We start from the raw sequence: 71844 nt of genomic DNA, 5'->3' as shown, positions 1-71844 counted from the left end.
GCCCTGCAACTGCTGGCTTGCGCCACTGCTGGTGGAAGGGCCGCTGCTAAGGGGGAACCCCAGACAGCCTCTCCTCTCGAGGGTAAATGTTGGTATCGACAGACAGCAACTGACGACAGTTACTGTAAAGTGACTTGCAGGCAGAGCTAATAATACAAATATAATAGGCAACGTTTCGGGCAATAGCCCTTCTTCATAGCACGTGAATAGATAGCCCCGAGAGACAAAGTGAATAGTAAAAGTTGGAGACTGTACTTGTTTACACGAAGGGGCCTGAAAAGAATAAACTTTTATTTTTATTTTCTGATGACTGTTGTTTAAATTTACATGCGAATGGTTTACCTATTGGCAGCCATTGGGTAATAATTCCGTGCTTACAAAAACTCCTCGCTTAAAATTTCTCTCTTGCGATATCATAGTTGATGTGTGTGTGGGTTTCTTTTTTTTTAAACACAAACATACATAGAGGAGTTTCCGACGCTTTACCGTTGTGCACGTTCCTTGTTACCCCAAGCGCGTGTTTCGTGGGTGTTTAGTTGCGTTTGGCTCTGCGTTGATGGTGCTCTTAAACTAAACGAAACAATATTTTTGTATTTTACGCGGTAAGGCCTACTGAGCTATAGAGTAACTTTTTTTCAGAAGCCACCTGACCACAATGATAGCTAAACGACGTGGCTTACCATGTGGAAATGTATCGTTGTGAAAACTCTAATCGCACGTTATTTCTAAATGTGAAGAAAAATCCACTCAACCACGGGGAGAACATGCAAACTCAATATATAGAGGCGTCAGGATCGGGGTCGAACTCACGACATGCTGTATACCAGGCGAGGTAGTTAACATCGACCCCACCGTGACTCTCTTCGTGAACTCATTGCGGCGGGCTTGCCCGTCACCAGTTTGATGGCTTTGTTCATGAGAAGGGAAAAGTCACTTTCCAGTAACTTTCAGGGCGCGTTCTGGTGACTGCAGTGACGTTACTGCAGAGGCAATGCCGCTCTTACCGTCTCTACAGTAATCGCACGAGGACGTTGTACGTCAATTGGAAGTTGTTCTAAATGTAAATAAAATAACTTAACACGTTTCAAAGGAATATACGACGGTGCTTACTCACATTTGACGTGCCATGAAGAAGGACCGTTGCCTGAAACGGCGCCTCTTAAATATGTTTATTTTAAGGCAACATTGTTATTGGCGACTTTGTTGAGCTTGTTCATTGTGCTTGTGCACCGCTGCCAACGCAGAAGCATCGGAAAAGAATTTGTTTACTTCTGTTCAGATACGAATCAAGTCGCTAAACGCTGCACACGCTCGATTATTGCTAAATACGCCCCGCGTGACGTAGAGCTTGAAATAACCTCTTTGTCCGCGTCACATGGAACACACACGTGCACGCGTGATGTCGACATTAATTTTAATCGGCGTTACCTACGTCACGTGAGCCCTGCTGAGCAATCATCGGACACGTGTAGCGTGTAAACACAAGTTTTATTTGAACGAATACACTTCTATGGCGGTGTGTCACGAGGCACGGAGTTTGGGAAAAAAAACACTGGAATATAAATATCCACATATATATGTGTGTAAAACTTCAATTGTCTTACAGTTACAGCATGCACTTCAACAATTTGCGTCTTTCAGTGTCAAAGGGGAGGTTCATTCTGGCTGGAAGAAAGCGAGGTCCGATGGTAAAATAAATCGTGACCGACATGCAATCGATGCTGCTATCACAGCGCCAAAAGAGGACACGAGTTGACTGGGCAATGGTGGGCCAAAGTGATAATTGGCTTAAAATAAAATCCAGTGCAATGTCGTTTCAAGTAACAATTACGATGCCGGGTTTTCACACCGAGTCTGAAGGATTATTTTTCTAGAGAATCCTGCATTGCCAGGTTTGGTCGGATTTATGACCAATATCATTAACGAGGAGCTGGCATGCAAGAGGGATGGTGGGGGGGGGGGAACTGGAGTACCCAGAGATAGAAAAAAAACAGCCACGCACACGAGTGAAGTGACACTCAACTCTGCTCACAGATACAGTATGTGTTCAATATAGAGCTCCAATGCGTGCGTGCATTCAATCTTCATTCCCGCAGTCGCACGCCCTACAACACCTGGCAATCACCCAGGGTTCTCCCCCCCCCCCCCCCCACGTACGAAGCCGTATGAAACCTGCTGAGCTTCCGATATTTTTTGACGTTAACGAACGTATCAGTGGCATATCTCGTCTCACGCAAGATTGGCGTTTGGGTTTGCGGAAGAAACAAAACAACAAAAAGCCACCCCGTTCCTCGGACGGTCTTCGCCGCCTTACCAAAAAGATAGTCATGAACCATCAGCCTCCACAGCTTGCTTCGTTTCCAGATATTCGGCTGCAATATTCTCTGGAGGGGTTCTCGGGGCGGCCGTCCGAGCCGCATCAACCGCCCCATCATGGGCGGAATTTGAGGGGGGGGGGGGGCACGGAGGGCCAATCCCCCACCAAAACTGGACACCTTTATTAATGTATTTTAAGCAGCTTGTAATTAAAATAAAACACGTTCTACTGTATGTACCCTTGAATCTTAACGTGAGGGACAAAGCGAACCCCTGCCCCCCCCCCCCCTAAAATATAGGAGTCAAACTCCGCCTTTACGCTCCATCCATCCTGACGACAGTGATCCTCCATGCGCTCACCGAAATCGTGCAGTGAGCCGCGCCTCGCCCCGTGGCTCGCCCGGTTATCGGTGATGTTGAGCAGGGAGCCGATGGCGACGCGGGCAGCCGAGGAAGAGCTCTTGAGTCCCGCAGAAGAGACAGCAGCAGCAGCAGGAGGAGGCTGCGGCGGGGCAGCAGGGGCAGCGCCGTTGGAGAGGTGGTGCTGGTGGTGGGAAGCGGAGGAGGCGAGCCCAGCCGCAAGTGCGCACGGAGGCAGCAACAGCAGCAGCGTCGGCAGTAGCATCATCAGTTGGTGGTGATGTTAGCGGAGGCAATGGTGGTGGTGCAAGTGATATTGGTCGTGATCTTGGTGGTGGTGATATTAGTGGTTATGGTGGTGGTGATGTTAGCGGAGGCAATGGTGGTGGTTGGTGCAAGTGATATTGGTCTTGGTGGTGGTAGCGATATTGGTGGTGGTGATGTTAGCGGTGTTGGTGGTGGTGATGTTAGCGGAGGCAACGGTGGTGGTTGGTGCAAACGATATTGGTCGTGGTCTTGGTGGTGGTAGCGATATTGGTGGTGGTGATATTAGCGGTGATGGTGATGTTAGCGGAGGCAACGGTGGTGGTTGGTGCAAACGATATTGGTCGTGGTCTTGGTGGTGGTAGCGATATTGGTGGTGATGTTAGCGGTGGCGGAACCGCGCACCCACACACACGCGGCGTCTGTGCAGCGCGCGGAGGCAGTGCGCCGCTTTTATTGCGGAGCCGTGAAGCGCGGCTCTCAAAACACGCGCCGTGCGGGCGGAACTCTGCGGCTCCGAGTAAAAATGAACACACACCCCCACTCCCACCCATACACCCAGACAAAGACAAAGATACCCTGTGTAGCCTCAACGTAATTTGGGGGCAAGTGCTGTAAACGAGCATCTATGCAGGCCTGCACGGCACACGAGTGGGTGGGTGGTCAGCACCACGCCCGACTGAATTTACCTAACAAACGGCGATGTTTACACCACCGCACCAGCTACTCATTTAAGGCTGAGTCGACCTAGGGGAGGCCCCGGACCGGTTCAGATATTGGTCACCGATGTTGACCGTGAGCGCCAAACGAATTCGGTTGGCTGCGTTGGCAGCCCAACGCGCTAACCACAACATTACCGTTCCCCCACGCAGTACAAAACACACAAGGCATCACACGCACACACGTTAAACACACATCGGGTATCATAAACATTTATACAGGGTAATGCAAAAGCACACACATACGCAGGGTAAGAACACACGTAGACACAAATATTCACGGTGTTACGCAATAAACACACACGCACACGTATACGTATAGGTATTTGCGTCATTCTAATAGCGCTATCACGAACGAAGGCTCCGTGTTCCACAGAGATAGCCTGCAGTCGTTTTACAGTGGGAGGGCGATGCAGCTCTCTGTAATCCCAATTTAGTAATTTGCGAGCAGTCTGTCGAAGTTGGGAAATGCGGCTTATTTGTATTAAATCCATAGCTAACTGGGCATTACATTCGAGTACGTAAACATATACCGGGACAACCGCCGTTCGGAACAAATTGGTGGTGACGTCACTACAGCGCTTGTGCCAGGTTCGGTGGACGGACATTGAGGACAAGTGAAGTAAGTGCCGAAGGCTCGCTGGCAGGAGGTCACGGGGACAGATCCATGTGCCATGGGTTGACCAACTGAGATGACTGGCAGATGCACCACCTGTGCTCCTCATTATGCCAAATTTCTGCGTTTTAACCGGCCAGGGATCTGTTCGTTGTTGTGAGCGTTGCTCTGCCGCCCTCCGTTTTTGTTGGAGGGCGACTGCTTCCAACTGTCCAGTCGCGTCCGTCACTAGCACATTCACACTCGTACATACACGCGGATGCAAGGGGTATAAATGCAAGCTAACGTACAGAGTATAACACAAAGACAAAGATCCACCGTATAGCCTTAACAGACTGGGGCAAGTGCTGTTAGCGAGCACCAAAGAAGTCTGGCACGGCACACGAAGGGGTGGGTGGCCAGCACCACGCCCGACCGCCTTTGTCTCCCTAGTGGCGATGTTTACACACCGCACCAGGTACTCCAGGTACTCATTTGAGGTTGAGTCGACCTAGGGAAGGCCCAGGACCGGTTCAGATCATCTTCACTGTTGGTGGCTGTGAACCGAACTCGGGCCGCTGAGTTCGTAGCACAGCGCGCTAACCGTTACAATACCACACGCGTAATTACACACGCGCACATGCATGATACATACGCACGTGGTTGTTGCACGCACTTTGTTGCACGCGCGTGTTCATAAAAAAAAGACAAAGGTCTTCCATATAACCTACGCAGGCTGTTGGTGCATGTACTGTCAGCGAGGACCTATAACGTTTGGAACGGTGTGGTTGGGCCAGCCTCACGCCCTATCGCGTAAAACAAAGGTGGTCCGTGTAGCCCACACAGACTGTTGGAGCAAGTGCTGTTAGCGATCGTCTATGAAGGCAGGAACGGCACACGGCGGGGTGGGTAGCCAGCACCACGCCCCGACGCTTTTGTCGCCCCAGTGCTGATATTTATAAACCGCACTAGGTTCTAGTTTACGACTAAGTAGACCTAGGGGAGGCCCAGGACCGGTTTCAATATTCGCCGATCTTGTTGGTAGTGTACGTAATTACACACACACACATACCTACAAATGTCATTACCTTTTATACTGTGTATACATAGGGCAGAGGCAGGGTGTGCTCCTCTTTGAAGCACAATGGTGGAGAAATATCACGCATGCATCTCGAGACGGCGTTGACACTAATTACGCAACGAACTCGCCCGCAAATTGTTTTCAGTCTGCGTCGAGCTTCATGATACCGGAGTATAATGTGTCCGGTCTTAAAGGTCGTGCAATTCTGTGAGCGCACAATGAAGCCCTCAACACACCACGCGTGACTGACGCATGCTTAATAAGAATTACAACAATCATAAAGAGATCACAAGGCCTGTGGAATCCAGCGACTTGAGTTCGATTTGAGTTCGCCACTGCCAAAGAGCAGTGCGTATAACCACTACGACCCCGTTTCACCACCACCCTTTCTTACGCGTAACAGCCGAGGCGCAGATACAACGTACCCTCCCACAACCTGCACACCAGAGTTTCAATATCTATTTTCCGCGCCACCCACCACTGTGCATCCGTGCTTACCATTTTCCACATCATTAACATCATCAATATCATCATCAGCCATGGTCAAAGGCCTCCAGAAGCCGTCGACCTCCCTCGCGGTCACGCGGTACGACCATCCTCCGGCACGCGGTCTTGTGTCTTCTTTGTTGCGAGCATTTGGATGTCTGCGCCAATATTCGCAGCGTTAGTATGCATTGCCAAAGTGTTTAAGAAGGACGTCCACAATACGGTTAGACAATGATTGTTCCTCGCTGATGCCTTCATCTATCTGCCAGTGAATGGCTCATGGCTGATGATGATGACGATTAAATATCTCCACTCGCTTTCATCTACCACACGAGGTTCCCTTCGCTTAACCTTGGTTGTTCTCAAGTTCAGCGATAACACTGTAATAATTTACTTTAATTTGTCAATCCACTGCTGGATGAAGGCCTCTCCATGCCGATTGGGTTTGTTTGACCATACTTCACCACGCTGAGTCAGTGCGGGTTGGTGAAGGGGAGGTTAGAACAGGTTCATACAAAAACAAATATCGTTTATTTACTAAGGAAAGCCTGGATTAGTCTCAATAGTCCCTTTCCTTTGTATATGTTTGCATTGGATGTTTGGTCAATTCCATTTAAGGAGTGTTTAGCCTTCGGAGGAAACTAGAGTGTCCAGAGAAAAATCCACTACGCTGAAGAAGGGATAATTCTGTAAGGTCCTTACAGATGGGTTCACGAACCCACAGTCTCCTGACCATTTCGCAGCACACGCAACTGTGGGTGTTGGATTCTTTGGAATCTCTACGTGACCCACCAACCCTTTCCTCCAAAGTGCTCTGTAAGAAGGCGTTGCGCCACCAGATTTTACAACAAGTAAAAAAAAACCCATCAATAACGATTTACTTTCAAATAATCATTTTATGGAACACATTTAAATAAATGATATAAAACGCTCGACTAAACATTTGGGGCGAGTGGGGCGGGTGGGGTGGGTGGTGATGGGTGAACCCGGAGGCCCGAGTTTGCTTTCCGCTCACGGCCACCAACACCAGTGACAATTATCTGAACCGGCCCGGGGACCTCGCTTAGGTCAGCTCAGCATCAAATGAGTACCGGGTGCTGTGTGTAAATATCGCCACTGGGGAGACAAAGGCGGTCGCGCGCGGTTCTGCCGGCCTTCACATGTGCTGCTCGCTAACGGCATTTGCCCCAAGAGTCTGTGAAAGCTATACGGGGGATCTTTGTCCTGATGAGAGTGGGGGCGGGAGTGCCACCGTCCCTTCTGCTCCCTCCCCTGCACCCACCACTGGGCGAGCCTCGATATGTACCTTGCACGTACACCGATACACGCACGGTGGGGCGGAAGGGGTGGGGAGTGGCACAGCCCCGAAAGGCCACGTGGGATCATTTTTCATTGAGTCCCTTTGGAAGACGCAGCTCCTTGCGCGCGGATAAACAATTAGAGGCGTCACTAACTCCTGTCCATCACCTGGTTTCCGGAGCCTCGTGTTCGTCTGTCACCGGGGGTGGGGGGGGGGGGGAGGGCCCGCACGGCTCGCGGCGATATTGAGAGCATCTGCAGCTGCTGTGTGTGGCGCAACGGTGACAACTGCTGGCAGGTCCACGTTCTCAACCCGGGGGAAGAGATGCGCGCAGAAATGAATTTGGTGATGGGTGCTGCTGCTGCTGCTGCGTTGGCAGTGGTGCAGAAGTACAAAGTACCGCCCCCTCCCCCGCCCCCTCCCCCGCCCCCCCGCGTAGCCGAAAGGAGATCGTTAGGGCAAGTGCCGATATCGTTTGGAGGCTTTCATCCGGCAGATGATAGAACATGGGTGGACGTCTCACGACAGTGATGATGCTTATACTGGTAGGAACCTCCTGGTTACACCAGCAGCCCACAGGGGATTATTGTGTCCGTCCGTCGTGCATCCAAAAATGGGAGGGGTGGGGCTGGGTGGAGAGGGGAGGGTGGGGAGGGGCTGGGTGGGGAGGGAGGGGCTGGGTGGGTAGGGGAGGGGCTGGGTGGGGAGGGGAGGGTGGGGAGGGGAGGTTGGGGAGGGGCTGGGTGGGGAGTGTGGGGAGGGGCTGGGTGGGGAGGGGCTGGTCACCCCGTGGTGCCCTTATAAAACTCAACGTTTAACCTACTCACGCCGGCTTGTGCCCGCTCTCACAGTCGGGCATATTTGCGGAATACACCACCACGTGGTGCCGCCGTTGACCCTGGCCATTGACCGAGCAACCCAACGTTTCTACCAGCTCCCTCCGCAGGAGAATGTGTTCGTGCGCTCAACGTGCCCAAGGCAACGGAGGGTGAGCACCTCCTAGCGACGAGATGCCCGTTCGGGTTTTCACTCTGACGGAAAATGTTGGCAAAGCCGCGTTGGCCTTGGTTCTTGGGCAATGTTTGAGAGTGCACGTGACAATAACACATCACATCGGGCACATCAAAATGATTCTAAAAGCGTCCCCCGGCTCAGATTCACGTCAACAGTACTGAGTGTGCTTCCTAAGAGGCTCAAAGGGTGCTGCTCACATTAGTGTTGTCATTATGATTGTTGTTATTATTGGCTGTGATCCAGCGCTTTGAAGGCATCGATTGACGATCAGAGTCGCGCGATATAAGCACTGGATCGTGCGTGTAAGTTTGGATAATCGTGCTTAGCGATGTATGTGGGCCTACTTTGTCATCGGAAGTGTGGTAAATAAATATATGCCGTGTACATCAGAATCATTATTTATCCTGGAGAAATCCGATGAGCTATGAAGCTCTTTTTTCAGAGCTATCATTGCACCTCTGTGCTCCGCTGCCTGCCTTCACCAACCCGCTCTGACCAGCGCGGTGAAGTATGGCCAGTTACCCAGCTCATGCAGAAGTATCGATGTGATACTCGATCTGCACGTGCGCATGTCGCCTTGTTTTTTTGCAAGTGTGTACGTTTGGGCACGTGACTCAAAAGTGACAGAACGAACGAGGCAGACAATACAAACGAGACAGAGCCAAAACAAGACAGCACCTGGACGAATAATACGAACGAACAGCATTTTGGACAATTCAACAAATTGCTTGGAGATCAGAATCATAATGTGTATGTGTCCTGGGGGAAATCCGACGAGCGATGAAGCTCTTTTTCACAGATGTCCAGATGCTGCTGTTGCTACTGCATTGGCAGTGGTGTCCAAGCACAATTAACAAGACGACTCAACAAATTCGTCAATTACACTGCAATACCTGGGGGGGGGGGGGGGGGGGGGGTGCCATGAAGAAGGGCCGTTGCCCGAAACGTCAACTATTAAATATTTACTGCATGTCGTTTTCCATGAAAGGCAGTGTTGTTGGCACACGTGTTGAGTTGTGTTAATGTTGTGTTGATGTTGTTGTTGTTGACACACGTGTTGAGTTGTTGTGTTGATGTCCACTTAGCGGTGTAACGATTCGGCCCGCATTGTCGCGAATTAGATAGACGATTCGATTTCAAATTCATATTCAGTCTGGTATGTATTTTTTTAAACCACTGCGTTGAACGTAGCGACCTCTAGTGGCTCGATGCTGGTAACCTGAATGAGTGACATCTGATCATTAACAGATATACCTTAACGCCTTAACGCAGCGGTCCCCAACCTTTTTGGCACCAGGGACCGGTTTCGTGGAGGACAATTTTTTTCACGGACCGGGGGGAGGGGGGGGGGTCATCATTGGGTCTTTCCCCCTTTACAAAGAACTTCCCCAGGGACGTTTGTTTTGTACTCATTGTGCCTACTAGGGGTTAGCTTGTGGGCTTACCAAACACTGTGACTGAGACGAGTGCGCAGTGCGGTAAAGAGGCGCGGATGGAAGTAGTAAATAATAAAATAATGGGGCGGGCCACGCGTGGACTCACCGCTATCACCTCCTCCTGATGCTGTGCGGCCCGGTTCCTAACACCCCTGCCTTAACGTACACGCGACTTCATTTTACACGGTTTAACACGTATGCTTCATTTTACACGATCCACAGCCACGTTAGGCATGCCCCCCCCCCCCCCATCGACCCCTTTCGAACCAAACCATGCAAATTATATTTATCGTCATAATCGCACCAAGGTGCGCCACGGTGATGAGATGTTAACTACCTCGCCTGGTGTACAGGACGTCGTGGGTTTAATCCCGACCGTGACGCCTGCTGTTGTATATTTGGAGTGTGCGTGTCTCTCTCTCTCTCTCCTGTGGTCGCGTGGATTTTTATCCGGGTCCGCCGGTTTTTTCCCTCCACATTTAAAAACACGCGTCATCAGTATTTGGCTGCTATAGATGTCCACACAATAAGCCACTTCGTTGCGCTATAATTTGTGGCCAGGTCGCTTCTGAAAAATATCAATATAGCTCAGTGAGGCTTACATAACAAAAAAATTAGGTCATATAAAAGAAAATGTTCGACCAAACACCGTGTTTATAATTCTAGCGCGTACATCCACTTTTGCCACTGCCAATGCTTCTTTTGCAGTGACATAATTGGCCGAGGTGTGTGTGTGTTAAATGTGTGGTTGCCCACAGAAGGCTAGTTGCACCTTGAGGCCACGAGAAGTGTGGGAAGGCTCGCTGGCAGGAGATCACGGAACAGACCCAGGTGCCATGGGTTGACTGACCCGAGATGACTGACAGATGCACCACCTGTGCTGGCACCCCGCTCGTTGTCATGAGCGTCGCTCCTCCGCCCTCCGTTGTTGCTGGTGGGGGGACTGCCTCCAACCTGTGCCAGGAGCGTGCACCTTGCCTGGCCACAAGCGGCCATGGTGACGTCTCCGCCACTTGGTGGCGAACGACGGTTGTTGTTGTTGTGTTGTTGCCCGCGGAAGTTATTTGAAAGTTATATTGTACCCTCAGTAAGAAAAAAAAACAGGACTGCCACAGCGATGGGGTGTTAGGGTATTAGCACACCGAGGTCGCCGGCTCGTTTCGACCTCTGGGCGCGGCAGTTGAAACAACGGTCACGTTTATTAAAGCCCTCCGTGTCTTGTCCACCTAGCACAGGGGTCGGAAACATTTCAAAGAGGAAGAAGAAGAACAGCCGTTTTTGTTTTGTTTTTGTCTTTGACCAAAATAGTTCGAGGGCCTCATCACACGCAGGGCTACTTGTACACACACAGCAGCAGCGGGTAACAGCAGATGACTAACACATTTTGATTGAATAAAAAAAAACCAGCAGGACATTCCGCAGTGACCCATTCCCTGCCATATTCAATACATTATATTTACGTAAAATCGTTTCATATTTTCAAGTAAAAAAAACGGCAGCCAAAGAGCCGCAAGCGAGGGGGGAGGGGGGAAGCCAAAGAGCCGCAGGCGGCTCCAGAGCCGCAGGTTGCCGACCCCATTGACCTCTCAGTACAAAAGGGCACAACCACGGTTAGTTGGTCGGCAGATCGCGTGTGGTGGGGACCAAGTGTGGCTAACTCCCACCTCTTCCGAGACGTCTGTCCAGCGTCGAAGAGTCGTAGGTCCATCGAATGGCAGGGTGCAGCCCGATCGAACTCGAAAACCCCACGATGAGCACGGAGAAACGGCGGGGAATTCCGCGGAATTCTATTGGCAACGCCGTGCCACGTGGACTCGCGGGGTTAGATTTGGGGTTGTAACCGGTTCCGAAAGTTAGCAACCGGTTATAATCGTTTCGAGCGGATTTTTTTTAAGGAATGAACGCGCTGATTGGCGCGCGCGATCGTACAAGCCGCACGGCGAACTCAACACATGTACCCTCTCGTTCTTCAGTTGAAATGTCTTTGGTCTACTCTTCCACGCTGACCAGACGTCTCTGATAAGACGGGGACGTACCCCACCACTCTGCCTCACCGGACCACGAAACTGTGGTGGACTGCTGGGTGGATTAAAGAAACGCGGCACATTGTTTCAACTTCCGCACCGGGAGATGGAATCTAACTGTGACAGCTCTCCACTCGTGTCTCAGTAAAAAAAAAAAACTAAACGCTTAATGTTTATCGCAATACATTTCTACGTGTGCGGAAAACCGGTAACCGTTTGTTTTATTCGTTTACCAAATCATGCCGATAATATGAACAACCTTAGCTTAGAACGATGCACCGATTAATAAGCGAATACTTAACCGATTAATCATTACGGTCGTGGAACAAGCATCGAATCACGTGTGCACGAGTCAACGTGGTGTGTGGACTATTGACGGAGTGTGGGGAGCGGTGGTGTAGCGGTTTGCGCGCTGCGAACCCCGCGACCCGGTTTTGATTCCCGTTCACGGCCACCAACGCCAGTGACGACTATTTGCACCGGCCCTGGGCCACCCCGAGGTTGACTCAGCCACAAATAAGTACCTGGTGCGCCGTGTAAACATCGCCACTCGCGTGGTGCTAGCCACTCGCCCCTTCGTGTGACGTTGGCCTTCATAGGTGGTCACGAACAGCACTTTCCCCATGAGTATGTTAAGGCTTTTCGGGGGGGGGGGGGGGGGGTCTTTGCATGCGTTGTGATGTAGTGAGGAGTGGTGGCCGTGTGGTACGTGCACTGCGGTATGAACCCGGCGATCTGAGTTCCGATTCCTCTTCTGAACCGGTCCCCGGCCCCTCCTTGAACAGCGGACTGACCAGCCTGGTATAAAGTAGTCAGATAAACCCATGGCGTGATTATAATAATAAATAAATTATAATTTTACAACCGGAGGCGCCACCATTCACCAAAATGATGAAAATAAGGTCGATTCTCAAATGAAATCACGGTCATATATTTTGGTCTTGTTTGTTGTCATTATTAGGGTTCATATTCTTTGGGTTGTTCACTCACGGGGGGCGGTGGGGAAACGTACCGAGTCTCAAGACTCGTTTTCAGGAGGGTCCTGCCACGTTGTCGCAGGTACGGGCTGCCATGTGGCGCTCCAGTTATCCACGACTGCCCCTGCGCTGTTGAACCGCAGAGCTCCGACTCCACCGCCAGGTGTCGCTCTCGCTCGACGTTCGTCACTAGCACTGCCCATTCAGGGAACGTCGGTAAAAAGTAAACGTTTCGGTGCAATGACCCTTCTTCATTGCAAAGAGGCCCGCTTTGAGGAATGACCATTCGCTCACAATGTCGGCCCCCACCGCCCACCCCCACCCCCAACGCCTAAGATTAAAATAGTGTATAGTGGGCGACGTTTCGTACAATGGCACTTGTTCAGAGCGGATCTCTTAATGGCAGTGTAATTGACGAACGCGTTTGGGACATCGTTGATTGTGCCTGTGCGCCTCTACCAACGCGGAATCACACTGGGAATAGTTCAAACAAATTATATGGTGATGCTGCTGCTGTGGTGAACAGACACCATAAACAACATCATCAAAACAAACTCAACACACGCGTTCAATATTGGGCTCGGAGCCGTCCAGGAAAAAAAGAGTGTCCGTCCACGCCCGTATTGGGCAGGCGGACTCGAACTGAACACGGGACATCTACGTAGAAGCCACGAAATACCAAGAGGCAGACATGGTTTGGATTTGCAGCAGGTTGGGAGAACCTCGCTGGCGTTTCTCTTTCTGGAAAGACAATCGCACAGAGGGTTAACACGCACACGCGTGCATGGATTTGCGTGCCAAGTTAGAGAACACGCGCTTTTTTTGTACTGTGACGGGGCCAATGCGCTCATCGCTTGTGTAATGTCCCCTAAAGATACCTCCAACCAACCCAAGATCTCTTCGCCTGAGTCGTCTATTAATTACACTTGGACAATGTGAACGAAGAGCGCTCGTGAACACTGTTGTATATGTTGGGTATTGAAAATTTGAATGAAAATAATACATTTAAATGAAATTTGGAAATAAGCGTAATTATCCGAAAATATGCTATTTGTTTGTAATTATGCACATAAATTATGTTAATTCGAGAGAAAATCGTATTTATTTATGCGAATGTATGCCACAGCAATAAACACTACGGCAATGTGTTTCTTGCTGTGGCTCTTCCACCTGATGACGGACGCTTGTGTTGCTTCCGAAACGTCGTGATTTAATTTATTTTATTTAATACCTACGTGACTTTACCGAAAGAACCAAATAGTAACGGATTGGTTACCAAAGGAGGGGATCGCGCCTGAGAGGACGTCCTCCGCTGAGATGGAGCGATGAGATAATCTCGTGTGCCGGAAACTGTGAGTGATGGGGGACGGCTTGGGGAAGAGGGCCTTCATCCAGCAGTGGATTGATCACGGCTGCTGTTGATGATGATGCCTCTCTCGTGATTTAAAGTGCATATGTGTATTGATCGATTCTAAAATGACAACGCTAATTTAATCTTAATCTATTAAGCAAACAAATATGCGACCACATTTCTGGGAGTCATCAGACGGTGGCGACGCCGAGTTTCGCGTCTCCCGTCGCGAGTGTTGCCAATGGCGTGCAGTGGCGTCCCGTGGTTGTAAATTGGGGCCCTGGTGCCCAGCCCTCCAGGCCCCTCGGACCCCGTGACTCCCAGGTGCAGCTGCACCGCCTGCACAATCGACATCTAACGCCCCTGTGGGCGCGGGCGTCGTCTGTGTTCTGTCTACGCTAAGGGAGCGTCAAGGGTTTATCCGTGAAGGATCTGGAAAGCGCGTTTTGGCCGCCGAGCCGCAAGGCCGCAGAGCACGTGCGCGCTTACGGGCACGTGGCACGGCCCGGGCGTCAGTGAAGGTTGAGGGGTGGGGGTCAATGCGTCATGGCCCTCGTCTTGTGCCCGCCACGATAGCCGGTGCGGTTTGGTGAACGCCTGGGGAGCGGTGAAGTGCGGTGAGGTCGACGGCTCGGGAGGCACTGGCTTGTGTCAGAGCCAGATTCACACACGGAGGGGGGCGTGGCCTCACGGAGGGGGGCGTGTTAGACACGTCCCCCTCGGTGAGGCGGATGTGATAGCTGCCTCCCCTGGTGCTTTTTCATTGCAGTTTCATGACGAGACCAGCGAGCCTTAATATCTTTAAACACATACGTGAAATAAGTTACCTGGAGTATGGAAGGCGAGGACGTGAAATGAAGGGGTCTACAAACATTACATTGGTGACATACTGAGATAGTAACAGGCACGCGCTTAATTGCCCGCGCTAAATCCGGTTACTGAGGGGTTGCGCAATCAGAGGGGAGGCTGATCTCGTCGCTGCATCACCTCTCGTCTCTCCCTGTTTTTGCAGCGGAGCTCCGCAAATTTAGCGATTTTGACTCTAAAAATGATTGGTATCGTACAGAAATGACATTTATAACACAGATCAGTGGACAAATCTTCATATTACTTTATTTGATTTTTATTTTGTTTTACTTTTCGTAACAGCTATTTTCGTTGGAGTATGACAGGTGAGGCTCTGCCTCCCCTGCCTCCCCTGCCTCCCCGGCCCGCACGTCCCTGCCGGGGAGAGAGCACCGAGAGCATAGCAGTACAGAACGACGAGGACTTGTTGCTGCACGGTCCTCTGTTGTCCACCACGCAGCCTATGAACGTCCCTTGTATATAACGCAGTCCGCCCTCCTTAACATCCTTCCGTTCCTCGCTCAAAGCTCACCTCTTCTCCATCGCCCGTTATCGTCTTCTTTCCTCAACCTGCCCCTCCACGTCTATCGCGGCCACACATTCCTCACGCCTTGCACTCACCCTGCCATATGAATCGAGTACAGTATGTTCTCCTATAACGCGGTAGTTGCGTTCCCGAAGAACACCGCGTTGTGGAAACATCGCGTTATAATAAATCTGATATAATGACAGAGGGCAAAGCACCAGTCAGCGAGAAGAAGTGTGCAGGCATCTAGAAGCATCCAGCAGCATCCCGCCTTGTGCGATGCTCCGTCGAGGCGGCCGTGCAACCGCTTGTTCCTACTCGCGCGACGTAGTTGTGTGCACTCCGTCGCGTTCCATCCAATTCGCTGTTATGGAACACGTGCGCTTTTAAAAAGCACCTTGATTAAAGGCGCTCTCTATACCTTGAAGAGTGCGCTTGTTATGGGTGGCGAACGCGCTGTCAAAATAGTAGTTGCATTTACACCCCCAAACATGCAATCTCTTTAATATATATCTCCTTATTATCTGTATGTCGCTTTATTGCACGATGTTTCCCGGCTCATTGCGGTTGTGGCTTAAGCGCTCTGCGGGTGAATGCGCGTGGCCGCACGAGCGTTATGGCGATTTGTCCCTTCGCGTCGCTTTTGGCTGCCCGCCCCCTCCCTCCCCCGCTCCCCGTACCGCGAGATCGCCGCGACGTTCAGCTGGTTGTGAACATTATTCCTCTTTCATACGTTTATTCCACGCGGTTTTTTTTTTTACAGTCGCTGCGAGATGTGAGCGATTCTGTTTGCGCGTGCGTGCGAGCGTGCGTGCGTGCAAGCGTGCAAGCGTGCGTGCGTGTGTGCGTGCGTGCGGGCGTGCGCGTGTGTGTGCGTGTGTGCGTGCGTGTGTGTGCGTGTGTGCGTGCGTGCGTGCAAGCGTGCGTGTGTGCGTGCGTGCGGGCGTGCGTGTGTGCGTGCGTGTGTGCGTGTGTGTGCGGACGTGCGTGTGTGTGTGCGTGTGTGCGTGCGTGCGTGCAAGCGTGCAAGCGTGCGTGCGTGCGGGCGTGCGCGTGTGTGTGCGTGTGTGCGTGCGTGTGTGTGCGTGTGTGCGTGTGTGTGCGTGCGTGTGTGCGTACGTGCGGGCGTGCGTGTGTGCGTGCGGGCGTGCGTGCGTTACGTGTGTGCGTGTGTGCGTTACGTGTGTGCGCGTGTGTGTGTGTGTGTGCGTGCGTGCGTGCGCGCGTTGCGTGCGGGATTGTTCGCTTGCGTGCAACAGCGCAACGGACGCCCGCTTTGATTGGCACCGCGTTCCAAAACGAAGTACGGAAAGCCGGTCCCGCTCACGGAAGCCCGTGGCTTCGATTGCCCCAGAGGGATCGACTGCGTGGAGAAACGTGCGCGCGCGGAACCGCGTATAATCGCCCGCGGGCACAAACGTACTTATATAACAAAAAGACAAAGATCCCCCCGTTTAGCCCGTAACAGACTGTTGGGGCAAGTGCTGTTAGCGAGCGCCTGTGAAGGCCGGGACGGCATACGAGGCGGTGGGTGGCCAACAACACGCCCGACCGCCTTTGTCTCCCCAATGGCGATGCTTACACATCGCACCAGGTACTCGTTTGAGGCTGAATCAACTGAGGGGAGGAGGCTCAGGACCGGTTCAAATAATCGTCATCGGTGTTAACCGTGAGCGAGAATCAAACTCGTGTCGCCTGGTTCGTAGCACGGCACGCTAACCACTACACCACCGCTCCCCCTAATACAGCACACACACAGAGACCCGTAGATTAACACAAGAGTCCCGTAGGCTCACGAAGAGACCCGTAGCCTCGTACAGAGCACCGTGGAGTGAGAGACCCATAGACTAACATAGAACACCGTATAGAAATATAGCGACTCATAGAGTAACATAGATATCCGTATAGAGTAACGTAGAGATCAATGCATAGACTTACAGAGGTCCGTAGACTCACACAGCTGTGTGGTGAGTTTGGTGTTGGTGAGCTGTGTGGTGAGTTTGGTGAGCTGCGAGATGAGTTTGGTGTTGGTGAGCTGTGAGGTGAGTTTGGTCTTGGTGAGCTGTGTGGTGAGTTTGGTGTTGGTGAGCTGTGTGGTGAGTTTGGTGTTGGTGGGCAGTGAGGTGAGTTTGGTGTTGGTGAGCTGTGAGGTGAGTTTGATTGTGGTGAGCTGCGTGGTGAGTTTGGTGTTGGTGAGCTGTGTGGTGAGTTTGGTGTTGGTGAGCTGTTTGGTGAGTTTGGTGTTGGTGAGCTGTGAGGTGAGTTTGGTGTTGTTGAGCTGCGAGGTGAGTTTGGTGTTGGTGAGCTGTGTGGTGAGTTTGGTGTTGGTGAGCTGTGTGGTGAGTTTGGTGTTGGTGAGCTGTTAGGTGAGTTTGGTGTTGGTGAGCTGTGTGGTGAGTTTGGTGTTGGTGAGCTGTGAGGTGAGTTTGGTGTTGGTGAGCTGCGAGGTGAGTTTGGTGTTGGTGAGCTGTGTGGTGAGTTTGGTGTTGGTGAGCTGTGTGGTGAGTTTGGTGTTGGTGAGCTGTTAGGTGAGTTTGGTGTTGGTGAGTTGCGAGGTGAGTTTGGTGTTGGTGAGCTGTGTGGTGAGTTTGGTGTTGGTGAGCTGTGTGGTGAGTTTGGTGTTGGTGAGCTGTGTGGTGAGTTTGGTGAGCTGTGTGGTGAGTTTGGTGTTGGTGAGCTGTGTGGTGAGTTTGGTGTTAGTGAGCTGTGAGGTGAGTTTGGTGTTGGTGAGCTGTGTGGTGAGTTTGGTGTTGGTGAGCTGTGGTGAGTTTGGTGTTGGTGAGCTGTGTGGTGAGTTTGGTGTTGGTGAGCTGTGTGGTGAGTTTGGTGTTGGTGAGCTGTGAGGTGGGTTTGGTGTTGGTGAGCTGTGTGGTGAGTTTGGTTTTGCTGAGCTGTGTGGTGAGTTTGGTGTTGGTGAGCTGACTGATTGTGAGCAGAGTTCCTGACTCTGCTCACAATCATTAAGGACCTTCATGATGGGGTCTGGCCCGGGTAAAACTACGTGGCCCTGAGTCGGAGCCATTCCCTGTTCACCTTGGGGTGCGACAGGGATGTCCTCTGGCTCCCACATTATTGAAAATATATTTAGACCACTTCGTTCGTGAAGCCTTCGACAGGTGTACCGGAGGAATTCCCATCTGGTACAAATACAATGGGAGGCTGATCGAAGCCCAGGTGTGGGCAAGGGATGGCTCCCTATTGGTCAACCATGTTATGTATGCCTATGATCTGGTGATTGCTGCTCAATCAGAGGAGGAGTTGGAGGCGCTGCTGCTGAACCTGGAGTGTACCCCTAAGAGGTGGGGCCTTACCATCAGCCCCACCAAAACTAAGCATCTGCCTGGGTATTTTGTTCGATCAGCCACTCCACCCCCACAACTCCCAATTGGTGATCGCGCAGTTGTGGAGTGAGTGGAGAGTTTTCCATACCTGGGCAATGTGCTCATGACTGGCTCCGGTTTGACACCAGATGTCTAACTCCGAATCAGTCGAGCGGCATTATCTTTTCATCAGCTTCCTAATGCTGTGTGAAAGCTATCTGGTCTGTCGCTCCACACGAAGCTTCGGGTCTATGCTTGCGAAAGTGGACTCCCCCTAAGGGAACATCTTCAACGCAGCAGCATGTTTATTTGCAATTTGCATGTCTCTCATCCCGTGGTGGCGTGGTTGTTTTTTATCCTGGTCCTCGGGTTTGTCACTCCACATTAATAATCAACATGCGTTTGGATTATTTAGATTATTTTCCTCCTATAAATGCCCAAATGATGGGCCACTTTGTTGAGCTATGATTTGTGGCGAGATCGCTTTTGAAAAATAAGTTAATACCTCAGTAGGCTTTGTCTGGTAGAATGGGGATGGTTTGTTTGTATTTTTATGTGTTTGGGTGATTTGTTTATCTTTCTTGTACTTTGCATTGGACATCTGTGAAAAAGAGCTTCATAGCTCATTGTATTCCTTCAGTATTAAAACATATTCTGATTCTAAGCAGTATCACCAAATCATGCGTTTAACGGCAACAATAGATGGGGGGTGGAGCGGTGGCACAGTGGTTCATGAAACGCGTCTGAGTTCGATTCCGCCGTCAACATCAGCGCCCGCGACCTAGCGAGTGATACCCGAAGCAGACCAAGGACTTCCTCTTCACTGACCTGTACCGACCAGGTCAAAATAAACCCACTTTATTTTCTCGATATGTGCGTTGCGAGACCACCCAGCAGTGGGTCGATAAAGCTGTAACGAAACAATTGCTATTTAAAGCTTTCGTGACTGCAAGGATTCATCTTCTTTGGTTCTTTCGGTAAAGTCACCACCACGTAGAATGAGAATAAAATAATAAATTGATAAAATAAAATAACGCAATAAAATTCTCACGACGTTTCGGCCACAACACAAGCGGCCTTCATCAGGTGAAGGGACGAGACTGTCTGGAGGACAGCGCTGTCCTCCAGGCAATTGCTCGTAAGGAAATACAGCACACGCCTGAAACTGTACCACGCAACAACCGATCTATGATGCACGTTCACGATGAGTCTTATTGTTAGACTATTATAAAGGTGAACGCAAAGGTGCTGCCGTGAAAATTCTGACTCTCGGCCACTGCTGCTAGAAGGGCCTCGACGAGAGGGAGCTCCCTGGACATGAGTCGTTCTTCTTAACCTGGGGGTGCCCGCACCCCCTGGGGGTGCCCGCACACCCTGGTTCGTGCGAGATGCCCTCTCTGGGGGTGCGAGACATGGGCAGATTTTTTTTAGAAGGTAAATCATCGAAACACAAATTAAGCACCGGCACGTAAGTACGCAACTACTTTGTTTCATCAACCTGATGTATTTTTTTACATTATCATTTATATTCTTGGTTCTTTCGGTAAAGTCACGTTGAAGGGAAGCAATAAAATAATAAAATATATATAAAACAATAAAATTCTCACGACGTTTCGACTGCAACACAAGCAGTCATCATCAGGTGGGAAAACCAACGGCAAGAACATTTGAAAGAAGTGGCGGTTTGTATTTATTTATTTTTAAACGTTAGCACCACGGATAGCGATTTGACAGTTTGTTTAGATGGACGAGTCCATCTATGTTCGGAAAAGAGGAGGGGGGAGACGAAAAATGTATGTATGCTGTCTGAAAGCCACCGTAAGCGTGAACAATCATTTAAGACCCGAAATGGTTTATCAAATCCTTCCAATCATTGCTAAGCCAGAATCCATCTTCTCGGTTGAAATTGTCTCTGTGTTTGTATATGTGGAAAGCCTCATGAACGAATCTCTCATGGTAGCTAGATGGCTTGCAAAGAACCTCTGTCTTGGAGAAGTCAATGTCATGTGAGCCTACTGAATTATAACCGTGATCTGCCACGGCCGAAGTGTTGGTCCTACCGTGTTTAAGGTCTGCTTTGTGTTCACGAATGCGGTCCGAGAGATGTCGTTTGGTTTCTCCAATGTAACTACTACCACAGAGGCAACTTAGTTTGTAGACACTAGGGTACTGTATGTCCGGAATCACATCTTTTACAGACGGAACCAGATCACGGATTTTATGTAATGTGTTGAAACAGACCTGGATCTTGTGTTTATTGAAGATTTTGGAGATCTTTTTTGTGATCCCCGCAATGCAGGGTAAAGTGATGGTTTTGAAAGGCTCCTCAAGAGGGTCCTTCTTCATGGTTTGAGTGATAGCTTTGCGGATTGTATAGTCAAAATTTATTGCTGTGGGTTTCACACCTGATGATGATTGCTTGTGTTGCAGTCGAAACGTCGTGAGAATTTTATTGTTTTATATTTTTATTTTATTGTTTCCCTTCTACGTGACTTTACCGAAAAAAACAAGAATATGTGTACAAGTTATGAATGGCAAGGTCCTTCATCAACGTCACGGCACAACCGGTACAGATAATGCACTGCCAGTCGGACGCATCACACACGCACACGAAATATGAATGCCTTTCGGTATGCAAATTAGAGCGATCTGCTGCGTGTAGACTTGAACACAAATTCTGAGGTTCAAAAGCGATTCGAAGTGGAACAAGCTCGAAATTCGATTTGTTTAGGGCTCTTGTTTTCATTCAGGACAAGTTTTAGATAATTTAGTTGCATTCGGAGTAAGCAAAAAATCTTGTTTCAGCTTGGCACACCGGATCTGCTAAACACCATCGCAGCAATGTCATCAGCGAACAGCTTTAGGTCGGAGCGGATCGGGCTTTGGTTGGTCAGTGCGATTACGGCCATGTTGTTTTGCCATTGGTTTGCGAGGGTGGGGTGTGGGTGGGTGGAGGGGTGTTGGATATATGAGATGGACGCTTCAAATCGGGCAGCAGCGGCCGAGCGGAGTTAACATTCCGCTTCTCGTTCTGCGGTAATCGGTGGGGTTGGCTAGGGACGGGGTGGGAGGGATTGTGGGGGTTAGGGTACTCATTTGGCACTCAGCTTCAAATGACTACACATTAGGTCATTTTGCCTCGATTAGGTCATCAACTCACCTCACCCTTATCACTCACCGCTATATGTACAGCGTTAAGTGAACAAAAAAAAACCCAGGGAGGTCCATTGATGATACATTTGGTCGTCATGATCAACATCATCATCGTCATCGTCGTCATCATCATAATAAGCCATGTCTCCATCCACTGCTGGATGAAGGCAACCCCAATCCGACGCCAATTTCTCGCGGTCTGGCGGTGGTGCAACAATCCACGCGTTGCATCGAGAGACGCTGCGCGTGCGAATGCTCCCAATTTGCGTGGCGTTGCAAATATTCGTGATGCGCTTTGCGGCAAATTATCGCCTCGTCGGTCACGGGCAGCTCTGGCAGGCGATCAAGTCGCGTTTAGCGCATGATTAATATGCTCCTGATGCGGCTTACGGCACGTGGCCGCGAGTTACGTAAGAAGGGAAAGCCGGCGAGACCGAATGGGGCTCAGCTGCGTAGCGGTGGTTGTCGTGATGATTTAATTTGATGCGCTTAAGAAGAAGGGCCGTTGCCTCTGACGTAGCCTATTATATAATTAAGTTACGTAATTTCTCTTGTTAAGGCACTGTACAATGGTATTGCTGAATGTTTGTTTATTAATGTAGCGGTGGTGGTAGTGATGGTGTGTTTAGTTTGTCGTTTTACCCCCCCCCCCACCTCCGATTAGCGCATATATTATCAGTGTGTTTTATTTTTTTTGCATTTTGACCACAAGCATTGTGGTTAATGCACACATGATTCCTCGTAAAAAAGGTTTCAGTTTTGTTGCCAGAAAAAAAAGGGGGAAACTCTATTATTATTATGTGTACAGCACTTGGGTAGTCCACTGCTCAGGATGAAGGCCTCCCCACGCCGGTGCCGATCGGTCATGAACGTTATAGGACCATACTTCACCACGCTGGTCAGTGCTGGTTGGTGAAGAGGGGGGAGCCGGGGACCCTTCGAGATATCTCTCGCCACTTAATGTTAGCCGTGGTCATAAATTGAACGCAGTGCTCTAACCACTGCGCCACCGTTTCCAACGATATGTATGTTGAACTTCTTTTTCGCACCGTACGTAGCCGGCCGTGCTAATCGGAAAGCCTCACCGAGTATGACGCCTGAATTGGATGTTCGGCCAATTGCATTGACACGCGTTGAGACATGCGAGTTGTGGCGGCGCACCTCGCGGTGACTCTTCTAGGCTGATGAATGACGGACTGGGCTAGTGAAGGGAATGGCAGCCGACGGAAAGAAGAGCACGCGCCCGAGAGGACGACTGCAGCGGTTGAAGGAAGATGTGGCGACGCGATCAGTGGACGTGCCGGCGGCAGCGAGGTGACTGCGGCTTAGCAGAGCGGACGTGGAGGCGTCGTGCGGGAGGGGTCCCACCGTTGGCACCCGTGGCCGGGAATCGAACTCGAGGCCGTCCGGGTTCACAGTGCAGCGCGCATCACGAATGTCCAACGTGAACTCCGATAAATGACAATCGGTGGTGCTTTTTGTGTTTAGTTTCATTTGCTTGGTCCCCCCCCCCGCCGCCGCACCTCCGACTAGTACGGTTGGCTCCGTACGATGCGAAAGAAGTTCTACATAACGTACATACGCACGTACGACTTCGAATCGATTAAATGATTCAAGAGCATTCTTCCGACGGCTTTTGCCAAGGGAGAACGGACGGGGAGGGGAGGGGGATACTGGAGGGTTTTATATTCCTGACCCGAGTTGAATGTCCACTTGGTTATTTTTAAAACGTATCGTTCATAACCCAACAAAACGACGCTCGATAGTGTTTGTCACACGCTTACTCCGAGAGCAATGCAGACGCGCATCCTGACGCTTTATTACGAATAACACGTGGAGCTATGCACTTTCAAATAATCTAGCTTGTAAACACACATCTTGAGAACCGCTTTTTGTCTTTCGTTTGTTGCCTTTCCCCCGCACCTCCGATGAGCACGGTTGGGTGCGTAGGGTGCGAAAGAAGTCCAACGGACAGACAGACGGGAGCGCACTGGCTGGGCAATCTAAAGGTCGCTCGTGCGATCTCGAGGCAGGTTAAACAATTGCCATGTTTCTGAAACTACCCCCCCCCCCCCCCCCACAAATTGACTTAAAACTTTCGTGACTGCAGGAATTCATATTCTTGGTTCTTTCGGTAAAGTGTGTTTTTTTGGTTTTTATTTTTAATTTTATTTTATTCTTATTTTAATTTTTAAAATGTTCTATCTACGTGACTTTACCGAAAGAACCAAGAATATGTACCCCCCCCCCCCACAAAGCCCCCGCCCAGCAGTATAAATTGGTACCCGCTAGTTTATCGATCCGCATGGCGCGTGTGGGGTAAAGCGTGGGTACTCAGAAACAGAATATTGTACACTTAGGCTGGAGGAATCCGATGAGATATACAGCTTTTTTGCGCAGATGTCCAGTAGTGGGCGGGTCAAACCGTTAGAACCAACAACGTAATTACACGATTCGAGTGCAACGTATAGGAAAGGCACTCCCACGTCTTCCAAAACTTCCGGTCAGCGCCGAAGAGGAGGCCAAAAATACCATCTTGGAGAGATCGTCTAGAGCTATCGCTACGGGCGGAGGCCCTTTCTACAGGCAGTGGGGTGAGCGAGCACGTACAGGGCTCCACCTTTATCTTTTCACCTTGAGCGATGATATAGATCAACATACGTAGCCTTGTGGAAAGATGATGAAGATATGAGAAGCGATAGCTTCATCGTCGTTATCGTCATGGGCATCAGCATGGTCGTGCCAACGTCAGCAGTTGCATTGCGAGAGTTTTAGCTGCAGGGAGAAATTCTTCCTAACCGTGCAACGGGAGAGCAGCGATGCTGGGGTTGGCGGCGTGCAAGGAGCGACGTCAAAACACCACCCTCCTCCTCCCTTGACCAATAACTGCAGCCGGGTGGCAAGCCAGTAAACAGCCACGCGCGGGGGAGAATGCCGCACAGAGTAACAACACACACACACGGGGAGAGACCGAGACACGCACAGACCAAGAGGGAATCACAGACGCAAGGAAATAGGAACACAGAGAGGCATAGAGATACACATACACTAGGGGGCGGTACACACGGAGGGAAAGGGACACGCGCGCACACACACGGGAGAGAGAGAGAGACACGAGGAGAGGGACATACGCACGCAGAGGAAGAGACACACAAGATACACTCATACATGAGGAGAGAGAGGGAGATTGACACGCGTACCCATGCAGGCTGGGTGTGAGCTGGTGGATACACCAATAGAGAAAGTGAACGAGAGAGAGAGAGGAAAGAGAGCGCGCTAGAGAGAAAGAGGGGAGCTCCCCGTCCGCGTGCGCAACTCAACAGCCGCTCCCTCCTCCCACGTCAACTCCAGATTGGGCGATCCGCGGTGGCTCGTCGCCGCGGTAGAGGCGATGGACGGCGGGAATTAAAACCCGGCGGGATTCGCCGTTCCCAAGCCGGAGCTGCGGACGGGAAGCCTCCGTGACATCAGCGCGACCACGAGCCGATTGTTCGAGGAACCTAACAGAGGCACGCGTTTAAGTCGGGGGTTCCTCGGTGGAAGGGGGGGGTGTAGAGGCGAGGGCGAGGAGGAGGGAGGAGGGAGGGGGGGCGATCCTCGGGCAGCAGAGACCGCATCCCTCTCGCCGCCACAGCGGACGGCCCCACCGCTTTGCTGCCTGCCGCGTGGGTCGCGACCAGCGGGGAGGCGGTCGCCGCGTCTCAAGGGGAAGGAGGAGGGCAGGGACAGCGCCGCGGGAGGTTTGCGGCACAGCGCGTGGGCGCTCTTCGCGGTAGGTCACGCCGCTGTTGGAACGACCACTGAAACATTCCGCTTGTCGTCGCTGCAGTGTGCGCGGTGGGCGCGCGCGTTATGTAACGCGCGCGTTCCCGCTGCCCTGCTGCCGTTATTGGCGATGCTCGATGCTGCGGCCCCAGGGCCTCTTACGCAGAGTGTCGGTGGCGGGGCGCGCTCGGTGCTTGCCGATGCCCTCCGAGGTCTTCAGGGATGCCACAACTTGCTCGCCGTCGTAGGAATGTGGAATTCCCACCGCTGGGCTGCGGACGGAGATGAGACGCGTCGCCAGGACGAGGCAGTGAGACGCCTTGACGGAGAGTCAGAGATTCGTTTTAGAACCAAAGGCTGGTGTTGTGATGCCTTCGTGAGAGTTTAATGGTCCAGGTCACAATGTCTTTCCACTCGGGCTGTTTTTGCCACTGCCTATTTCGACACCGTCGATACAGTAATCCTCTCGTATAAAGTGGCGGCAAATCGCGTGGATTTTGTTTTTCTATTTTGATCTTGGTACGTAGTAGACCACTGATGCGGCGTGGGAGCGGTGGCGCCGTTGTTGGCGCAACCGCGCTCTGAAACCGGCTAATTCGAGTTCAATTCCTGACCACGGTCCTCAAACCCCCCGCCCTCCGCCCCCACCCTCTCTTCACCAAGCGGGATTTGGCCAGCATGACGAAGTATGGTCAAAACCACCCACCTCCCATCAGCGACACGGTGTGGTGAGCGCTTCAATCAGCCAGTAGTGGTTTTAGGGGTGCGAATTAATATTCAACAACAACAAAGTGTCGTGATCACTGCATTGGCATTGGTGATGTAAAGCTCAGATAACAACCTGAACACATTCCTCCAGAGCACTTGCCGAAACGCAAACAGTGTAATTGGACAACGTTTCGGTCAATGGCCATTCGTGGTGGAGAGTTGAAGGGACATTTTCCGAATCGTCGCCTTATACAAAATCATGATCAGACATTATTATTATTATTATTTGTGAATTGTGATTGATACAATTTACAAAGTATGACTCTGGATACGTATGTGATGGGAAGGGTCCCTACTTTCTTGTGTGCTAGCCCCACCGCGGACGAGCGCCGAGCTCGCTCGCGAGCGTCGTGATGTTTACGCACGCGCGTCTTTGTCTACGTGCGGTGACGTGGCCCAGTCACGAAGTGCCCTGGTGACTAACCCGGTGGGGGGGGGGGGGGATTTTAAACCGTTAACAAACAACGCTGCGTCTGCTAATTTCACGGCGGACGTTAAAGACCCCGTGGCGTCACTCGCAAGAGCGGGCCAACGCATCGGCTTCGTGAGCCAATTTTTTTGCCAAAATTTTTTGCCAAATCTGAAATATCACCCGCAATAGCATCATCCATCGTCCCCTACTGCGAACGCTTGTAAGAGAGTCACGTGGCTTTCCCTGGGTAAACAAACATCATATTATTGGTTCTTTCGGTAAAGTCACGTAGAAGGGAAACAATAAAATAATAGAAAAATAGAAAACAATAAAATTCTCACGACGTTTCGACTGCAACACAAGCAATCATCATCAGGTGTGAAAACCACAACAAGAACATTTGAAAAAAGTGGCGGGTTTTTTTTAACGTTAGCACCACGGAGAGAGATTTGACAGTTTGTTCAGATGAACGAGTCAATCTATGTTCGGAAAAGAGGAGGGGGGAGCCGAAAAATAATGGATGCGGTCTGAAAACCACCTTAAGCGTGATCAATCAATTAAGACCCGAAATGGTTTATCAAATCCTTCGAATGACTGCTAAGCCAGAATGCATCTTCTCGGTTGAAATTGTCCCTGTGTTTGCATACAGTGAGGGAAGAAAGTATTTGATCCCCTGCTGATTTTGTACGTTTGCCCACTGACGAAGAAATGATCAGTCTATAATTGTAATGGTTGGTTTATTTGAACAGTGAGAGACATAATAACAACAACAAAATCCAGAAAAACGCATGTCACAAATGTTATAAATTGATTTGCATTTTAATGAGGGAAATAAGTGTTTGACCCCTCTGCAAAACATGACTTAGTACTTGGTGGCAAAACCCTTGTTGGCAATCACAGAGGTCAGACGTTTCTTGTAGTTGGCCGCCAGGTTTGCACACATCTCAGGAGGGATTTTGTCCCACTCCTCATTGCAGATCTTCTCCAAGTCATTAAGGTTTCGAGGCTGACGTTTGGCAACTCAAACATTCAGCTCCCTCCATAGATTTTCTATGGGATTAAGGTCTGGAGACTGGTTAGGCCATTCCAGGACCTTAATGTGCTTCTTCTTGAGCCACTCCTTTGTTGCCTTGGCCGTGTGCTTTGGGTCATTGTCATGGTGGAATACCCATCCACGACCCATTTTCAATGCCCTGGCTGAGGGAAGGAGGTTCTCACCCAAGATTTGACGGTACATGGCCCGGTCCATCGTCCCTTTGATGCGGTGAAGTTGTCCTGTCCCCTTAGCAGAAAAACACCCCCAAAGCATAATGTTTCTATCTCCATGTTTGACAGTGGGGAGGGTGTTCTTGGGGTCATAGGCAGCATTTTTCCTCCTCCAAACAGGGTGAGTTGAGTTGATGCCAAAAGCTCCATTTTGGCCTCATCTGACCACAACACTTTCACCCAGTTGTCCTCTGAATCATTCAGATGTTCATTGGCAAACTTCAGACGGGCATGTATATGTGCTTTCTTGAGCAGGGGGACCTTGTGGGCTATGCAGGATTTCAGTCCACGGCGTAGTGTGTTACCAATTGTTTTCTTGGTGACTATGGTCCCAGCTGCCTTGAGATCATTGACAAGATCCTCTCGTGTATTTCTGGGCTGATTCCTCACCGTTCTCATGATCATTGCAACTCCACGAGGTGAGGTCTTGCATGGAGCCTCAGGCCGAGGGAGATTGACAGTTCTTTTGTGTTTCTTCCATTTGCGAATAATCGCACCAACTGTTGTCATCTTCTCACCAAGCTGCTTGGCAGTGGTTTTGTAGCCCATTCCAGCCTTGTGTAGGTCTACAATCTTGTCCCTAACATCCTTGGAGAGCTCGTTGGTCTTGGCCATGGTGGAGAGTTTGGAATCTGATTGATTGATTGCTTCTGTGGACAGGTGTCTTTTATACAGGTAACAAGCTGAGATTAGGAGCACTCCCTTTAAGAGTGTGTTCCTAATCTCAGCTCGTTACCTGTATAAAAGACACCTGGGATCCAGAAATCTTTCTGATTGAGAGGGGGTCAAATACTTATTTCCCTCATTAAAATGCAAATCAATTGATAAAATTTTTGACATGCGTTTTTCTGGATTTTTGTTGTTGTTATTCTGTCTCTCACTGTTCAAATAAACCTACCATTATAATTATAGACTGATGATTTGTCAGTGGGCAAACGTACAAAATCAGCAGGGGATCAAATACTTTTTTTCCCTCACTGTATAGGCCTTTTTCCAATATTGATATTAATAATGATTTTGCCAATATTTTTTTAAAATAATAATCGATAAAATAAATAAATCACCCTCAAACCCGCTACCTCCCACAAGCACCAAGCATCTGGAGGTCGTAAAAGGCCATTAAATAATAAACTCCGGGGCAAAGGGAGGTTAACGACGATCTGCAAAATCTCCAGATTGCCAAAGGACCGCATGCCATGACCAGCTTGACGCTTTGGACAGTTCACAAACAAATATCCACAATCACAGGCACGGACACAGAGCACAGGGCAAATGGACATTATAACTGATATATATTTTTTTTGTACGGAAAAAGTTGAAGCTTGGCTATAAGAATAAGTCGACATTATAGACTGCATTATTCCTTATATTATTTCTTATTGTATCTTTCTATCTACGTGACTTTACCAAGAGAACCAAAGTACATGAGTTCCTGAACTAAGCACGGATCCCTGGATGCAGACAGGGAGCAAAAATTAATAAAACCCTTGAAATACCAGAGGTAACATCTAATAACATTACAAATCTTGGTTAAACATAAACCAAATAGTAATCACAAGAGATTAGACCTAGGGTAACTCAAAAGAGATACAAGAAAATAGGTCAACCACACAAAGACCAGATAATCTGTATTCCATGAAATCAGAGCCTCCCCGGCCGCCTTTGTCTTCCAACACTTTGACAAAAACACATGGTAGCCATAAATACGTATGAAAGGTGCGTCCCCTCCCTTAGCAGACACCACGAAGAGAGCGGTTGGGAGTGCAAACAAACATCAATTTGATGTAAAGCAGCCCGCCCGGGGTCACCAAGGGAAGAGGCGGGGGGGGGGGGGCAATCAGGCGCGGCCGCAGGGGGAGAGCTTGACAGAGAAAGCATCTGTTTTTTTCTCGTAAGAGACGGGCAGAGGGGAGACATTTTCAGATATAAACAGCAACACGACACACACATTTTAAGCTCGGCTAGGGACAGCTCTGCAAGGAGGAGCGCTGCGAATGACAAGAGTCTTGCAGAGGGGCAGGCTGGCTCCGGGGCATGGCCTCGAGATCAATCATGGGTGTCGTGTCTCACAGCGAGAAGGGACGACGCGTTGTTAAGAGCTGAGTTCGGCATGGACCGACAGAGTATCGCTGAAAGTTTTATTCTACACTCATTCTGATGTTTTAAGTCGCTTGCGGAATCGAGGATTGCGATAAGCTGTATCGTACTAAGCTATCAGAGTTGTGTAAGAGGTGTGCAAATACAATTTTCACGTTTTGAGAGTGAGTGATGCAGCCAGCGACGAGCAGCTCACAGCAAGAGCCCTCTTGGAAGAAGGGCGAAGAGCACGAAAATTGAGCAACGACAAAGCGCAGCCCTGAAGTAAGGGCGGGTGTCCGTGTGAAGCTGGCAGCTGCACGATCGAGGAGAGAGCAAGAGAAATGAGAGAGAAAGAGTGCCGAGCGACGACAAGCAATCAACCTGGAGAGAGGGCGGAAAGCGCCAAGCATCGACCAAGCCAGCATCACAGAGAACCAGCTCCACCGAGCGAGGGTGTCTGCCACCAGCGAACGAGCTGCACGCGCAATCGAGCATCGCCAGAGAGAGAGACGGAGCAGGAGAGAGAGCGCAGCAGCGCCACCAGCGCCACCAAGCAAGGGAGACAGCTGCCAGCGGACAAGCGTTGTGCCAACTCGGCTCATCCAGCAGGGGAAAGAGCCTGACCAGCCGCCCGTGAGCAAGAGTGTCAGCGCCAGCGAGCGCGCCGTGGGTTCGACCCACACACACACAGCGACCAGCACTGGCTGGGAACCAAGACAAGAGTGAGGAACTGCAGCCAGCAGACGAGCTGCTCTACCATGACGTTCCCTCCTACTATACACGGAGTGCTAAAAAAAAGTGGAAGCGACGTGCTGCTCACGGTGAATCTGATGCCTTACGAAGAGTCTACACAGTTCATCCCAACAATCAGGAGTGCTACTTTCTCCGAATGCTTCTCCATTTTGTCAAACGGCCCAAATCTTTCCAAGACCTCAAAACAGTGGAAGGAGTTGTCTGTCAAACATACAGGGAAGCTTGCAGTCTTCGTGGAATTCTTGAGGATGATCAGCATCTTGATAAAACTATGACAGAAGCTTCTGTTAGTCAGTCCTCTTCCCAACTAAGATTGCAGCCCATCTAACCCCATGAGCTCAACGAGAAAATCCAAACCTCGACGTCAACTTTTCTGATGTCATCTTCAAACAGGGCCTCATCCTCCTTGAGGACAAACTGCACTCCATTTGTGGAAAAGACCTCATGTCTATAGGACTACCAACACCTATCAGGGACAACGTGCATGCCCTTGCTCAAGAGATTGTAAGTGAAATATCATATGATGGTTTAGAGCTTCTTATATGTATTGAGAAATTTTAACCAAAGCTGATGGATGCACAAAGAGAAGCCTACACGAAAATCGTTGAAGACATTGAGAAGAAAAATTAAGTCATTTTTTCCTTGATGCACCTGGCGGTCATGGGAAGACCTTTGTTCTCAACCTGCTCTTCGCTAAGGTTCGCCAGAGGGAGAAGATTACTCTAGCTGTCGCATCATCGGGGATTGCTGTGTAAGTCGATGTGTGTCCTACATGACATCATAACAACAGTCTGGACAGCAGGACGGGTTCCGCAGGATTGGAAGGATGCCCTGGTGGTCCCCCTCTTTAAGAAGGGGGACCGCACAGACTGTAACAACTACAGGGGTATCTCACTCCTCAGTGTGCCGGGAAAGGCCCTGGCAAGGATTATTCAACATCGCCTTGCCAGGCACGCTAAGGAGAGGCTTGCGGAGCCCCAATGCGGTTTCAGGAAGGGGCGGTCGTGCACAGATGCCATATTTTCTGTCCGACTGCTACAGCAGAGGTATAGGGAATTCCAACAAGACCAACATCTCTGCTTGATTGACCTGGTCAAGGCCTATGATACCATCAGTAGGCCTTGGCTCTGGGTTGTTCTTCGTGCTTTCGGGGTCGCTGACCCTCTGCTCACGATCATTAAGGACCTTAATGATGGTGAGCGGGCCCGGGTAAAACTACGTGGCCGGGAGTCAGAGCCATTCCCTGTACACCTTGGGGTGCGACAGGGATGTCCTCTGGCTCCCACATTATTTAGCATCTATTTTGACCATGTAGTTCGTGAAGCCTTCAATAGCTGTACCGGAGGAATTTCCATTTGGTAAAGATACAATGGGAGGCTGATCGATGCCCGGGTGCGGTCAAGGGATGGCTCCTTATTGCTCAGCCACGTTATGTATTCCGAATATATGGTAATTGCTGCTCACTCAGGAGGAGTTGGAGGTGCTGCTGCTGAACCTGGAGCTTGCCACCAAGAGGCGGGGCGTTACCATCAGCCCCACCAAAACTAAGCACCTGCCTGGGTATTTTGTACCATCGGACACTCCACCTCCACAACTCCCAATTGGTGATAGGGCAGTTGTGGAGAGAGTGGAGAGTTTCCTATACCTTGCCAGTGTGCTCATGACCGGCTCCGGTTTAACAGCGGAGGTCTCACTCCGAATCAGTCGAGTGGCATTATCTTTTCATCGGTTACGTAAGGCTGTGTGGAAGCTACCTGGTCTATCACTCTGCATGAAGCTTCAGGTTTACTCGGCCACGGTTATTCCCTCCCTTCTCTATGTTTGCAAAACGTGGACCCCCTTAATGGAACATCTTCGCTGGTTAGAAACATTTTGGCTGGCCTGCCTACGATCCATCCTGGGTTTAACCAGGTTGGATTGTGTGAGGAGCTCACAAATCCTTGAAAGATGTGGACAAAGTCCCACCGGTGAGCTCCTGCGGCAGGCAAGGCTGCGATGGCTGGGTCATGTAGCCCGCATGCCTAGCCACCGCATGCCTAAACAGCTTTTTTTCGGCCGGATCGAGGGGGTTAAATGGGTGCGGCAAGGGCTAGAGAAGAGATGGAGTGATGTGGTACAGGAAGACGTGGAGCTGAGTGGACTTGCCGGCTTTTGTTGAGGAGGCTCGTGAAGGTCGCTACTGGGCAGTTCGAGGCAGTCGCCCTCCAACAACAACGGAGGGCGCAGGAGCGATGCTCACAACAACGAGCGGAGCGCCGGGTGGCTAAAGCACAGCAAGTTGGCACAGTAGGGGGCACAGGTGGTGCATCAGCCAGTCGTCTCAGTTATCTCAGTCAGTCGACCCGTGGCACCTGGGTCTGCCCCGTGACCTCCTGCCAGCGGGCATTCGACACTTCACGTGGCCTCAAGGTGCACATAGCCTGGCACAAGAGTCGTGGTGACGTCACCGCCACTTAGTGGCGAATGGCGGTTGTCGTTGAGTCCATATGTGTGTGCGTGTAGGTCGATGTGTGTGTGGATCGATGTGTGTGTGTGTAAGTCGATGTGTTTGTGTCTTTTTCGCCCGGGCAACACTGGATACTTCACGCTAGTGTTTCTATAAAAATGTCGCCGCCGATCCTTAACCCCCCTCGCTGTGACGTGATTGGCTGTGCAGCACGCGTGTAATTTGGCTGGGGGAGGAGGAGGGGGGGGGGCTTGAAGGTAAAGTCGCAGCCCTGAAGTTGCCCGCTCGTGCCATTGCTGCCGGTAGCGGCAGCAGTGGCACGAGAAGTAAGACCCCACTGCTTGGGTTGAAGACTTTCCCACACCATGCCAGTCAAGGGGCTTGAGTCGGGTCGTAATGTTACGGATGCGTTGACGACGTGACCGGTCAACACAACGGCTTGATCAAAGCGTCTGAGCAGCGCGTGCCGGGGCGACTTTGCTCACGGCCAATGGGCGTAGCGTGGTCCGCGCCGACCTTGGTGCAAGAAAACGGTACCCCCCCCCACTCCCCACCTGTACACTTCCTCCCCCTCTTTCAAAACTGGACCCGGACCCCCTCCGTCCCGTGGACCCCCGGTTGCAGTCGCACCGCCAACACACTCGATAGCCACCCCAGTGCTCAACAATTGCATTGAATTGTGTATTGAATACGGCTTCGCTACGAGTAAACAAGTGTGGCAGGTTGCGTAACTACCCAACCAAAAGTTACGATTTGGAATGAGACCTGCGTGCCGGTCTATGTCACGCGTGTTAGTGTGGGGTCGTGGTGATCGAGTTCACTGCACTACGAATCCCGGTGACTCGAGTTCGGTTCCCGATCCCGTTCGATGAGCACAGTTGGCTACGTACGGTGCGAAAGAAGATCAGCATGCACACATCAGCGACGAAAATCTTCTCCGGTCCTGGGCCTCCCCTAGGTCGACTCAGCCTTTATAAATGAGTACCTGGTGTAGGGTATGAGCATCAGGATTGGGGATACAGTGGTGGCCAGGCATGGTGGTGACCACCCAATCTCTTGTGTACCGTCTTGGCCTTATTTGGTGTGTTCGCGACAGAGCACTTGCTTTAAAAGCCTGTTGAAGGCTATATGGGTGAACTGCGTCTTTATTGGGGGATGAAGAGGGGGCGCCGGATTTCTCAAAAACCCTGGGTAATCAGTAATAATTCTTTAAATCAGCTTATTTTTTCACATTCTTGTATGACATTATGTGTTGTTATATGTTTTTTTTAATGTTTTCAATTTGTTTATTATATGAATAAACTATCTTTACTGCCCGGCTTCGCCCAGGACTTGGATTCACCACGCCCGGCCGCCTTTGTCCCCCCAGCGACGATGTTCACACACCACAGCAGTTACTCGTTTGAGGCTGAGTCGACCTAGGGGAGGCCCAGGACCAGTTCAAATAATCGTCACCGGTGGTGGTGGCCGTGAGCGGGAATCGAACTCCCCCCCCACACACGCGCGTGCGTCCATAGGTACACATACACGCGCTTGCAGCAGACACACACAACGTTCAGGGTGCGTAAGGCAGTAAACGACTCAAATAATAAACCAATGCTGCGCGAAGAACGCCTTGGACCTGCAACACAATTGTATGGCACTTTACTCGCGGAGGGTTTGGGGGGGATGCGTGACGTCAGCAGGCACACTGCGTACGCTTCTGCATGCGGGTGACATGACAGAGGTGTGACGTCACAGCTCACTTGCCGTGCAAAATATCCATTATTGCCCCCCGCCCCCCCCCCCCCAAAAAAAAGAACAAAGTCAATTTGTATAATTTTTGCATGGTGTACAGTCTGGAAAGTGCCCACGTGCCAAATTGCAAGTTGTTGCATGTCGGGAAGTATGCTAAACATTTTGAACAGACACACATCTTCACAAATTTCCCTTTCATATATATAGATACACATACAAAAAAAATCTTACTTTTAAAGTTTCTGTATTTACTGTACTGTACTTAGCACTTCAATCTCGAAGACTCTGCATGGGGTGATGTACAGTGAGGGAAAAAAAGTATTTGATCCCCTGCTGATTTAGTACGTTTGCCCACTGACAAAGAAATGATCAGTCTATAATTTTAATGGTGGGTTTATTTGAACAGTGAGAGACAGAATAACAACAACAAAATCCAGAAAAACGCATGTCAAAAATGTTATGAATTGATTTGCATTTGAATGAGGGAAATAAGTATTTGACCCTTCTGCAAAACATGACTTAGTACTTGGTGACAAAACCCTTGTTGGCAATCACAGAGGTCAGACGTTTCTTGTAGTTGGCCACCTGGTTTGCACACATCTCAGGAGGGATTTTGTCTCACTCCTCTTTGCAGATCTTCTCCAAGTCATTAAGGTTTCGAGGCTGACGTTTGGCAACTCGAACATTCAGCTCCCTCCACAGATTTTCTATGGGATTAAGGTCTGGAGACTGGCTAGGCCACTCCAGGACCTTAATGTGCTTCTTCTTGAGCCACTCCTTTGTTGCCTTGGCCGTGTGTTTTGGGTCATTGTCATGCTGGAATATCCATCCACGACCCATTTTCAATGCCTTGGCTGAGGAAAGGAGGTTCTCACCCAAGATTTGACGGTACATGGCCCCGTCCATTGTCCTTTGATGTGGTGAATTTGTCCTGTCCCCTTAGCAGAAAAACACCCCCAAAGCATTATGTTTCCACCTCCATGTTGGACGGTGGGGATGGTGTTCTTGGGGTCATAGGCAGCATTCCTCCTCCTCCAAACACGGCGAGTTGAGTTGATGCCAAAGAGCTCCATTTTGGTCTCATCTGACCACAACACTTTCACCCAGTTGTCCTCTGAATCATTCAGATGTTCATTGGCAAACTTCAGACGGGCATGTATGTGCTTTCTTGAGCAGGGGGACCTTGCGGGCGCTGCAGGATTTCAGTCCTTCACGGCATAGTGTGTTACCAATTGTTTTCTTGGTGACTATGGCCCCAGCTGCCTTGAGATCATTGACAAGATCCTCCCGTGTAGTTCTGAGCTGATTCCTCACCGTCCTCATGATCATTGCAACTCCACGAGGTAAGATCTTGCATGGTCACCTTCTCACCAAGCTGATTGGCAATGGTCTTGTAGCCCATTCCAGCCTTGTGTAGGTCTACAATCTTGTCCCTGACATCCTTGGATAGCTCTATGGTCTTGGCCATGGTGGAGAGTTTGGAATCTGATTGATTGATGGCTTCTGTGGACAGGTGTCTTTTATACAGATAACAAGCTGAGATTAGGAGCACTCCCTTTACGAGTGTGCTCCTAATCTCAGCTCGTTACCTGTATAAAAGACACCTGGGAGCCAGAAGTCTTTCTGATTGAGAGGGGGTCAAATACTTATTTCCCTAATTAAAATGCAAATCAACTTATAACATTTTTGACGTGCGTTTTTCTGGATTTTTGTTGTTGTTATTCTGTCTCTCACTGTTCAAATAAACCTACCATTAAAATCATAGACTGATCATTTCTTTGTGAGTGGGCAAACGTTCAAAATCAGCAGGGGATCAAATACTTTTTTCCCTCACTGTATATACGTGCAGTATTTTCATTGTTTAAATGTTATGTATGTAGTGTATAATGTACTCGATGTAATATTTAACACTGAAATGAAGCTTAGCTACTTTTTTTGTCACGCACGTGGTGCCGATCGCCTGACTGGGTTCCAGCCTTTGGAGCGGTTTTGCCGGATTTGCACGGGACCACAGGACAATTTTGAAAGCAGTTAGCCAGATAATGTTGGAAGTAGCAGCCAGATAATGTTGGAAGTAGCAGCCAGATGATGTTGGAAGCAGCAGCCAGATAATCGCGCGGTTTCGGATAATCGATGATCGACTGTAATTGAATTCAGGGTTTAATTTGAGAGGTTGGTAAAAAAAACAATGGGACATTTTTACAGGACCCAAAATTGACCCGCGAAAAAAAGTTGAATTTTTTTTTAACCTGTATATAGAAAGGTAATGAGAGACACATTTGGTGGTGACGGAGGAATCCAGATCGGATGGCCACGAGTCGCAAATCTTTGGTATGCCGAAGAAATAATTTTGCTTGCCGGTTCCGAGGTGGAGCTGCAGGAGTTGACAGATCGCTTAGATTGGGTTAGTCGCAAATTGAACTTCCTCATCAATGTGGATAAGACCAAAGTGATGGGCCGTTCACACCTTTCCATATCTTGGATCAGTCATCACTGGAGATGCTAAGTGTTCAAAATAAATTCGTGCTAAACTGTGTAAGGGTCAGGCGATTGAATCACAGCATCCCCATTTGAACGAATGGGGATGCTGTGATTCAGCATCCCCATTCTGCATGCCCTTGTGTGCCAGTTGTTACATAGGGTTGTGAAAGTTAGACAATCGAGAGGAACTAGGAGGCACGAATAAACGACTTTGAAATGAAAGGACTAGGGCAGATATTACTGCGTGGACTGAAAATAAAACATATGAATGGGTTCTGGAGGAAGCTGGATTTCAAAGGAAACTGTCACAAGTGGTAAAATTAAGAAAGCTAGCCTACTGTGGTCATGTCACGATAAAAAAACGGAACTTGTTTGGAAAAGCGGATTGTTTAAGGTACAATACCCGGTTTACGTGTGCGAGGAAGAGCGACGATGACATGGTTAGATAACGTCAAAGCATGGAGGAGGCTCACGCTGGAATAGACAGTGTGGATAGCAGAAGACCGAAGTCAGTGGTGAAGGATTGCCCATAGTGCAGCAAACCCTCGAGGATGGCTGAAGACACGATAAGACGAGCACGCTGCAGCTGTTCGCTCATGTCGCCGCTGGTCGTAAAGAACCGGCGCAACTGTGGTATGGATATCGAGCTCTTTTGTTTGACGTGTGACCTTTGACCTGGGCCCCCCAAAAAATACGTGACCAAAAAATGTATTTAGTTTCACCGGGCGGATCGCTACCGATGCTCCCAGTGACGGCCTAATACGTGGAGTCTGGCAGGCCTCTCGGGTAGCCATGAGGGGCGACTCGGATCGAGGCCGCGGGCCGCGCACGACGTGAAGTAGTGGTGCCGTGCTCGGCTCGCGAGGCCTTAGGCTGCCCCCACCCGTAAACGACTTCGTCTGCGCACACACCCAGACGCGAGCATCGCCCTGGCTGGGGCCGCTGTGTGATCGAGCCGCCCCCCCCCCCCCCCCGTTTGTACCCCCCCCCCCCCGTTTGTGCTCTCAGAGAACTTCTGCTTAAGGAAGTACCCTGAGAGTCCCTCTAAAGAGGGGTCATTTTTGTCATCTTTTTACACGCTGGTCAGACGTCTTCGTAGAGGTGGGAGTGGTCCATCCATACACTTCACCCACACCACATGATGCGACCTGCCGTTCGGCTAGCCCTGATCTACTCTTTCGTTTAGACCGCTCGGTGGCCAGAGGCGAAGGCGGTGGCGGTGGAAGGAGGGTTGCGGGTTGTACAACTGCCGCGCTCAGAGGTTGACTCAAACCGACAACCTTTGGATTACAAAGGTCGTGGGTTACACCTGGCAGCATTTCATTTTGAACAAAAAGTATCGATTGTGTATTCACGCTATAATTTTGATAATCTAAGTTTTCTTGTGGTTGTTGTTGTTTGACTTGCATCCCACTGGGATTTGTTGGCACACAGCGTTGGTGTACGGTGCTTTTTTCAGGAATATTTTGCTGTTTTTTTTCCATGGATTTTCTGTTTGCACAGTCAACACAAAGTCACTTTAAGATGTTTTCTTGTTCGTGTTTTTGTTTTTTTGTTGTAGTTGCACCCGATTCAAGAGCCGAATGGCTCACAGGGCTATACCAAAATAAACTGAAACTGAAACACGACTGCCTTCATTTTTGTTTGCTAATTTATTAGATTGGTTTAAGTTCAAATAAAAATAAAATTCCCCCTTCCGACGTAGATTTGCACTCGCGTACCCAGAAACACCCGCTACTCGCGCGGCACTGTCTCTGTACGTGTCCTGGATAATTCTGACAGATACTTTCTGCAGCATTCCTGTCCCCAAGAGTCCTCCACGACAGTCCACTTGACACCCGAACGCACGCCTTCTCTAAACCAATAAATATCACATTTAAATCTCGCCGTGTTGTCATCGATTTCTCTTTTGCATCATTTTTCCACGAAATCTTGCATCTGTTGTTGGTTTTCCCAGAAAATAAGGCAAACTGATTTTTTGCTGATCTCCAGCACTCCCTCTCTACGATATTTTTGACACTATTTTCTATCACGATTTTGTAAGGATGCATTGGCCAATAGCTGGCGCATTCCTGTACACCCGCTGTCGTTTGAACATTGGAATGCGTACGCTCTTTCTCCATTTGAATCGATTGGCGGTAGCCCGAGTCACCGCAAAATATTGGTGGGCCGGGCATAGTTTAAGGTTTTTTTCTGGGAGCATCGCTGGTACTACCCTGTCCTGCCGGAGGGCGACGCTGGGAGCGATGATGATGACGATGTCGATCCCGCCAGCACAACCATGACCGTCGGCCGTACCAAGAGAGCGCCTGATGCGCCATTGCCTCCAAGTGGTCTCGCTCCCAAAGACAAGGGGGGTGGCCACCCCCGTAAGAAGCAGAACGTGCTGGGGAATGACCAGACCAGCATCCTGATGTACTTTCAAAACAAGCAATAAACAGCCGTTGCCACGCACAAATCCCCAGCAGCCCCCCTTTTTATGGGTGTTTTGCGTTTGTTTTTTATTTCCATATTTGGCGTGCGTATCGGGCTCGGTGACATCTCCCGTCTTCATAGGCCTTCTGGTTTCGGAGTTATGGAGGTTTTGGCACCCCCGGGTCACGATGGTGACCCGGGTCACCGCCAATCGATTCATTTGTTAGACAGCACTCCGCTTATCAGAATGTGATTCAAGAGAGTGCACACCTCGGAACGCTTCCACTTTTAGAGGCCTGACCGCGTCGCAATGTGCACCGGGGATGTGTCCATTACTGTTGTTGTTGTCTTGGGTTCTCTTCATTGGCAGACTTTTTGTGGTATCCCCCCCCCCCCTCCTTCTGTGGGTGTCTTTGTCTCTGGTCAAGGCCGTGCGCCACGGTGGCGAGATGTTAGTTGCCTCGCCTGGTATGCAGGAGGTCGTGTATTCGATCCCGACTCTGATGCCTGTTTATTTGGAGTTTTCGTGTCTCTCTCCCCGTGCTGGATTTTTCTCCGGGTCCTCTGGGTTTTCCCTCCAGATTTAGAAACAAGCATTTAGAGTATTTGGCTGCTCAAAAATTTCCACGCGATAAACCACTTCATTGAGCAATCATTTGTGACCAGGTCGCTTCTGAAAAAGAGTTGTGCAGCTCAGTGGGCCTTACATAGTGAAATAAAAGTTTAGCTTCGTTTTTAACAGTGGTAAGGTTAGCAGGTGGGTACTCTAAATGTGGAGATTGTGAAAAGAGGAGTCAGACAAAGCCGCACGCGAGTGCCTCTTCTGTTCGACGTACACTCCGAAGCGACAGTACGAGAAACCACATCTACCACTTAGAGAGAGTGCTCACAGGGGCGTGATTATGCGATGCAATTTCAATGAATGCGAAATAACAGAATACAATACGACAGCAGTTGGATTTGTATAGCGTCTAAATGCGACTGCGTCGCAAGACTCTGTAAATGAACAGTGGCCATACACTTGGACGAGAGGCAGACAGTCGTAGGCAATGAAGGGAGATCGTGGGCTTGGGGGAAGGGAGCCGGCAGCACGCATGGCTGGGGGAGTTGGAGGTACTTGCAGACGATGGGAGCAGCAGAGGGGAATGAGCAACCTCCCACGAAGTATTCCACACCTCGGCATTGACTGCTGCTGGGGTACCCGCGGACGAACTCTACAGCAGATTTGAAACGTGACCACGCCACTGCAATGATGCTAATCTGCACACAATGGCTGAGGCAGGCACGGGGGAAGCCACGTGGTCACGGTTCAAGAAGCCCCGTGTACCACGTGGTGGCTGTGAGCGTGAAGAGGGGATGTATGCTGAACTTCTTTCGCACCGTACGTAGTCAACCGTGCTAATCGGAGTTGCGGCAGAAGGACAACAGACTAAACACAAAAATGCAGTTCTCAAGAAATGCGTTTTCAATCTAGATGATTTAAAAGTGCATAGCTCCAGTGGCTTCCTAATATCGGAAGGAAGAGCGTTCCAGACGGCCGTAGAAGCGCACCTGAAAGCGCCGCGCGATGCGGTGACGGCCGTCTTTGTCCGATGGTTCGCCAAAAGCCGCTGCTGCTGCGAGGATGACCACCGGAGTTCGCGTGATGGTTCATGCCCCTTGACGAGATAAACATGGTGCTGTTGTTCATTAGTGGCAATGACTGTGTGTAATGAGTGCGACCTTGTAATGTATTCGTTCGGGAGGGGGGGGGGGTGAGGAGAGGGGGGGGGGGAGTTGGATGGCATGGAAGGAACTGCGGCTGGCACAATGGTCGGCAACCAAAATAACAAGAAGAGACATTTTTTTTTGGGGGGGGGGGAATTCCGTAAAAAATCCGCAATGCTCGTGGTGAATGCGAGACGACGATGGTGGCGGTCCTCAATAAACGACGTCACGGAGCCAGTCCTTAAAGAGCCGCAGGTTGCCGACCCCCCCTTGGGCTCGCGGGTCGACAAAGATGGGTGCACGCGTTTCTTTCCGAGAAGAAAAACCCCACCACACACACACACACACGGCGCGCCTCCTGGTTTCTACGTGCGCTGTTTCATTTCGCCGCGACCACCACCACCACCACCAGTAACTTAGAACAATGTCGCCTTGTGTAGCACGTGCGTGCGTGCGCGCGCGCCTCTCCCCGACAGGCGCCGCCAGCTGCTCCGCCGGTGGGAGGGGGAGGCATGACGGACGTACGCATGGACAGCCCCGTCAACAACAACAACAACAGCAGCAGCAGCGCGTTCTGCGTCGACGCGCACATGCAGGACTTGAGCAGGGGGGGCGTGCGCGTGTGCGGCGTGTGCGGCGACCACGCCACGGGCTACCACTTCAACGCGATGACCTGCGAGGGCTGCAAGGGCTTCTTCAGGTGAGGACGCACGACAGCAGCGGCAGGAGCAGCAGGAGCAGCAGCAGCAGCAGCCACACTCGTCCGTGTACAGGCTGTCTGACTGCGGCGAGTCGGTCTGTCTGTTATGTATGTGTGTACCGAATGTTGGACTTCTTTCACACCGTACGTAGACAACCGTGCTAATTGGAGGGGGGGGGGGGGGGAGAAACTAAACAGAGCAAAAAGCAGTTCTAAAGAAATGCGTTTTCAGTCTAGATTTAAAAGCGCATAGCTCCAAGTGGCTTCCTAATTTCGGAAGGAAGAACGTTCCAGACGGCCGCTGAAGCGCATCTAAAACGCACGAGACGCGGTGGCCGTTTTTGTTCCATGGTTAACCAAAAGCCGCCGCTGCGATGACGGCTTATGTATACTCCTTGTGGTTCATTCGCAAACAAACACTTTGTGTGTAATGAGTGCGACCTTATAATGCATTTGTTCGGAAAATTAGAAGCCAAAGCAGCTCAGCGAGCACTGGGCTGATATGGTCGGATCTTGCAGTAACAGCCACGACACGCGCCAAAGTATTGTACACACGCTGCAGTTTGCTAATGCTTTTGGCCAGGTAGATCTGCGGTCAAAGTTCTCGGCACAATGAGTTCAAATAATGTGGGGGGGGGGGGGGAGGTGGGTAAGTATCTACTTCACACTTTATATCGATGGGGGTCGATAAAAAAGTATTCGCCTATAACTTTGATGCGAGTCAGCAATGCTTGCCATAGGAACGTGGAATTTCGTCCACTGTCCCTGGATCTGCTACTGCAAGCCATTGCTGACGAGCTGTCTCGCTCGTTGGAGGTGGGTGGGACCATGCAAGGGGGAGGCTTCGTCGGGTACTGTGGGCTGGAAGAGACCTATCCTTTGTTGCTACGTAACACTTCCACCCTAAGGCTTCCTTAAGTTTCCATTTGATAGGAAAAAAAGTATGTCGGTAACAAAACACACGCGCTCATAAAGTAAGGCCATTAGATCTCATTGAAGAGTATCATCCGTTCTTTGTTCTCACACAGCCTTCTTAATCAAAGAAACCTTGAGCACCACTGAAATCCTACAGGGCAATTGTCATTTCACTCTGGGCTGTCGGCTTCCGTTGTTCACCCAGCCACAGCAGCGGCAGTTGGCAGTTGGCAGCGCCCAAAAGCAATTTGAAATCATCCAAGCAAACGTGTAAATGTTTCTCCGGTTGTGTTAACGAATCCCATCCTCAGCGGTTGTACGCACGTTGTACGCACGCACGGTCAGATTAAGTTTGGTGGGGGGGGTGGGGCGGGGGAGAGGCCTCATTGTTTATTCAATTGCTTCCCTTCACAGTTTTACCACCGGCCCACGTGCCCTATGCCAACTATTCCATTGTTCTTCACCTTGGTTATTTAACTTCCACCTTTGTAATCATGTGATACACGAATTGTCGGTAAAAAAAAACAACCCCAAAGCCACATCGGACGAAACTATGACTCAGTCCGACGAATCGTAACATTCGCTGTGAAGTCCTACGCGGCTGAGTTGGACCAAACGAGTTCCACTTCGCCGCATAACTGGCAGCAATACGACATCGTGATGCTTTAATGACCAAATCACCGACATGGTTTATCGTGCGCAAGCGTCCCCAGTAAACGTGCAACGTTGGGGGAAACGTTGGGCCAATCGATTCCAACCACGTGCCAACGTTGACATATGTACTGAGTGCCGGATAGTATTGGTCTGGAAAGCCAATTGGCTGTTGAACTAAATAATCGATTTACGTGTGGAGACACGGAACAGAATTCAGATCATAGATGCTTACAGGATGTATCACAGGGCTACAGTATTGCATTTTAATCGTTGTAAAGACGTTTCAACTCGCAATGTTTTTGTCAGAACCCCTCCCAGGCTGTAGGGTTAGTCTAAAAACCCTGTATTAATTGGGCCCTAAACTGTCTTATCTTATCATACATTTTTAGAGCGCCTAAACCAATGCGCTGTACAGTAAACTAACTATGGAACAAGATGGTTGGCGAGATGAAACGAGGTGAGTGGACGGGATTTGTGTAAAATTAGGTGGTGGTGGCAAAGCGTGGAATCAGCGAAGATGGAAATGAGATGGGTGGATTGATGCTGGGTGACCGTGGGGAGTTGGGCACTGGGAAGGCGGCGTTAGTACGAGTGGGGAGGACGACAAGGGGAGAAGGGTGGGCAAGAGAGAATAAGTGGGTTTATAAGAGAAGAGTGGAAGGTAGTGAAAGAGGGTAATTGTTTGACGCGTAAGGGCAGTTGATTCCAGTGAGGATAGGCTAGGAGAGAGAATGAGCGAAACCGAGACTGCGCGCATGGGGAAGGAGGAACAAAAAGAGACGGCAAAGATCTAGAACCCAGAGAGCGGGCAGGAACATTCAGTGAGATGAGTGAAGAGAGGTGAAGGAGGAGCCAAGCAGTAGAGACATTTATTAACTAAGGTAAGGACATTTTTTTAATTTAAAGCTTTCGTGACTGCAGGGATTCATATTCTCGGTTCTTTCGGTAAAGTCACGTAGAAGGAAAACAATAAAATAATAAAAATATAAAACAATAAAATTCTCACGACGTTTCGACTGCAACACAAGCAATCATCATCAGGTGTGGTTTTCACACGAGCAATCATCATCAGGTGTGGTTTTCACACCTGATGATGATTGCTTGTGTTGCAGTCGAAACGTCGTGAGGATTTTATTGTTTTCTATTTTTATTATTTTATTGTTTCCCTTCTACGTGACTCTACCGAAAGAACCCAGAATATAAGGTAAGGAATTTAAAGAGGCAACGATAATAAACAGGAAGGCAGTGTAGCTGAATGAGGAGGGGTGATGTGTGAGAATGGAAGGGGAGATTAAAGATTATACGGGCAGAGGCGTTTAAAATTTGTTGGCGTGGTTTGAACGCGTATGATGGTAAACCGATAGTTAGAAAATTGCAATAGTCGAGTCGAGTAAAGATGAGGGAGTGAATAAGGAGTTTGGTGGCAGTGATTGTGATGACACGGCGCATTTTACGAATGTTGTAGAGGTGAATACGGCAGGAATGAGTAGTGGCGTTTATATGGTTAAATAGGGAGAGTTATGAGTCGAAAGTTACACCGAGGTTGTGGACAGACTCTACCGGAGTAAGAGAAAGTGGGAGAAATGGGATAGTGGGACAGAGAGGGAGAGAACGTGAAACTGGGAAGAAGAGGATTTCTGTTTTTGAAGTGTTGATGGAGAGAAAGTGGTGGGTCATCCCAAGCCTGGATGGCGATGAGACACGAGTCAATGTGCAGAGCAAGGTCCACAGTGAAGGAGGAGAAAGCGAGACACATGTGGGTGTCATCAGCAAATAAATGATGTGGGAGATTGAACGATGAGAGAAGGGAATCAAGTGGAGGTATATAAAGAGAGAGAGAGAGAAGAAGGGGGGCCGAAGACAGAACCTTGGGGGACACCGACAGTGACGGGTCAAGGGGTAGAGGTAACGTGGTTGAGACAGCTGAAGTGCGCGAGGAAAGAAAGATAGGACTGGACCCAAGAAAGAGCCGTTGCCCGATATGCCAAGAGAAGAAAGGGTAGAAATGAGAGTGGGATGATCAATTGTGCCAAAGGCTGCAGTGAGGTCGAGCAAAAACTAGAATGGAAGAAAAACCAACCTGCTTCGAGTTAGACAGGTAATTGTGGACAGCAAGTCGGGCTATTTGACAAAAAAACACCCATGAGAGAGACAAATAGACGAAACCAAACGCAAGGATGTGAATTTTGCATGTCCACCAAGAGTACAACCGGGGAGATGGAGCGATGATATCAGCTGATGTGCAGGTGCGGAATAAATTGTTACTTTCAAACGTATCCGGAGCGACCTTCATCCAGCAGTGGATAGCGTTTATCATTTTGGAGCATAAACAATATATATCCGATTCAGTTTTCCTTTTTTTCTCTCTCTCTCTTTGCGCTCTGGGAAATTAATGGTTGTAACCGGTTTTTCCGTTCTGCTTTTCGGTTTCGGTTCAACCCTCTGAATCGACGACGCGCGCGAAACACCACGCGCGCCGCCGTCAATTCTCATCGTTGGCACCCGAGTCGCGTGTGCCGACAACAGCGCTGGTGGGGGGGGGGGGGGGGGGATGCATCAGGAGTGGGCGGACGACGCTCACGGTGCCGCTTTGGAGCGCCAACGCGGCACCGTGACCTGGACGAGGCTCGGCGTCTCCACGGGAACGCCGGGAGGGGGCCGATGGCGGTGACTCACGGCACCGAGACGACGGGATGCCTCGCACCACGCTCACACGGACAACTCGACTGAGGCATCACCCCTCCCACAAGATGTTGTTATTCGTGCTGCATTTTCCCCTCCCCATCTCGTTGGTGCTGCTGTTGGCTTTTAATGGAGAGAGATATATATTTACACGTGTAAATAGAACACAAGCCGTCAACACATTAGTCAAGGACAACAAGCGACGTTTCAGACGTTGGCCCTTCGTCACAGGAGGACGTGTGTGAGGTGCGACCTTTGCCCGACGGGTCTCGTGTTGTGCATTATTTATCTCTTCTATGGGCACTGTTGTGGTTGACGGATGTATTGAGCTTTGTTGTTGTTGTTTGTTTTGTTCATTGTACTCGTGCAACACCGCCAATGCGGCAGCAGCAGCAGCACAGATTGAAGGAGTGAGTGCGCGAGCGAGCGAGCGAGCGATTTCTTACGACGTCTATTAGTCAACGATGTTTAAAAAAAACATATATATATAACTTTGGGTCAGACATCCCGCGGCCGAGAATGCGCGCAGCAGAGCGACGCGGTCGGGTACAGCGAGAGGGATGGCTGGCGGCGTCTTCCTTTTCACGAATGTTTGACGAACGTCGTGAAGTTGCTGCCGTGTTAAAAGAGCGTCGGCTGGTTATATTTTTTTTGCGTTTCCATCACCCACGGTTTTGCCGGACTTGGGGCCAGCACGAAACATCTTGAGCCGATTATCTGATCGTTGCAGCCCTCACAGCAACTGCATTTAAAGTTCATGAAGCTGTTCAAGGGCTTAGAGGGATACAGGGCACAAAAACACGTGATTGTTACGGCTCGGTGGACCTTGTACGCGGGTGGTCGGTAATGTCTTACGTCGATAATATAACACGATGTAACACAATTTTTGTTCCTGGGTAGTAAGTGTTATTTTCTAATTGCTTATACTGTACCTCAAAAGTACAGAAAATGGCTATGATTCCAAACCAACTTTGCTCTTGTGACCAGGATTCTTTACGTGAAGGAATGCCACAAATGCACACCACGTTTCATCATTGACAATAGGTACATTTCAAAATATCACTGTCCTGGTCACAAAAGCAAAGTTTGTGGGGATAATAATAGCCATTTTCTGTACTTTTGAGGCATAAGCAATTGGAAAATAACACTTAGTACCCAGGGACAATTTTTTGTTGTTGTTGTTGTTGTTACACAGTGTATAATTAATCCCAACTGCACAGCCAGTCTAACAGCATTGTGAAAAAAATAGGGTTAAAACCCCAGAAATCTCACCGTCCACTTTCCGCTCCGCACATATATGAATAAGTGAATTAACAATCCACAAAAAATAGAAAATTGCGCACCCCCCCCGCTCCCCGCTACTAATTTGAGATCGTCTGTGCAGTGGTTGTGATTGACGAACGAGTGAATCACTCGCGACGTGTTGCTTGTGATAATTAATTAGCGGCCATCACGGGCATTGGCAAATGTGTAGGGCTATCAGTTACTCTCCCCATCGCTCGCAATAGTGGATTAAGTGATAACTTACTTATTCAACCAAGGTGGACGTTGCGTAATTCGTATTTCAGTGGTGATTAAAAGATCTCGGCTACGCGAAAGTTGTTTTTTCCCCCTCCAACTTAGGTGCTACCAACACGTGAAAATAGTCCGCGTGGACCTTTTGTATTATTAGCGTAGCGGCAGAGCAGACGTGTTGTCAAGTTGGCAACAGATTGTTGTTCTCTTAGTTGTTCTGTACAACCCTTTTGTCAATCCATTTCTTGGTGAAGCCATCTCCCGGGTAAGGTCAGTCATGGGGGTTGTTTGACCATACTTCACCACGCTGGTCAGTGGGGCGGGGTGGGGGAGGCTGAAAAGAAGGGCGTTGGTGGGGTAGGTGGCCCAGGTTCGTTTTGGACGACGATCGCCACTGACGTTAGCAGCCACAGCTGGGGATCAAACTCAGCTCGCCCGGATACTTAGTACAGCACGACTACCACCGCTCCAGCCCCATGATGAATGTTAATTCAGAAGTAAAATAACCCATTCTTGTCTCACAGTGGCGGCTGCTGCTGTTGTTTTTGTTGTGGCCATCATCCGCCTGTAACTTCCCACTGCTGAGGAGAGGCCACTCCCATCTTTCCCACTTCCTTCCTTTATTGCTCCTGTCCAAATTACTCAGGTGGTATTCTACACAGCAATCATTTCCCACACCTCCCTCTCCCCTACTGGCAGATCAAGGCTCGCAAATGTGACTCATCCTGGACTCTGTTTTAAGCGAAATAAACTTGAAACGTGGAAGGAGTCAACGTCATGTCCATGACGTCGTCTCGCTCTCATCTCTCGCCGTCGTCATCTGCTTCTTTTGCCTTCTCAAGCTCTTCACCCCAGAGTTAACGTTGACTCTCATCTCTCCTCATTCCTCCTCCATTCTCACTTCATGTCCTGTACTATAAGGACAGCATCAGAGATCCCCGTTTATTTCCGTACTTCTTCATGACCTCAAACTGTCTCTTTGACCCACCGCTTACACTCAGTCTTACTTTCCCCATAATTCTCGCAGTTTTTGACTCACATCGTACTGCATAGCCCAGCCCCTACCTTGAAGGCTGTGGTGGAGGACGTGTCTACGTGGGTATAATCGCACTTACGGTGTCGCCTACCCACTCTGGGGGTCAAATAAGCGCATTTCGTACGAGCAAAGTGGTCGAGAAAAACGTTTGGATGGACTGCGAAAATATAATCAATTGCATTTCGTCGTTGTGAAATATGAACTACAATCAATTTATCGTGACTGTAGCATCGCGAGACCGTGAGTTGGGAGGTGGTGATGGTGGTGGATCTTGAATGGTGGTCGCTTATCAAAGAGCTGTCCAGGCTGGGAAAATCCTGCTTACCTTGCGAGACCTCACGTACGCGAGTGGGTGCGTCGCAGGCGGTGCCGGAGTGCTCACATGCCGCACAGTGGCACAGCTCTCTGGTATGCAGGCGGTGCAACTGCACCGGGCCTCACAGCCGGGAGGGGGCCAAAACACTGTATGATGAAGAGGTGGGGGTGGGGGGGTACGGGATATTGGATACAGCGGCCTAACTTAATTCCTTGCACCACGGCCGACGCCAGCCACGCCACGCCACCGCTCTGCTCCCAGGACTAGCACTGGGTTGTAGTTGACCTTTTCCCACGCGTTAATGTCTTACTCAATATTTTTTTCGGGTCACTGGCACAACCGGAAGCCGCAGCCATAGCAACGGCAAGGGTATAATGGATCTATGTATGTTGAACTTCGATCGCACCGTGCATAGACCACCGCGCTAATTTGGGAAATGGATGTGGTCATTGACCCGGACAGACCCGGCTAAGGTTTAGCCACTTGTCTTCTCCTGCAAACACCCGACCCACCCCATTCAATATGGGGCAGCGACGATCGGTCGACTGCATCGATTAATCGAATTCGAATTGTGGTCAATTACCCGGGCCCCTTTAAAATTGGATGTCGCTAAAACATCCTGCCTCCTGAAGGCTGGCAACCCTCTACAAGCTACACCCAGCGCGATGCCGCTAAAGATGTCACGAGCCCCCACCCATCATCGCCCGTACAGTAGCACACTGGGATTTTTTTCTTGCCCCCCCCCTCAACTATTTTGTGCGAACCTAATAATTGGGTAATCAAGCTGATATTTGATCAACCAGTTAAGTTACGAGATGTCCCGACTCTGAGTGACTCCCTGCCGTCGTTGTGCGCGGGTAGGAGGAGCATGAAGCGTGATGCAACCTACACCTGCCCACTGGGTGGCCACTGCACCATCACCAAGGACAACCGGCGTCACTGCCAAGCATGCCGGCTCAAACGCTGCACGGAGATCGGCATGATGAAGGAGCGTGCGTACCGCCACCCGGATCCACCGACGAATCCACCCGCCCACCCGCCCACCCACAACACCCACACACCGACCCACTCACCCACACATCCATACACGTACCCCCACACAACCACATACTCATCCACACACCCACCCATCCGCCCACCAGCAAGAAACACCCAGCGACCCACTCACCAACACAGCTGTAGTGGTCACTTCAGAGACACACTAGTCGTAGGAGGCATATATATAATTATTCTACACGTTCCACAGTACAGGGGATAACTATATACGGGTCTGGACAGCTGGCACACTGCCCGATCCAACACTGACGAGGAGGAGGAAGGCTTCATAGACGACGGGCTCCATTCTCAAACCGCAGCAGCCCCAACCCAGTGTCGGGGCTTTGTTGGGGCTGCTGCCCCTCGACTCCCCGTTCTCCTGTGCCCCTCCCCACTCTCCTCTTCTCCCCTCCCCCTCGCTACTGCTCCTCGTGGCGTGATTTAAACAGCCGCACTAACCACCTCGCCAATACACCGCGGTGCCCTTCTCGTACACGCCAACCACGAGCTGCGCGGCGGGGAGAGTACCCACGTGGGCAGAATACACGGGACACCACAACGCACAGGCTCACAACACCAGGCACCCCCCCCCCTCCGTACTCACAGAGACAGCACAATGTCTACTGGCAATTTATTCCTCGATTAATGAAGCCAACCTATCTGTGTCAGTGTGGACCAGCAGGGCAGAACTAACCTATCTCTCTACGGTCTAAGACTCGATTAGCCTGAACTCTCCCGACTCACTCTCTCTATTAGATATTCCCCTTTGCCTTACCTCTCCTCTTCGTACTTACGATCCGACCTCGTGGTGTTGGAAGTCGCGGAAAGACGAGGCTGCACGCGGCTTTTGCTGGGAACTGGATCTGGCTGCTCTGCGACCCGTCTCACGGACGTTCGAGTAGCAGGGGACGATTACTCCTCGGCCCCTCACTCCAAAAGACCCCGGGCAAAAGAGAGCTTGCTTCTCAATTTCGTCCCTTTTTATCCCTCTACTTCAAAGCCCACGCGCTGCCGATCCGCTGGCCTCCCATCCAATCAGGAGCCTCGGATTTCCCGCTCTCTGCCAATCAGATCAGCCCCCTTCTCCGACGCCCGCCCTCTATTGTTTCACCGAGTTACGACATACTAAAGGTGAGCCTGTGCCGCCCCGCCCCCCGCCTGCCTGCCGATCCGCGTGTGCCTTGGACATAGTAAAGGGCATCCTGTGCCGCCCCGCTCCCCACCTGCCTGCTGGTCCGCGTGTGCCTTGGGTGTTTCCTCAACGCGGTTGTCAATGAGTTCGCCGTGGCCATACAATTTTAGGTTAATCCACGGCGCCGCAGTGTCATTCGGCCTGGGGGGGGGGGGGCTGCCAATTCCCTGGCCCTGAGAAACCGTGGAGCACCCCCACGAGGGGGGGCCCTCGGGTAAAAAGTCAGGGGCAGGTGACCCCCCCACGAGGCCCTACGTGAGTGCGTGCGTGTGTTCATGTGGGGGGTAGTGGTGGAAACGAAGCCGGGTGGCTTCTCTGCTGCAGCACCCCCACCGCAGGCACGGCCACCATGGAGCGGCTTCGCTGTCGTGGCACCACACACTCCCTTTTATCCTCCTCAGCGTGGCCTGTCTCTGCCCTCGGCCACGCCCCCTTCTGGAACCTACCAGAAGGTTCTGGGCTCTGCCCCACGTGTCCCCTCTGTCACCTTTACCCTAGATCCGTTACCCTGGCCTATCACGTGCCCTACTGGCAGACCGGCTGCTGTAACCTCAAATGCCCCTTCTCTGCCAGCAACCGGCGCTACGTGCGCCAGTGGCACTCTTCACCTGCCCTGCTGGTAGACCGGGCTATTACACTCACGATCCCGCTCTCTACCAGTAACCAGCGCTACGTGCCGTAGTGACCCATTCTATGTCACTACACAACCATCCACGTATCCACACATCCACCTAACCACCCAACCATAACACCCATACAACCGCAACACCCTCCCACTGACCCACTCAAAGACAAAGAGCAAAGATCCTCCATATAGCCTGTAACAGACTGTTGGGGCAAGTGCCGGCATAGCACACGAGGGGGTGGGTGGCGAGTACCACAGCCGGCCACCTTTGTCTCCCCAGTGGCGATGTTTACACACTGCACCAGGTACTCATTTGAGGCTGAGTCGACCTAGGAGAGGCCCAGGACCGGTTCAGATAATCTTCACTGGGTATTGGCCGTGAGCGGGAATCGAAAACGGGTCGCCAGATTCGTAGTGCAGCGCGATAACCGCTACACCACCGCTCCCCACACACCCACACATATGCTCACAAGCACGGTGGTGATCACCCCACCAAGCACTCTCCAGGCTCAACTTTGCTTAGCTTTTTGAGATCTGATGAGATTGGGGACACTTCCATGTGATTTGGTTGTAGACACAATGACGACGCCAACGATCATGGCCTTCCTTCCATCCTTCCTTTTAGCTGTGTCCCTGAAATTGACTCGAGAACTTTGCATCACGTACTCCTTCCAGTTGCATCCAATTCTTCAAATTGCTTGCGTAGTTGATTCGCCGTCTTGTACCAACCAAAACGAATGATTTGGATATCGTCGAAATTTATGGTAGGGGTGACAAAAACGGTTGGGTTATGTGTTTGCATCGAATTCCGACACCAGCAATGAGTATATGAAGTTGGGGAGGGAATGCACAATGGATAGAGTGAGATAGAGAGCAAGCGCATGCGAGCATCAAAACCACCACACAACAGGATTTGAGCTGCAGACAGATATGTGACTGTTACAGATTAACAAATTCTCCGAAGTGTAGAGACAACTGGCGGCCGTAAGGGCTAATTACGGGTGGGAGAACAGCACACAGACTACAGAAGGGAGTATGCACGCGAGCGACCACAAGGAGGGGAGAAACTAGGCCAAGGGTCAAAGAGGGGATCTGACTTGTCGATTGAGTTTCAGCCTCACAATACACACGACAAATTGTACGTGCAGGAAATCGGTTATTTGGGATTTGTCCGCATTGCTTACAAGCCACATGCTGACTACGTTTAGGGTAAAGGAGCGAACAAAACTCTACAAATGAGAAACAATACAAACGAGACTGCATAAAACGAGACGTAAAAAAATAGAACATCCACCCCGAATTATGGTTTCAACCAGTCGCTGGGAGGGTGAATCAATGTATGCCGATAATCAGCAACTAAGCAATCGAGGGTCCAGGTGGTGCACCTGCACACAGGCTCCTGGGTCAGATAGGCGAGGGACCTGTTACGAGGGAACCAGAGGGACCGACCTCTGCTCCCTACCTGAGCCACGCTGGGGCCTTGTTGATCGAGGCAGCCGTGTCGATTAAGCCGACCGTGTCGACCGAGCCAGGCGTGCCGATCGAGCCAGCAATCCCGATTGAGCCAGCTGTGTCGATCGAGCCTGCCTGCCATGGCTCAGGAGGCGCTATGTCTTTGTTTTTACACCGCCGCTGACATCACACTCAGTGATTAAAATGTTTATCCCCTGGCCCTGCTGGGCCCCAAGCCAGATTAAGATGTTCTGCGAAGCCAGAGTTTCACCCTTTTGGTTCTGGCTCAGAAATGGAAAACCACCCGTGCCATGACGCCCTGGAGTGGAGGTATCCGACAACTCAAACTGATATCCTGTTATCCATCCTTGCCTCCCGTACAGAGCTAACTCTACCCTTAGAGAGGACCCAGCCGTGGTCGTGGTCTTCTAAAGCCTCTCTCAACAAAAGCTTTTTTCCGCGATGGTAGCAGTCGAGAGGAAACCAGCATTGGCGTGAATGTGGACGTGCGACCATCGCTCTTGACGTTCCTCCGTGCCCAACTCCCCCCCCCTCCCACCCGTCCCCCACCATGTGTGTCGGCAGTGATAATGACGGAGGAGGAGATGCAACGCAAGAAGGAGATGATGCTCAAGCGCAAAATGGAGTGTGACGGCAGCGAGAGGGTGCGGCTGCAGCTCAGCGACGAGCAGGACCATCTCATCACGGATCTCATCGAGGGTCACCGCAAGACTTACGACGACACCTACTCCGACTTCTCGGAATTCCGAGTGAGAGGGGATCTTCTACTTCTTCTACTTCTTCTACTTCTTTCGTACGGCTCGTGTAGATGCAGAGCGACAGCTATGATTTCGCATTCAGGTGGTCAAGCCAGACAACTGCATTAGGAGCAGCAGAGTGCATCGCTGTGTTGTCTCCTTCGTGCTTGTGGATCGGGCATTTCGTCATTATGCATTGTACAGTATGTTCTTGATGAGCACAGCTGCACACTGGAGAGTTTTTAATTTTACATTTGTGCATCAGGTATCCGCATGGACTGTAATGGATTGTGCGATGGATGCAGTTTAAGGTGGAGCATGAGCTTTGTGGAAGTTCAAACTCAGCCGTCTACTGCTGCGGCTCGGCCATGGCAAACGGGCAAGTAGGGGAAAACCACCCGCAATCGTGAGGGTCACCCAGCACTGGCTCAGCTCGGGTGCGGCAGTGGAAAAGGGGCTTTACCGTTCCTTCCGGTACAATGCACCGCGTGTCCCCCCTACCCCCCCCCCCCCCCCCATGCAGCCGCCGGTTCGCAAGAGTGACAACAGCTCAGAGGAGGGGTTCTGCTCGTCACCAATGGGCTTACATCTCGAGAAAAGCAACTCCACCTGCTCGTCCCCTACCTGTAAGTGGCGCACGCGTACCGCCAACCCCACCCCGGTAAGCCGCTCGCCGTGCTCGAGTACGCATCGCGCCGATCGACCCACCGACCAACTGACCGAGGTCACACGGCCCTTCTCGTCAGTCCAGCAAATCGGTCAATCGCTGATAGAGCAGGGATCAGTGGATGGGGTCAGTGGATGGGGTCAGTGGGTGGGTCATTGGGTGGGGTCATTGGATAGGGTCATTGGGTGGGATCATTGGGTTGGGTCAGTGGGTCGGGTCAGTGCGTGCGGTCAGTGGGTGGGGTTAGTGGGTGGAGTCAGTGAGTGGGGTCAGTGGGTGGCGTAAGTGGGTGGGGTCAGTGGGTTGGGTCAGTGGGTGGGGTCAGTGGGTGGGGTCAGTGGGTGGGGTAACTTGTGTGACAGGCGCCGTGTTGTTCGTGCGTGCGTGGGGGCATCTCCGTGGATCCCAGCTGCCCTGAGCGTGGGCATGAGCTTGGGGAACATCTTCAGCATCCTGCCCATGTGCACGGACGACGGGAGCGACGAGGTCACGGCCAATCCGCCCTTGACCATGCTGCCGCACCTCGCCGACCTCGTCAGCTACAGCATCCAGAAGGTCATCGGCTTCGCCAAGATCATCCCCGAGTTCAAGTACGCAGCCTGTCAGCTCTCGCGCGGTGGCGGCGGTGGTGGCATAGCAGCTTAACGTGCGGGCATCGGGATATACGAGGAGCGAGGAAGCGGGGTGGGGGGGGGGTGTGTTGTCCTTGTTGTCCTAGCTTGTTGTCCTTCCCCCTTAATTTGTTGTCCTTCTCCAGCACCTCCGATTAGGACAGTGAAAGAAGATCAACGTGCATTTTTACACACATGGACAGGGGAGGGCCAAATGTATTCTTTGCACCAGGGACCATGCCAACCACGCTACGTCATTGCTCGCGCGTGATGCAAGTGCCTTCTCTGCCACTGGTTGTCCCTCTCTGCCCTCTGCTGCGGGTCCCTCCGCTGACTTCGCGCCCCTTAAAGTAATCTTCATCGCAATGACAACGACAGCAAAGCTTACGTTTAGGAGGTGGCTACAGATGATGGGAAAAAAACTCGCTGACACGAAAAAAGTTATTGCCAGGGAAACAAAAATGGCGTAGTGTGGTTGGGATGGTCCCTTAATGTGTTGTCCTCCAGCACCTCCAATGAGGATGGTTGGCTACGTACGGTGTGAAAGAAGATCACCGTACATATATACAGATGATGGGGGGGGCGGGGGAAATCGCTGACAAAAAAAGTTATTGCCAGCTAAACAAAAGTCACGTACAACAAGTTTGTCGAAAATACATCTCACGTATGAACACCGAGGGCGGGGATCACTGGAGATAGTAGATGACGATCAAACTGATGACATAAAGAGGTGGACAGGAGAGTGTTGGAGGAGTGTCGATTGAAAACGCTGAACTCGAGAACGAAGAGCAACGTCCCAACGTGGCTGTAGAGGAACACTTTTTTAACCTGTGCATGTCACCTGCTGCGACTCGCACATTTAGAAACATGGACGGGAACAAAGACAATAATTGAACGAGTTGAATCGCGTTCTAAAAGAAGCGTGGATTCGAGAGGTGCGTGCAATGTGAAATACACCGCAGAGACAGGAGGAGAGTAACACGTCAATTGGAGAACGATGCCCACGTTAGAGGCGTCGTTCTTGGCTTCTCGGAAAAGTTGAGCGGTGCTTGAGCCGAATGCGGCGCCGGACGTGATGGTGGCCGAGAGTCGAGGCCAACCGCGGAGGGATAGCCAAAGAGGGGAATGCGTCCGATGGCACGGCGGAATTGGCGTGCGCGCGCACAGGAGCCCAACGGATTGTTGCATCGCAATACATACCTATGTGTATGTTGAACTTGTTTCACCGTACTATACGCAGCCAACCGTGCTAAGCAGAGGTGTGTGGGGGGGGGGGGGGGGAAGGACAACAAGCTAGTTTTCTATTTAGATGTAAAAGTGCGTAGCTACAATGGCTTCCTAATATTGGATGGTTGAACGTTCCAGACGGCCGCAGGAGCGCATCTGAAAACACGTGACGCAGTGACCGCCGTCTTTACCTTCAGACATGGCAGGAGTTTAGAGAGGTGGATTGATGATTATCGCTGCTGCTGCTGCTGCCGACGCTGCTGATCGTTATCGCTGCGTGCCGTGTTTGCTGTTTGTGCACTGCAGGGAACTCCACACCGAAGACCAGATCGCACTGCTCAAGTCGAGTGTGATCGAGATCATCATCTTGCGCTCCAACCAGTCCTTCTCCTTGGAGGACAACTCCTGGACGTGCGGCAGCAACGAGTTCAAGTACTGCATCACGGACGTCACCCAGGGTGAGTACTGTCTCCCTTGTACGCATAGTACCGGGCTTTTAATGGGCACGCAAGTTTCCTCCCACCATGCAAACATCGTGCACACATACGGCCTGCTTCTCAGTCCACTGCTGGGAGAGGGCCCACGTACACCGTGCGGGTCGTGGGGGCTATTTGACAGTACTTGACGCTGGTGAGCGCCAGCCGGTGGAAGGCAGAGCACAGACGTGGAGGTTTTGGAAACGGGTGGTGGAATTTTTTTTGCTTGCACTGTCCTCTACGGTGCACCACGTAGCACCCGTAGATGCAAACAAACGCATTGAACACCTCCCTTCTCTCTTCCGTTCGGTTGCATTATGATTGGACCGCCATCCGACGGCGTCCGGGGCCGTCGGATGGATTCTTATTTTGCCTCCTGAAATGGCGTGGAGGAGGAAAACTGTGGAGAAGAGTAAAGTGGGCCCTTGGCAGGACGTGTCGCTAGCTAACCGCTCCAGACTAGTGAGACGGAGCGGCGGCCGGGGAATCCAAACGCAACAGAGAGGACGTCCACCAGGGAGAGACGGAGCGACGAAATCAGCTATGCGGGATTGTTCGTGACGGCTTGGAGAGGCCTTCATCTGGAGGTGGATTGACCATGGCTGACAATGATGATGATGTTTGTGGTGACGACGACAATGATGATGATCTTTCGCACTGTATGTAGCCAAACATACTAATTGGAGGTGCGGGGGAAGGACACCAAATTAACCACAAATAGCAAATATAGATATGCGTTCCTGCTTCCCACAGCAGGCCACTCCATGGAGCTCATGGAGCCCCTGGTGAAGTTCCAGGTTGGCCTCAAGAAGCTGAATCTCCATGAAGCGGAGCATGTGCTGCTCATGGCCATCTGCATCTTCTCTCCAGGTGGGCGCCGTGGAGGCGAGATGTTCACCTCACCCGGTATACAGGAGGTCACGGGTTCGATCCCGACCCTGATACCTGTATATTTGGAATTTGCATGTGTCTCTCACCGTGGTCGTGTGGATTTTTCTCCAGGTCCTCCGTTTTTTCGCTTCATATTTATAAACACGCGTTTAGAGCATTTGGCTGCTATAAATGTATACATGATAAGCCACTTAATTGAGCTATCATTTGTGGCCAGGTTGCTTCTAAAAAATAGCTATAAAACTCAGTGGTCCTTACCTGGTAAAATAGAAAATAAAAACATAGGGTTGGCCTGCCTCTTCACTGCTGGAATACATGAGAGGTAAGATGAGCTCTGGGGGGACCAGACAGGGCCCAAATAGAGGGTCCAATTTCTTGGTCATTGCTAGCGGATGAGGGCCTCCACAGAGAGCTCCTGTGCACGGAATGTTTGGCCTACTCTTTCACGCTGGTGAAATGTCTCGGAGGAGGTGGGAGTACCCACACTTTAATCCACCGCACGTGACCTGCCGATTGACTTAACTCTGGTGTACCCATTAATACTGCATCTGAGTCATGTTACATTTTGTCACAGCACCTTGCCTACATTGACCAATGCGACACTAATTCTGGCAGAGTGCAAAGCATCAATGACCTAATGCATTCGACAATCTTCTGTGGAAATGGATCAGTCGGGGCTCACGAGGTCAGACAGCTGAGCTGGCATAGCCGAGATCCTGGGTCCTCTGCACGGCCACACAAACATTCCTGGAGGTGGCTATGGGGCGGGAGACCTGGGCCCAAATGCCACGTGGGTGGGGAGGGAGCCTTGTTCATTGGCGACCAAAAAACCGAGCCCCGCTGTGGGGCCCTCTATTTTGTGTCCACCCTGGGGTGCATTTCCCCTTTTTGCTGCCGCATCTTAGGCGGCCCTGTACTCAGGCAAAACGAGCTGATATACCAATCATGTATATTTCATCGCACACTTTATTCAGAAACAGTCAGTACTGAGAATAAATATTATAGTGTTTGACCGACAAAACAATAAACAATTTTTGCAGGGTTTGAAAATGTGTGTCCCCTACCGTGGAGACAAAGAGGTCGAGTGAACCGACCTCAGAAGTTCTTCTGCAAACTTCTGGGGTCGATCACCGACACAGGGTAACGTCACTTGCCCAGTGTGAGCATTCCTATAATGGAGAGTCCTGCCCTCTCAAAAAGTGGCACCAATAGCAGCATTCACAATTCAGACCGTCGCTGCGCACAACAACACGCCCCCCGTGTGGCAAATAAAACCGCGTCGACTTTCAACTGAAAAACACAGCATGCAAATACCATGCGTGCAGGAGTGGGCAAGCTTTAAAATAAAAAAAAAAGCTGTTGTGTTGGATTTTTACTAAAACCTCGATAATTGACCCTGAATGTGTTTCCTGTTGCTATTGGATGCACCTATCGCAGTGGCTAGGGGGGGAGGGGGGTATGCTGTCAAACAGAGGTCACCCTGAAGGCACAGTCCCCTAGTCAGACTTAGTATGAACCATTAATCATATTCATCACGTGAGTTATCCTCTTTTATTTTTAGCAAATATGCACATCACTCTTGTTTTAAAAAAAACAAGCCCCTTTCATTACAGTCACCCACGCAGAAGTTCACTTTGACGAAACAAAACTGTGGTGTGCATCCAATTGGGACGGTTACCAATCAACGTGTAGTGAGTCCAACTGAGTCGCAGACGTTGTCCATTTTAGAGGCAACACATTTATTTGTAACACCGTAACACAAAGGGGTAACTGCCCCTTTACCAGATACAACCTAGGGTGGTGACCACCCAGCTAACTACACTATACAGAGGAGTTACAGCTACGAAGGGTCGGACCCTTGCTCGGGTCTCCGACCACGTGGTCCCCCGTAGGACGAGGCGCTTCCAGCTTGAGACCCGGAACTTCCAGCTTGTGGAACGAAGAGAGACCCCGGGTCCCTCTCAGGGACCCGCCTTATATCCCTCTCCGGTCGGGGCAGCTCCGTCCTCGGCCCCGCCTGCCTTCCCAAACAATCTCGTTCCCTCTCGATCCTTCTCAAGAGCTCTCTCCGGACACGTGATCACCCCCTAGTCCCCCCACCTGGGGCCCCCTGTATGGACATTCCGGATGATGTGTCTACCGGGTCAACCAGAGTGCCATGGCCTGGGGCAACCTTGCCCCTGGGCTGACGCTCACCCCCTCCCCCTCGGAGGAGCCCCCACCGCACGCTGTGTGTGGTGCCCGCACTATCCCAGTGCTCGCCAAGCCTTGCTAGGGCTGGTGTTACACACAGCCACCCACACGGTGCTGCCCACGATGTAGGAACATCGAACGGCATGACCCTTCCGGGCCAGCACCATACAGTGACATCCCCGATGTGACTACAAACGCATGAACATCGTCTGGACAGTGTTAAAGTGGAGAAGGCACGGCTGTGGCCTCGATGAGCGATGCACCGCAGATGGGCACTGGCATTTCGCTAGAAACCAAACATGGGCGTTTTGCGTGCACTGAAAGCCACGTGAACTGTCGGCGCCAAGAAACGAACAGCGATGTGTTTGGGCGCGAGTGCAACTGGAAAACACTGCATGCAAGTGGTTGCACGTCATTTTGAAAAGGTTCGGTACCGATTAACCATTTGATTGAAAAAAAAGGTTCAACTGAGTTCGAATTTGCAACATTCGTGAAACAAAGACCTCCTGTGTAGCCTACATTGCCAGCTACACGGGAGGTCTTTGTGTTGATAACTGTCAGTGAAAATACGTTTATAATTTGTTTTATTGCTATACGAGTCGACTAAGCGAAGATAATAATTTGTTTTATTCCACTTGTTTACCCACGAAGGCCTCACTGACTCATATTTAGAAAGATCCTGCCAAGTTGTTTTTGTAGTAGGGGAGTGGTGATGTCGCTACGTCTAATCCCAATTGAGTTATGTGCAGGTCATGTTAGCAGAATATGGGGGAGAACATACACACTCCACGCAGAAAGGCACCCGAGTCGGGACTCGAACCCAGGACCTTCTTGCCATTACCACTGCACCACTTTGGACATCTGTGAAATAAACAGTGTGGGACACATGTGAAAAAAGAGCTTCATAGCTCATTGGATTCCTGCCAGTATAAATAAATATTCTGATTCTGACTTTACCGCCCAACGTGAGCCATCGATTCCGAAGTTGAACTTCTTTCGCACCGTACATAGCCAACCGTGGATCGCATCACAAGTACAGGGTTTGGAGGTCACGTGTTGACTGTGCAACTGGAATGGGATCTGGCAGAGTGTGTGGTGGCATCAAACGCATTAGGGGGAGGGGGGGGGGAGGTGACATGGGAGCGGTTGGCCCTCCAAATCCTCCAACGGTAATCTGTATATTTGTATGTATGTTGAACTGCTTTTGCACCGTACGTAGCCGACCGCGCGAATCGGAGGTGTGGGGGGGGGGACGACAAACCAAACACAAAAAAGCATCTTGAAGAAATAAGTTTTCAATCTCAACGGGTATACCATGCGGGCGGTGCAACTGCACTTTTCACAAGACCTTCGCACAAATCACCCTGTGACCGCTGACCTTTCTCTCTGCTCCTGCCTCCATCACCCCCCCCCTCCCCCAACCGTCAACCCAGACCGTCCGGGCGTGACGGATCGTGACCGCGTGGAGGCTTGCCAGGAGCGGCTCTCGGAGACGCTGCGCACCTACATCTCGTGCCACCACCCGCCGCCGGGCGGCCACCTCCTCTACCCCAAGATGGTGCAGAAGCTGGCCGACCTGCGCAACCTGAACGAGGAGCACTCCAAGCAGTACCTGGAGATCTCTCGCAAGGAGGGCGTCGTTGACGACCTCACGCCCCTTCTCGTCGAGGTGTTCGGCTCCCCGCTACCCTGAGGCAGGGTCCCATTACGCTCGCCTTCTTCTGGCTGCTCTTCCCAGAATGCTCTTCGTCTTCGCTCTACCCTTGCTGCCCTTCTTCTCGCTGCTCTTCCCAGAATCATCTTCTTCACAATAACCGTGTTTGTACTTGGTGCCACCCTGCTTAAGTTCTCACTTCTTCTCTCGGTCCTTCATGCTGCCGCTTGTTCATGTGCTGCCTTTCTTTACACTTAACTTCATCTTGGCTGCCCTGCTTGACGCTGCCCAGCCACCCCGCGTGGTCCGCTCTCACGTGCGCGCGTGCACCCGATGCACTTAACGACGCATCGATCCCCCATTCGACTCTCACGCTCGCAATACGAGCGTCGAGTTATGCGCGTGATAATCTGTGATGTTGGACGTGTCGAGGACTGCACCGTTGCAGCCATTCGTCGAAGTGTGTTCCCACGACCTCCTTGCAACCACTACAGGTTATTGTATTCATCACAAAGTCTAAGATTGTCGCAAGTGGGGGGCACTGGGGGGGGGGGGGGGTGGTGATGGGAGGGGAGTTGGGGGAGAATCTTTACATGCCTATCACTTTACCTATTTCGGCTGTGCATCTCAGGATGTTCAACAAGTGATTAAAGTTCGTTATCATCAGCGTCATAATCAGTCACGATTCATCCGCTGCTGGATGACAGCCTCCCCGAACCGTTATTCCTCACAGTCACAGCCTCGAATTGTGTAAAAAAAAAAAAAACCCCACCCTGTTCCTGCACATGAGCTCATTCCATCGCTCCGTCTTCTACGGCGGGGGTGCTGTCGAGCATTTTGACAAGAAAGGGGAGGTGATTATCCGTGTCTGGCAACATTGCTCCCACGTGGTTTATTAAGTCTTGTCAACCGAGTGGCCCCACCATGAAAGCGTTGCGCCACAGAGCGTTACGATCTTTAAAACAAGTATTTTTTAAAGAATGCATTCCAACTAAGGTTGGAGGTATTCATGCATCGGCTCTGTTCGTCTGCCTGTATGTAACGGAGGGATTCGTGATAATTTCTCGTAAGGATGATCCAATATGCGCATCCTTTTTTGAATTAAGTTGTGTTACTATTAAGCCAAAGAAAAACCCTCTCACGACTGTCAAACCATTGCCCAATAATTCTAGATTTTAAGCTTTCGTGACTGCAAGGATTCATACTTTTTGTTTTTTGTCGGTAAAGCCACGTAGGTAAAATAAAATAAGAGAAAATAACTAAATTAAATCACGACGTTTCGGAGGCAACACAAGCTTCCGTCTTCAGGTGGAACAGTTACAGCAAAATTGCTGTATCAAGTGAAGAGAGCTCTAAGACACCCGAGATTATATACAGGAGCCAGGAAGGGCCGTGAGGGGGGGGGGGGCTAAGATAAGCCGCCTTTTGTTATGCTGCAGGGGGTTCGGGGGAAGCGATGGCGAGCGGTACTCAAAAACGGGCGCAACAAACTGGAAGAAATGGAAATGGTGGTACAATTATAAGCCAGCTAAAGTTTGACTTGGTTGATGACATCTTTCCAATGGTTGCTCAATTTAAAACCATCCTCTCGGTTGAAGTTGTGTCTATGTTTGTATATCTGGATGGCTTCATGGACAAATCTTTGGTAACCTTCCGGATATTAACCTCCTGGATATTAGCAAAGATTTGTCCATGAAGCCATCCAGATATACAAACATAGACACAATGTATAGGAATAGGTTTTACCCTTTTAACTGGCACAAAAACTGACACCTTTATTCAAGGCATCATGTTTGCAATAACCACAACACAAGCAGTCAAAATGCAAACAAAAAAGACAACTCTGATAATAATATGCACTGCCCTTGAATTTGATTGGTCCACACCCGAGACGGCTTTTCTTAGAGCCTAGTCCCCATTGGTGTTGGATCAGAAGATGCCAAAAGGCGTACAACTCAAAAACAGCGCACTATCAGAGTATTGAGGGCTCGGGGTGAGCATTTACATTATGAGACCTCCTTTTTATTTGCATTTGACTGCTTGTGTTGTGGTTATTGCAAACATGATGCCTTGAATAAAGGTGTCAGTTTTTGTGCCAGTTAAAAGGGTAAAACCTATTCCTATAGCTTGTTACTGGCAAAGGAGGTCTCATAATAGACACAATGGTCAAATGGCCTCGTGGCAGCGCACTAACCGCTTGTTGCAGAGCCCCCAGCGGTTCTGAGTCGGCGGCCTTTCCCCGGATGCTGCTGCGGGTGTATTAGCCATAACGATGCACGTCGGATGCTTCACAGTGAACGTTAAACATCCGTTGTGTGCTGGCATCATGGTCCAAATTTGGAGAGAGAAAAAAAATCAACCGCGAATTGCCCAATTTGAAATACATAGAGGAGCAGCAAAACCGAATCTTATTTTTTTATACTTTTATACTGGCAAAAAAACTTCCCATTTAGGAGCAGCAACATTGCCGCCCCCCCCCCCCCCCCCATTGCGTAAAACTTCGCAGGACCCTCCTGAAAAATATCCATGAGACTTGGACTTTCCTGAGTAAACTAGGGCAGCAACGACAACAACAATAATAATAATTCCACTAAGCGACGTGGCGCGGGAGAATTTTCCATCCAGCAGTGGATTGACCTAAAGTGCCCTCGCGGGTTTTTTTTCACGTTTCCACAAATGGTCATCGACACCACATTGCCTTCTTCATGTTTTCAATTAAAGCGTCACAGTGCTCTTTCCCCACATTCCAGACGCACGTTTAAACAGCGTGCAAGTTAACTCCGCGTCCCCGTATAGGACCACCACCCCCCCACCCCCGCCGGGTCATGCCGTTGTCACTACGAGATCTCGGCTCTGCCGGGCTCGCGTGTTTGCCACGAGTGTGATGTTTGCACGGTGAAGCCATGGCTATAGGCGTTTTTTTAAAAAAAGGTATTTATGGATCGAGAGCCTATATTTCTGCCACACTGGCAAGTGATATATATGCACCCTCTGTTATTTATTACATGTATTTTTGCAGCGTTGGCGGACGCACGTGAAGGCGATTCGTCAGGATGATGGTTTTGGTCGCGAAGTTAAAGCAAACTTCGATGGCCAAGGATGCAAGTGTATATTTATACTTTGTATATATTGATTGAAGCTAAGCGCTAGCGATGTCAGCTTTTGAATAATGCACTCCGTGGTTTTAAATATTGAAATGTTTGCCCACGGATGTCACGTGAATTCAGCATAACCTCAGCCAGTGTGGAATTTAAACAAGGACATATTTTAACAGAGTGGAAAGGTATTCTTGGTTCTTTCGGTAAAGTCACCGCGTAGAAGGGAAACAATAAAATAATAAAAATATAAAACAATACAATTCTCACGACGTTTCGACTGCAACACAAGCAATCATCATCATCATCAGGTGTAAAACCACAGCAAGACCGGATTAAAAAAAACATACAACACTCATGCCTGCTATCACTAATATAATGAGCCAAGAATGTCTGTGCTTAACGTCACTCAACGTCGAGCAGCCCCCCTCATTAATAATCATGAACAAGAGGGGACCTCCACATGGACCCCCCCCCCCCGTCATTAATCATCATGAACGGGTGACGTCACTCCGCATGAAGAAGGTGGAGCGGAATCTTGATTTGAAGCTTTCGTGACTACAGGAATCCATACTCTTTGGTTCTTTGGGTAAAGTCACGTTAGGTATGAAATGAAATAAATCACGACGTTTTGGGCACAACACAAGCGTCCGTCATCAGGTGGACGGACGTTTGTGTTGCGCCCGAAACGTCGTGATTTATTTTTTTATTTTATACCTAACGTGACTTTACCCAAAGAACCAAAGAGTATAGTGGAGCGGAAACAAAAATTTTGTTTACGCAAATTAGCTTCAATTTTGACCTTTCTTTATGGGAAGTAAAGCTCACAAAGAAATCAGCGCAGCAACTAATATAACGACATAAAAAAAACGCTGTGTGTGTCGCGCGCGTGACGTCACTCCACATGCCCCCCCCCCTCATTAATATTCACGTGTGCCTGCATTTTTTTACTAACGCAGGTCGAGCGGCTATGAAACATTTTTTTATCCAAATTCGCTTTCGATTTTTCGTATCTTTATAGAAAGTGAAGGCAATAAATAATTCTACGCCGCATCACAGTGCATTTGGTGCCTTTATTTATTTCCTGGGCACGTCCAACGAAAGGCAGGTGTCTACTTTACGCTGCCAAATGATGCTACGATAAACATTTCTCCGCCGCCTTGCAGACATTGTATCGAATTCCAATTGTTTTCAACCCCCCAGCGAGCGAAAGCGGACGATTAGTAAGTTATCAGAGCTAGTGAATTGCAAGTAATTGATCGTCCGTTAAAGACAGTGCTACTGTGACATTACGTCGGGTGTTTGATGACTTAGTTGCGTGCAGATGTAGTGGATTAAGACGCGCATACGAGGGGGGGGATGGTAAAGACGCGCGAGTTATGGGCAGTGGGGTTACGCCGGGCCGGCCAGATGTGGCGGTGGGAAACTGTGCGGTAATGACGGGCCAATTAAGCTGGAGAGCGATGTACGGCTGTGATTGGCTGGGGTTGTTGTCAAGGGCGGAGTGGCGCCGGGATGTCTGGGAATAGAGGCCTAATTAATTGGTTAGTAATGAGAACGGGGATATATTCTGGAGACGGGAAGAACGAGGGGAGTTGTTGTTGCTGGGACTGGAACGAAGCAGGTCGGGGAGAACCGGAGCGAAGACATAGGAGACAGAACAGGCTAGCAGTAGAGTAGAGACGAGCAGAGACAAGCAGAGACAAGGAGAGACAGAGACGAGCAGAGACGAAGAGAGACGAAGAGAGACAGGGACGACGCAGAGGGACAGTGAGGGATAGGGGATGAAGCGGAGTGAGCGAGACGGGCGGCGAGCGAGCTGCGGCTAAGCGGAATGACGGAGTCCCAGACGTGACGTGAAGAGTCACAGACGTGACGTGAAGAGTCACAGACGTGATGTGAAGAGTCACAGACGTGATGTGAAGAGTCACAGACGTGATGTGAAGAGTCACAGACGTGATGTGAAGAGTTGTAATAAAAGTGGTGTCGGGAGAAAACAAGAAAGTTGTCCGCGTCAAGTCGACCACTACACAACAACCACTGCCATTGATGCAGTGCTGCGGTCAAATGCTGTGAGGTGTTTTATGACTTCCTTCTGCGCAACATTCACTGCCATTAATACAGTGCTACAGTGAAATGCAGTGGAATGTTTGATGACATTCTTTTTTTCAATATTCCCTGCCATTACATTTAGACAAGATAAAATTATAATTTGATCAATGTATTCATAACTCTAATGTCCCTCTTTGGTCTTCGTTATTTGCTAAGTTGTTTAAGACAGTATCAGCACTCTTACTTTCTTTACTCTTCGCTATCAAGCGTCCATCGGTGAAAATACATTTGGCAGCTAGCAGCTTCAGGTGCTTTGAAAACAGTGCTCAAGTGAAGTTATGGGTTTTTTTCAAATGAAATAGCCACAGAGATTGTTGTTCGCCTTTGCAACCGAGGCGAAATCGTCTTCATCCCGAGACTCGACCAAGCTCCAAGTGATGTCAGTCTTCCTTTCGTACTGCAACGAATACAAATTCCGATAAGTCCTGCGCATGCGATGACGATCAACAAGTAGCAGGTTGAGAATTTTGAAAATGTGGGTATTTATCTCAATGAACCCGTTTTTTCCCATGGCCAGTTGTACGTGGCTCTGTCTAGATTAAGATATCCTCAGCGGATCAAAGTATTCATCAAGGAGAGCCAACTGCAGGGCAACCTTTTGAAGAGATCCACACAAAATATCGTATACTGAAAAATCTTCCAAAGTCCTTAATTTCATTTAATAAAATATTTACGTGCTACATTTCCTAATAAAAGTAACAATCACACAATAAAACGTTAATTTACATCTTTAATATTACAGCTTCCGTCCGAGGACGGGCTAACAAGCTAGTATGATTATAATGATGGTAAACACAGCCTTACGATAAGCGGACATACCGGATTTTTGCAACATTTAACGGATATGGCTGTAATGAGTTGGGCCATGCGGTTTACGGGGTTAGAGCGCTGAGCTGGTAACCACTAAGATCCAGGTTTATAATTTGGAAATTCAGCCACTGCCTGTGATTAAACTGTGTTTCTAAACTGCCCTCCCGCCCACCCACACGCTCCCGTCTGTTGTTTACCAACATCACCCCTTCCTCTTTGGTTCTTTCGGTAAAGTCACGTAGGTAACAAAAAATAACAGATCACGACGTTTTGATCGCAACACAAGCAATCATCATCAGGTGGGACAACCACAGCAAGAAAAAAACTGCTGAAGTAGGCGAGAGATCTGCCGTGGCACGAGGTTATATAGGCCTCGGCAGTAGAGGGGGAGAGAGAAGGGGAGGGGCGAGGAGGCAGGGCAGCAGCATCCGGGTCACTGGAGTAAAGTGGGCCACCGCAGCAGCACTGGAGAGGTCGGCTCCTGTTCTTCACTCATCGACATCTATCCAACGCAGTCTCCGTCCGTCTCTTGCTTCTCAACGCGCGGCTTCCAGTGTGCATCGCCACGCGCCTTTGGTAAAGTCAGGGATACATTCTTGAGACGGGTCCAAACACACGACTGCAGTCTGGTGTGCACTGGGATCTTTCGTAACAGTGTTTATCCTCGTCCTAGTCATTTTGTAATTTTCATTTGTTGTTTTTCGAAGCTCCCATAACTCCCATGATTTACTTCTGCTGGTCACATGTCAGCATGCGGTTTGTTTTTTTTATTCATCTGCCGTCCTCGAACTGCAACATTGTGATCCGTGTAAAATGGTCGGTACAATCATTGCTGTTTCATATATACCTCGATTTTCGTGTTCATAGCAATGTCAAATTCACGTTCCATTATCCCAGCGAATGCTTTTTATTTCGTCATCGCCGTATCCATTTGTTCGACAGCAACCCTCCGAGTTGCTTTGGCAGAACGCCGCTGCCAATGGGGCGATGGCTGGTGGACAAGACTGGTGACAATGGTTTTCAAACCGGAGGACACACACTCCAAGACGAAGCCACTGGCCACTGGGAGCCATTCACTTTTAAATCTAGATTTAGAAAACGTATTTATTTATAACTGCTTTGTTATTCCCCCCCCCCGCGCATCCTATTAGCACGGTTGGCTACATACGGTGCAAAAGCAGTTCATCATACATACAAGAGAGGAGGATCACAGTGGAGATGTAACAGTGAGCTCAATTCATTGCGCAGGAGTGAGATGGATCGTGACATCACGAGACCACGAGAGATGACAAAATAACGATCCCCAGTGCCAAGCGAAAACAAAGCGCAGCTTTGCACAAATATAATAATTGGCACGACATAAACAATAATAAAACATGAATCGTGGTTAAGTGTAAAACACAATTCGTTTCGTCCAAACAAAGGCTTTTCAAAAAGTTGCTTTCTAAATGTTCGTTTACATTTTTTTTGTGGAAGCCCGCGGGGCCTTCTTATGTCTCGGCATTGCTGATGCATAAATACTGGAGAAGTAACAAACTCAACACACTCGTCGACAACACTGCCTTACAAGACAAAATATATAATAGGCGATGCTATTATACATCGTTGCCTGTCGCGAAGGTAACAATTGTGATATACAGTATATATTTTCAGGCAATTTCCTGTACACACTGGGTTTACAAATCTTGTCAGAACAGCATTTTTGTTTTTGGAAGAACAAATGTTGGAGAATAACTGCAACATAAATTCAGGAGCATCATAACTTCATTCGTTTTTTTCTTATCAATATTCCAGTGTGAAAATTCACCCAACCACCCATTCGTCAATTCAGATTATTGGCTCCACCTCACGTTCGATCGATCATTCGCACTGACATAATTATGATTACAGGTATGATTACAGCAGTGCATACTGACTGTGGTGGTAACTGCTATGATAACAGCAGTGCATACTGACTGTGGTGGTACCTGCTAGTCCCGTGCAGAGCCCCCGGCCTCGCCTAGATTGCCCAGCCTGCCGAGGTGGCACCTTGGCAGGCTGAGGCTGGGCCTGCTATCCTCCCCCACCATCCCCCCGCCCATGGTACAATAATACTATCTAAGCGCTATAATATTAGTATCTACCGACCCTATAGTAGTAAGTACACACAGGGGTGGTGGGGGGGGAGAAGAGGACATGACACTTTGATGAATTTATCTCAGCGTTGTGTGTATTTTATTTTGCGTTTTGAACGCGAATGAGAAATCCCCCCCTCCACCGATGACGCGCGTGTGTTGCTAGGGGCAACCCCGGGCAGTTTTAGCAGCGCGAGGAAATAATTAAATAATAAAATCGCACTCTATTGCTCATTTTACTACTTTAAAGTTGGCGGATGGGAAAACGGAAGAGCGCTGGCTCACCACGGGGCTTATGGTGTGGTACTCGGCTCCTTTTTTTAAACGCAAACCCCACGGTTTACGAGTCAAATCCTTCGCAAGTTGCATGCACACAAACACAGAGACAGACAGACGGACGGACAGAGGGACGGACGGAGACACAGACAAAAAAATGTCTTTTATAGGTAAGATAGAACTGGATAAATGCATTAAGGCCTAGGTCTATAATGAGGTAGGAGCAGTACAGCCTCTCTGACTGGGGCCAGGTCCCAGCGTCTCCAGAGCCAGCCACGCGGCTTTTTAAGGACTGCTTCGTGACCTTTGCTGATTTCATGACCGTCTCTTATTCACCACATCGCATTGCGGCTCTTGAAATTATGCGGGGGGGTGGGTGGGGTGGGTGGGGGTCGGTTACTCAATTCAAAAGAAAAACAAAGGAGAAAGAACGATGAGATGTTTTTTTTCAGTTCTGGAAAGTCCATGATATCGGGACTGATCATCGCCTACCGGATGAGCAGCCCATCTGGAAAACCCATTCATTTGTAGGTGGACTGACCGATCGCATCATCGTACTACGATTGAAAATAATCCATGGCCTGGAGTTTCCCGGCTGGCTGCTGACTGGGCTCCTCACCACCCCCCAATGATTAGCTCTGTTTTCTGGGCTATTTCGGTAAAGTCACGTAGAATGGGAATAAAATAATAAAAATAATAATAACAGAATAAAATTCTCACGACGTTGGAAAGACATTATAAACCATTTCGGGTTCTTGATTGATTGTATTTTACGGTGACTTTCAGACCGCAGTCCATTCGCTGGCACTGCCTATTAGTACCTATCACACTACGGTCAATAGTATAGTTTATAGCATTTGTATAATAAAAAATAGTATAACAGTGTAATGTTTAACATAATTCATAAGGCAATATATAGTACCGTAATTGTATAATGAATATACAGCAGTGTGGTATACAGTAGGGTTAATAGAATAATACATAGTGTAATACGACAAGTCTAATATTTTATAGTCTAAAGTATAGGGTAGTGTATAGTAACGCATTGTATAATTCAAGGGTGGGATTTGTCTATGGATACCATATTATACGATGTAGTTTAGATTGGAAGGTATAATATTGTATTGTATAGTAGTCTAGTTTATAGCATAGTTATAACGCAACACAGGACAGAGCAGTGGCTGCTTCCTCCTCTTCCCCCCCCCTCCGTTCCGAACATAGATGGACTCGTCCGTCTGAAC

At 50.0% G+C, this 71844-nt stretch overlaps 2 protein-coding genes across 4 annotated transcripts in view; one reads left to right on the top strand and one right to left on the bottom strand.

Moving 5' to 3' along the window:
• LOC116948338 (uncharacterized) overlaps window positions 1–3435 on the bottom strand; it is a 6362-nt gene extending 2927 nt beyond the window's left edge. The window contains exon 1 of the mRNA XM_032964917.2: window positions 2677–3435. Coding sequence (XP_032820808.2) covers window positions 2677–2944 — 268 coding nt within the window. The 5' untranslated portion in view covers window positions 2945–3435. The remainder of the gene's footprint in view (window positions 1–2676) is intronic.
• Window positions 3436–24654: 21219 nt separating this feature from the next.
• Window positions 24655–62758, top strand: LOC116948345 (vitamin D3 receptor-like). 3 transcript variants are annotated; one of them, XM_032964930.2, is made up of 9 exons: window positions 24655–25540; window positions 42074–42297; window positions 50277–50407; window positions 54305–54489; window positions 55001–55103; window positions 55554–55734; window positions 57289–57440; window positions 58215–58328; window positions 61976–62758. In XM_032964930.2, the coding sequence occupies exons 2-9, from the start codon at window positions 42110–42112 to the stop codon at window positions 62233–62235; spliced, it is 1314 nt and encodes a 437-aa protein (XP_032820821.2). In that variant the 5' UTR covers window positions 24655–25540; window positions 42074–42109; the 3' UTR covers window positions 62236–62758. The 3 variants fall into 3 exon arrangements, with proteins under 3 accessions (XP_032820821.2, XP_032820841.2, XP_032820831.1); XM_032964950.2 differs by having other exon boundaries at window positions 24658–25540; window positions 58212–58328; XM_032964940.2 differs by lacking the exons at window positions 24655–25540; window positions 42074–42297 and adding an exon at window positions 46435–46794 and having other exon boundaries at window positions 58212–58328.
• Window positions 62759–71844: the final 9086 nt, after the last annotated feature.

Source organism: Petromyzon marinus, chromosome 2, assembly GCF_048934315.1.
Source record: "Petromyzon marinus isolate PM22_M1 ecotype Great Lakes invasive population chromosome 2, UKy_Petmar_22M1.pri1.0, whole genome shotgun sequence".
NCBI lineage: Eukaryota > Metazoa > Chordata > Hyperoartia > Petromyzontiformes > Petromyzontidae > Petromyzon > Petromyzon marinus.
The sequence above is the reverse complement of the archived record's forward strand: the minus strand, read 5'-3'. Positions and strand labels throughout refer to the sequence as shown.

What these genes read in the sequence shown, in the direction of transcription:
- LOC116948345 (XM_032964950.2), top strand. Translation starts at nt 42,110, where the DNA reads ATGACGGACGTACGCATGGACAGCCCCGTCAACAACAACAACAACAGC. An exon ending in CACCTGCTCGTCCCCTACCT is followed by an intron (nt 55,104 to 55,553) that starts GTAAGTGGCGCA and finishes CGTGGATCCCAG; the next exon opens with CTGCCCTGAGCGTGGGCATG. An exon ending in AAGATCATCCCCGAGTTCAA is followed by an intron (nt 55,735 to 57,288) that starts GTACGCAGCCTG and finishes TGTGCACTGCAG; the next exon opens with GGAACTCCACACCGAAGACC.